This window comes from Galleria mellonella, unplaced genomic scaffold (genome assembly GCF_026898425.1).
Source record: "Galleria mellonella isolate WM207_F2 unplaced genomic scaffold, CSIRO_AGI_GalMel_v1 utg1260, whole genome shotgun sequence".
Lineage (NCBI taxonomy): Eukaryota > Metazoa > Arthropoda > Insecta > Lepidoptera > Pyralidae > Galleria > Galleria mellonella.
In genome coordinates, this window is record NW_026441985.1 from 46,055 (window position 1) to 118,143 (window position 72,089).

Here is a 72,089-nt window from a genome sequence, read left to right on the forward strand (position 1 = left end):
GTTTGCTACCATCTCCAACATGTTTACATTTCTAAAAGCCTACTTACAGCTGTCAACTACTAGCAAAGCTCCCCTTATGGGGAAGGCTTATGCCCAGAAGCGAACAATTAACGGCTAAATAATTACAGGTACATATTTTTTATACTCCTAGGGAGTATACGAGCATGCGGCTCGCCTGATGGTATGTATGTAATAGAGCCTACAGGTGTGTTGTTATACATATCTCGATTTATTAACGTAGGATTTACAAAATACATTAAAATATTCTTTTCTCCCTGCTAATACTGTTGATATAATTTATTCCACCATTGTTCACCGAACATACCTTTCATATTGGAAAATACCGATATTAGTACATTGTTAAAATATTTCATAATACGTTTTATGTATTTTTTGAATTTTAAAATTTTTTACAATCATTTCATGGAAATAGTAATTGATATTTATTTTTATGCTTCAATGTGCTGATCTAATAAACAATGCGAAATAATCTATTTGTAAAATTATTAAAAAAAAAAGTATTGGCTATTTTTTATGCAAATTTTAATTTAATTTTACGTGTACGAAATAAAAATTGTCTTTATTGCTCTTCTCATACGAATTATATATCTAATAATTCTATTTATAAATGTGTTAATTCGTAATTTCTTATTTTGGGCCTCAATTTTGGTTTAAAACTGGACTGCATAACTAAGTTTGTTTTTGGTGTTTTTTTTTTTTTTTTTATATAATTATTCATAAACAATGCTAGTTAGAAACATTGTTTTATTTTTCCTGTAATGTATTTTTATAAACTGTAGTTATTTTAGATTTTTCGCTCGACAACTACGATAATAAGAGGGAAAATGGTAGTTTTCCTTTTATTTTCAATCACAAATGAAAAAAAAAAAAACTATGCAGTATAAACATAAATAAAATTTTGTTCTAAAATATATAAATGAAGCTCTTTTACAAGATATTCCACTAGGACTTTTACGTTTATTTTGAAATTTTAAATACCCTAAAAATATTATAAAAATTCTAACAATTTTCGTTGCAGGCAGAAATTGAAATCAAACCTGCTTTATAATTATTTCTATACTTTATATAAATAAAATACAGTGCGAGACATACACTTCGCAGACTTGATTGACAGAAAGAGTGTTGCCATATATGAAAATTTAATCTACATTTTACGAATTTTTTATGCTGTCAACAATAAACATATATTCTTATCTATCTATGGCATTAGAAAATGTAATACTTTATCTATGATGTACACTCTAAGTATATTCTATAACAATAAAGTTAAACTAGTTCATCAAAATTCCACCAACAGCTTCAACGTAGTGGAACTGTAATCTAGCTGAGGAACTGTTTTCGCTACTGCATACAAATAAACAAAGTAATTACATGAAGAAATCTTAGGTTTTTAAACAAGACAAGACTACAAATAGATATTTTATACTGTGTTAGTAATAAGTATAGAACGTGAAGGGTAACTCTATTTCTTCTCATTTCTGGAATGTTGTTAGAGACGACTAACCAGATAAAACATATTATTATTACATAGATAACAAAATTTTAAGATGAAAAATATAATAAATAAAGGAATCATATATTATAATCGGTAAGCATCTTTAATTTTAAGCAATAATACGAGTACAATATTTCACATTTTTTTTAAAGAATCCGCGCCATTTTTTATTATTGCAAGTATCCGAAAATAATTTCACAATTGAAACATTGTTATGACATAATTATTTGAATTATTAATAAAACAGTCACCATCTTAATCCATCCACCATCACGTCAACTTAAGTCTCCCCTTGGGGGGTTTTGTCAGTAGTTGCCATGCTTGGCAGGCGGATTGACAACAGCAGTTAGGCTTTTGATGAGCCTTTAAGAAGGACGCTGCTGTCCACCCTTAGTCGCTTCTTACGACAATCATGGGTGTTGTCAACCCATTCTATGTAGTGTTTCACACGACACTGACTTCATTATCAAGTAATAACAAACTTTATACAACTTACGGATACAATGAAACGATTCTCCGGGTACATTTTCAATTTTATAGTTCACCGCAAACCGTTGGCAAGATCTGAAAACCTTGGATAATTTCACCCAAGAGTTTTTATATTTTATTTTGTATATAAAAAGTTTTCTATTAGACACTTAATGTTACTAACAAAATTGTAAGTAGATGGTGTCTGTACGTGAGAGATATATCAGAGGGAGACTTTGTACAAAAGTCGATTGCTTGGGTACCTCTGTCCCATTCGTGTTTCTACTGTGAAGCAGTTGTGTTTGCATGGCTGTGTTTCGGTTTGAAGGGTGGGATATGGCGTAAATTTACCGTGTACAGAGAAATAACACCTGAGTTCTCAGGAATGGCAACGCATAGGGGGTATCATGGACGAAACAGTATACTCTGTTATGTCCATCGTACTGCTCATGTCTATAGGCGACGGTTATCACTTTCCATCCGGTGAGCCGTCAACTTGTTTGCCATTCTAAGTCGTATAAAAAAAAATTAAGAAGCATTTGTATGAAAATAAAAAAAAAAATAGAAGCTAAATCAATCATTTTTACAAATTTTGTTTGCCTATATTATTGTTTTGGCAACATGCAAAAACTACTGCAGCAAATTGGATGAGGTTTATACAATTATTTTTACAATTATGTAAAATAAATGAGAAATGGTCCGTTCTATTTCGATTCTATACAGCGGAGAGAGGTAGTAAGTATTTATTTCTTTAATATACTATTATAAGTTTATGCAAATTTCGGTCAAAATTAAGGTCGTCCTATACTGCGTTTGCCCAATCAGGGTCGCCAATCAAGAACCTTTCTTTTTTCCCATCGATTGACGACTTTTCAAGCTATTTGGCCGGCCCATTACCACTTTAGCTGTATAGAATTATATTACACATTAAAATTCTATCTTCCATGTCGGTTTAAAGAAAAAATACTTGAAAAGTTACGCGAATGTAATAAAATTTGTTGTTGTTGGGACAATACTTCTAATTGTTCTCAAAGTTTCCACTACGCATTGAAACACTCGTGATTTCGTGATGCGTATTGCCCTAGTGGGTACACTAAGTCAGTGAAAGCTCCCCGGACAAACGTTGAGATGACCGCGAAATGCCCTCAACAACTTTAACGTCTAGTCTCACTTGTAAAATCTATAAGAAAAACGTTAGAAAAACGTCTTGCTTTTTCAAAATAGAGTAAATAGTGTAATTTTATTATTAAAATACTTATTTTTGCTCGCAAATTCGGCCGCGTTATAAGGATAATTTGATTCTCCACTGCTGAACATAAACCATCCCCATAAAAGGAATTTTGCCAGTAGTTGCCACGTTTAGCAGGTGAATTGTCAATCGTAGTTAGGCTTTTAGAGATGTTTAAAGAGGGACACTGCTGCCCATCCCTTTACCACTACGTCCTTTAGTCGACATTTACCACACCTATAAGAAAGGAAGAGGTGGCCTATTCTATACCGGGATTACACGGCCAAAGGCCAAAGTAAACTTTATTTATTTATTTTAACTCTTTACTGCACCAAAACAAAAATAAACAATGACATATAAACAATTCAACTGAAATACAATAGCATGGAGTACAGATCAAAATATACATATAAAGGTACAAAAGGCGGTCTTATCGCTAAGGCAATCTCTTACAGACAATCTTTGGCTAAAGGGGAACATATAGAAGTGGGTAGGTGGCGCATGAGTGAATTAATAATTTTGACGTATAATGCTCAAACCCCCTATTTTTATGTCAATTACCTGAGTTGTCAAGGCGCTAAGCTGTAGCAAATAAACAAAATTTCTCATTTATAATATTAGTAAGGAAATAAAACATAATTTTATTACTGAAATTTAATTTATCAATTTACTGATTTAACCAAGATAACATGTAATAAAAAAAAAAACGATTGAATTGAGCACTTCCTCCTTTTTCAATTCGGTTGATTTTTCATTCAATTTTATCTTTTACAGAATAACATTGCATAATTTATTACCTTCAAAAGTAAATGTAAATTGCAAATTGTGTAGTACGTTAGCTGTCATAAGTGATTTCTCTTGAAATAATCTATGAAATATTTTAAAATATTTAGTATCACTACGTCGTAACCAAAATCCAAATATCTTTACGACTTTGTACAAAATTCGTTTGCTTGGGCACCTCTGTCCCATTCGTGTTTCTACATTGAAGCTATTGTATTTGCATGGCTGTATTTCGGTTTGAAGGGTCGAACATGACAGTGCATTTACAGGTTACAGACACCTGAGGAATAGCAACGCATAGGGAGTATCATGGGCGAAACAGTATACTCTGTTATGTCCATGGTACTGCTGATGCCTATAGGCGACGGTTACCACTTTCCATCAGATGAACTGGCAACTTGTTTGCCATTCTAAGTCGCATAAAAAAGTATATAAGGAATTTAAAACTCATATAATTAAATGCAGCTTTTCTTTTATTTTCGATCATATTCTTGTATTTCACTAAAGTAACTTCGCCGTTCAAGTTTTCAAACTACAACTTTCCTTTGTTCCATTTTTCTCAAGCAGATGTTACTTGCTTACTTCTACACTATCTTACGCTTCCATTTTCTGGGTGAACGCTCACTAATTATGTAAAATGCAACAAACATTATTAAAGACTAAATCAAGATGGGGTAATTACTAAATTAGTTGACAGTTGCTTTGTTGACAGTTGTTTTTAAACAATATAGAATGGAAAACGGATGCCCACCTGATGAGAACATGTAACCATTACCTGTGGACGAGAATAGCAGTATTGTCATCACATAGTATACTTTTTTTAAGTATGGAGGAATAGTAACCCCGTCTGCGTTAACGGTATACGCTGGTGCCCTACCAGTGAGGGATGATAGGTAAGGATGAAAAATGCAGGTCAGTTAGCCCATCGTGATGAATACACTTGGAATTTAACACGATGGTTTCCAGGGGGACTATGGAGAGGTCAACCTGGTTGGGAACATTGCTAGCAATAGGACCTTTAGTCTCCATTACTAACAATCCCTTCCCACCCACATAATGTGCTGTGACACCCATGGCGTCACTTTACTGTAATTTTACTGCAATATTCTATATTTTAAATTGAAACAATTGTAAACACGACTGCTTTATGACAAAAACACGGATGGAACAAAGGAACTCAAGCAGACAATCTTTGCACCTCTGAGGGATAATTTAAACATCATGTTGTTCATATCATCATCACTATATCAGCCATTAACTGTCCACTGCTAAAGATAGGCCTCCTGTTTGAGGAGGGGGAGGTGTTGCCAGTTGTTTGGCAAGCAGGTTGGCAACCGTAGTTAGGCTTTGATGATGTAAGAGAGACGCTAGTGCCCATTCCTTAACTATTAAGTTCCCTTAACCACCTCTTATGACACCCATGGAAAAGGAAGGCGTGGCCTATTTTATGCCGGGATCTACACGGCTGTGGGTCTTAGTATTGAATCGTAAATAAAAAAGACAATTAAAAATGTCTTAAAAAGTGATTTATCAGCGTTTTGAGTTTGTTAATTTCTTTTAAAGTATACATAATTAAGTAATAAATAATCATATTTATATTAGAAAGCTCATTTTCTTCTGTTCTCGTGGGAATACCTGGAAAATTTTTTTAGTAATTTGCCCACGTTACATGAAAACCTCTAGAAAATTTTTAACTTAGTAGGCTTTACGGTTTCCGAAAGATCTTGATTAAACTGAGAGTGATATTTGGTTTAGAAGATTAGGACAGACTTTACTAGGGTTGACAAATTTAGTCAGCATTTACTTTTGAACTTCCATAATTTAAGATTTTGTTCCATACAATATATATATATATATAACTGTCAACCGCTGGACCACCACCAATATAAGCCTCCCTTAGAGGGGTTTTGCCAGTCGTTGCCACGCTTGTCAGGCAAAATGACAACCGTTGTTAGGTTATAAAAACATTTTAACAGAGACGCTGCTGCCCATCCCTCGCGCTCCCTTAGTCGCCTCTTACGACACTCACGTGGAAGGAAGGAGTAGCCTATTCTATACCGGGGCCACAGGGGACTTTCTTATACATACCTATCCATATTTTATATACATGTAAAGTAATATAAGACCATATAAGTAGGTACATTCAATTTAAACACTTCTTTACTCTCGGTGGAAAATTAAAATTGATAAAGCTAAAATATATTTTAAATAAATTTAATACTTCTTATCAAGTAATTATGTCTAATTAGTAATTAGACTAGTTAGTAGACTAAATTAGGGCTGTCAATTTGCGTAATTAATTGGACTAAATTGTTTCTCGTTACTAAAAACAAATGATGTCGATTTCAAAATAATTCAATTAAGAAAATAATAGAATTTGGTCTGTTCGAGTAAAAACTCTTAATAAGAGATCTTAATAGAGTGAAACTAGTAATTTTTACTTCAATAAAAAAATTACAGTAAATCGTTACAAAATTTATATGGAAACAACACGAGAGTGTAATTAAGAAATTACAAAAATCATTATCAAAATCGGTTCAGATTTAGAAACGTAATTGCGTATCATATTCTCAAAAACAGACCAATTGATAACCTAATCTTTTTTTTTTATAACACAGTAAGTAAATGGGCATGCGGCTCACCTGATGGGAAGTGACTATCGTCGCTCATGAGCACCCGCAACACTAGAGTCATTGCAGATATGCTGTAGGACTTTTAAAAATGGAATAATTGTTTCTTTTTTTAAGGTTATAAGGTAATATTGATTCGGAAATTTTGCTGCTGGAAGTTGATTCCAAAGAGTGATTCATTCGAAAATTGCCTAAAAATTGTTTAGACTAACCAATAACCTAATTTTTATTTATAAATACAAAAGTTATAAATACTTAGAATTAAACTTCGCCGGCAATTGAAGTAAATTAATTTTCTTCCATGTTTCAAAATCTACGAATAAAAAGAAAATGAGAAAAGTTGGCACTAATTCCGTACAATGTTTTTGTTCAACTTTTCTTCAACAAAAGAGCTGGCTGTTTTTGAGTACGATACACTGTACACTGTACCTACAGTGCACCGCGTAATGTAACGCAGCAGCAGAAAAATATAAATTATTTATTTACGCCGGTTCTTTGTAAAAATGTCTGGATATTTTTAAAACATCCACTAATACGAGTTTTTATTTTATTTTATAGTGAATAGCTTTTACGTAGGTAGAGAATTTATGTGATGTCGCCATATTATATTGATATATTATTCCTCTCCATCCAAAGGTTGCCTGGAAGAGATAGCTCTTAGCGATAAGGTCGCCCATTGTTTTCTCATTGTGGTTATTTCTTGTAATTATTTATATTTATAATAAGTTTACTATTGTAATCTTTTGGAGGAAACAATAAAGAGTATCTATCTATCTATCTATATTATATATAACAATACAATATGGCGACATCATCTTAGATTATATAGATAGAGTGTCTCCATACAAATGCTTCGAGAAAAACGAGTCAACTTTTTCATATAATTTTGCGTAATAAATAACTATGGGTGATTCCTTTATAATTTCTATATTTATTTAGTCTTATAATTTCTACATGTTTTTAACGCGTAAATACTCATTTTACTTATTAAATAATACGTCAAGGTACATTTTATCAGTAAATATATAGGATCTGGTTGTTAGCTAAAGCCGCCCAAGGAAACTTTTCAGTTGTCAGTCATCTTTCCCACCACTTCAGAAACCGAATGATAACTTGGCTTACAGCGCTAAAAAATACTGATAAAAAACTAGTCAGCTAATTTACAATTAGCTAATAGGCTCGAGGCTCTATCTACATAATCTAAGATATTAACTATAATAATATGGATGTAGATAGGTACCGGAGAAAACCTTTATTTTTAACGTCAGGAAAAATGCATCATGCAGACCTACACGGCTTAGGTACCTTATGAATACTGCTGGACTCTGTTGTTTATCCATATATATATATATAAGCCTATGTTCAGCAGTGGACAGATAATGACTGAGATGATGATAACGAAGGTGCTCAAGGTCAAATCTATTTGAAATGTACAGAGTTTGAAACTGTTGACCTTTTTCGAGTATCCCAAACTTAGTGAGTTTCAATAAATCTTTCTTAAGTATACCCTAACGATGGAAGTTTTAATTTCATTAACTATTTACGCATCTTAATTAATACTTATTAATTGGAGCATAATTTTATAAAGGGCTCTTTACTCCAATGCGCAATTATATATTTCGATACATCATTATTTTCGTGCGAGTTAATTAAATTTAAAATCTCATTATGTAATTTATTTTATTTTTACTTGTACGGAGAATGTTTTGCTTTAAACAAAGATATATTTAACAATAAGCTTTTACCCATGACCGGAATATGTTGATTGAATAGAATAAATAGTAGCCTATTTTTTTTTTTTTTGCATCTCATATAATAAATATATAGGATTATAAAAAAATTATATCGATTGGTTGCGCCATTACAATATTAAGCAAGAACTAACAAATAATCAAAGTTACTTTCACATTTATATTAGCAAGGATTGTCTGGTACATAATATAAAAATATTCTTTGAGCATATATACAAAATTAAGTACGTTTTTTTTAAAGCACAGGGCGCAATCAAGCATGCGGCTCACCTGCTGGTAAGTGACAACCGCTGCCCATGATCACCCACAATACCATCAGCATTGCAGGTGTGCTGCCGGCCTTTTAAAAACAAATATTCTCTTTTCTTGAAGGTTATGATGTCGTATCGGTTCGGAAACTTACCAACACACACAATTTACCAACACGTACTGTGGTACGTGCTGGTAAATTGTGTGCGTGGTTAACGGTTTTTTTTAAGTTTATATATTTTAAATTATTAACATGAGGTTCTTTATTCATATATTTTTTTACATATTTAACCTAATGTTCTAATTTTAAATTAAATTTTTCAATTATTTTTGTAATTGACCAGATTTACGATACAGTATTGATTCCAATTTTAATTTTGTGATGTTTGAATCTGCCGTTTTTTTATCAAATTCTATATGTATAAACACAATTCAATGTTCAAAATGCAAATATTTGAAGTATTATATATTTGTTAAAAATTTAACTATTCATCGAAATATTTCATTTTTTATATAACATAGAGGGTAAAGAAGCATGCGCACATTTGATAGTAAATGATCACTGCCGCTCTTAGGCACCCGCAATTCAGAGAAATTGCAGGTACGATGCCAGCTTTTTAGGAAGAAACATGCTCTTTTCTTGAAGGTTTCAATGTCGTATAAGTTCGGAAATACTGCTGTCGGTAGTTGGTTTCATAATTTTATTGTATTTAGAGAAACGCACGGTAAAGGATTGCTAGTTATCCAGATGGTCGAGATAGAACTTTATTTATTTATTAATTTTAAATTAAGAATAGTGAAATTATTTATCATATCATACCAGTGATTAACCATCCATTGCTAAAAATAGACGTCTTCCATAAAGATGGTTTTGCCAGTAGTAGCCAAGTATGGCAGACAAGTTCGCAACGGTACTGGTGATATTTTAAGATCGATGTTGTTGCTTATCTCTTGACCATTTAGTTCCCTTAATTTTACGGCATCCACAAGAAAGGAAGGGGTAACCCATTCTATTTCTATAGCCGGGAACACACAGTACAGGGACGTTATTAATTAATGCTAATTTACTTATTTATTTAAACTTCAGTGTACAATTATATAATATAAATTAGTATACATATGGTGGACTTAACACCTACCTGGCGTTTTCTACCAGTCAAGCATGAAGCAAGCAGAAAATTAAGAAGGCGATGCAATAATAATAATTTATCTAATCTATCTAACAACTAATCTATCTACTACAAGACGATTGAGGTCACTTTATTGCCAGAACAAAACCTACTATCCAATTAGTGTAACTCCTTAATAATATATATGAATTAATTGTTTCGTCACGACAGAAATTTAAATGTAACGAGATACGAAATACGTTGAGAATCTATTGCAAAGCACAACTCGTCTTGTGTTTAAGTTAAAAAGTACAACAGAATACAACGTTACGGAGTTCAGCGAACCACAGCAAATCTGAAAATAAAAGGCCATTAGCGCAGCGAATGAATGAAAGGGTTACGTCTAGATGGAATGAAACTTTTAATTTTTGTTGGTATGAAAGTAACAGAAGATAAGACAAAATAAATAGATAGATACTCTTAACTGTTTGCTCCAAAAGATTACAATAGCAAACTTATTATAGATACAGACAATTACAAGAAACTATCACAGTGAGAAACCAATGGGCGATCTTATCGCTAAATGCGATCTTTTCCAGGCTACCTTTGGATGCTCTCCATCCTGTAATTATAAACATATATATTATGATATTTAGTACACATACACAATAAAACCGCGTGATCCTGGCGTAGAATGGACTACCCCTTCCTTTTCCGTATGTATCGTAAGAAGTGATTAAGGAAAGTTAAATATTTGGAATGGCAGTGGCATTCCTCTTAAAATATCACTAAGACCTGATTGCGGTCGTCAACACGCTCGCCAAGCGTGATGACGCGCAATCCCCTTCCCTAGTAGGGGGAGGTCTATGTTCCATGGAACATAGTCTGTTAACATGGTATATATAACAGTGGACAATTAACGACTGATAAAATAATAATACTTTATGGCATGGAGAAAAATATAGGCTATTTTCTATCCCGAAAAGTACACATGTCCCTGTCACGCGGACGAAGTTGCAGGTAAAAGCTAGTGCATACATTATGATCATCGTCATCTCAGCAATTATCTGTCCACTGCTAAACATAGGCCTTCTCCATAGACTGCTATAAGGTCCTGAGCCACCGGCATACACTGACTTGCAATGACCAATGCATTACAAGATGATCACTTCATTTTGTGGGGGATCGTCTTACACACACACACACACACACAGAGAGAGAGAGAGAGAGAGAGAGAGAGAGAGACAGAGAGAGAGAGAGAGACATATTGAAAGTAAAATGTGAAAGATGTATGAAATGTGGGCAATTGACAGTATTCCTCGTTTACTCGTCGCATTCTCATTTCCTTTTCCGGTGCACCAGTAAGGCCGGCTAGTTTGCCAGTACGTATAATATGAATGAAAATTAAATTGTCAACGGCACTAGTCAGATGGCTTTGTATCATCAACAGAACAAAGTTACTGCCGGTAAAGTTGGCACAGATACATTCTGCTGTCTCAGAAAGCTTTTAAACTTTTCAAGTAGCGTAATATTATTTTCTTTTTTTTTTGTATCGGAAATTTAAGAGAACGTATACGACAACACTGGTAACATTTACCTTACCATGAAATGTTTTCTAAAATTTCGGATTCGTAAGAAATACATAATATATATATATATATATATATATATATATATATATATATATATATATATATATATATATATATATATATATATATATATATATATATATAATCTTCAACCCGTTTAAAAATATTAAAAATGCTAAAATATCGTTCTTTTAGACTTTTATGATAGAATTTATGACTAACGATATGTTATTATTATGAACATAGTAATATATGAAAGGCATATGAAGAAAATTAAATGAGCTTACATATATTTTTTTTTATATCACGCACAACATATACCTCCCACCAAATTGTTTATAATTACTCCTCTCCATCTAAAGGTTGCTTGGAAGAGATCGCTCTTAGCGATAAGGTCTCCCATTGTTTTCTCATTGTGATTATTTCTTGTAATTATTTATATTTATAATAAGTTTACTATTGTAATCTTTTGGAGGAAATAATAAAGAGTATCTATCTATCATACTTAATAAATAAATGCCTTTAATTCCAGGACTTGTTGTTAATTTAAATATGATGTTCACAAAAATAAAAAAAAAATATTTTAATTAAATTATTAATTATATATTCTGTAAAAAATATAATAAAACATATAAAATGTGTGTGTAAAAACTTAGATACCTACACGCATTTTTTTAAAAAAGAACGCTAAGTTTTCTCCTTATGGTTAGACTGCAGATGTAACAAAGATTGCCTTTGAACTTGTTCGTAGATAAATCCAGTGCTCGTACGTCAGGGCTGTCAACACGCTAAATCTACAATGGCCATTTGGCTACATGGATGACTTTGCAATTGCATCCAGGATACCGTGGTGTTTAACAACGGGAATAACGATTCCGGGAGAATCGTTCCGGTTAAGTTAACGGTGCCAGGTTAATGGCATTTTAAATGTAATGACTATTCAATGTTTGGGATTAACATATTCATTTTGTATCACAAAAAAGTTAAATTTGCAATAGACAGGTGTTCAATACATGTTTAGAAGTATTAATACAAACATGTGTCTAACATCTGTTTTTCTAAACAAAAAAATATCTATGATATTAAAAATAAAAGGTATTTAAAGTAATAAATTTTATTACAATAATATATAGACTATGGCACATAAAGTTACAAATAACAATTATATCACTGACTTAACAATATTTAATCATATAAACACGGATTTGTTAAACACAGTTTAGACAAATACTAACCAAAACTAACTAAATAAATAAACTACACCAAATATACATAACAACATTAAAGTCTGAGTGATAAGTAGGGTGAGAGACAGAGTAAGAAATAACGTAATTAGAGAAAAAATTGGACTGAATGATTTAGAGACGAGATGTATATTAAATTCGTTTTGTAGTAAGACTAGTTATGTTTATATTTTACTAATGGTAAAGAAACTTATGGAAGTAATATCAGAGTTGTATTACTATTTACGTCATCTATGAGGATATCATTTTTTAATATATATAGAGTTTTTAGATCACCATCTTCATATACTGCGAAAATTGTGACATCAATGAAGGTCAAAGAACAATTTACAGCGTTGACTAGCGTGCATTCGTTGACATTAGAGGGTATGTTCGTAACACTTTTCTATTTTATCAATCATTTATTAAATTTTAAGTCGTCTTCGTCATATGCTGAGGGCATTATGATGTAAATGAAGGCCAAAATACGATTTTTAGTGCTGACTGACGTACATTCGTTGACATTAGAGGGTATGTTTGTAAAAAAATATATTTTACCAATCATTTATTATGTTTTAAGTCGTCTTCGTCATATGCTGAGGGCATTATGATGTCAATGAAGGCCAGATTACGACTTTCAGCGTTAACTGGCGTACATTCATTGGTATTAGAGGGTGTGTTTGTAATAATTTTTATATTTTACCAATCATTTATTAAATTTTAAATCGTCTTCGTCATATGCTGAGGGCATTATGATATCAATGAAAGTCAGAGTACGACTTTCAGCGTTGACTGGCGTGCATTCGTTGACATTAGAGGGTATGTTTGTAACAATTTTCTATTTTATCAATCATTTATTAAATTTTAAATCGTCTTCGTCATATGCTGAGGGCATTATGATGTCAATGAAAGTCAGAGTACGACTTTCAGCGTTAACTGGCGTGCATTCGTTGACATTAGAGGGTATGTTCATAACACTTTTCTATTTTATCAATTAATTATTAAATTTTAAGTCGTCTTCGTCATATGCTGAGGGCATTATGATGTCAATGAAGGCCAGAGTACGACTTTCAGCGTTGACTGGCGTATATTCGTTGACATTAGAGGGTGTGTTCGTAACAATTTTCTATTTTATCAATCATTTATTAAATTTTAAATCGTCTTCGTCATATGCTGAGGGTATTATGATGTAAATGAAGGCCAAAATACGACTTTTAGTGCTGATTGGCGTGCATTCGTTGACATAAGAGGATATGTTCTTAACAATTTTCTATTTTATCAATCATTATATCACATATTTTAAGTCGTCTTCATCATATGCTGAGGGCAATATGATATCAATAAAGACCGAACAACGACTTTCAGTGTTGACTGGCGTACATTCGTTGATATTAGAAGATACGTTCGTAACAATTTGTTGCTTTATCTATCGTTTATTGGCCTTCAATGAACATCCATATTGCGATTGCTCGAATAATCAGATTCGATCTTACCATTGTGCAATTGCAATCAAACACTTGTGAGCTTTGTAAGTCATCCTAAACTGCCTATTCCGAATCAACGAACCACACTGAAGCCCAACTGTTGAGCTTCCACGTTGTGTAGGTACACTGCATTACACGAAGGGCTCTGGACTGAATATATTGTAGTTACAATATTATTGTATATAAAATATTGGTTATCGAATATATAATATCGAAATTAAGTTATTATTATTATTTCACCCGTTAACTGTCCACTGCTGGACATAAGCTTTCCCCATAAGGGGAGTTTTGCCAGTAGTTAGGCTTTTAAATATGCTTTAAGAGAAATGCTGCTGCCCATCCTTCGCCCTCCCTTAGTCACCTCTTACGACACCCACGGGAAAGGAAGGGGTGGCTCATTCTATGCCGGGACACAAATAGCAGCACAGTCGAAATTAAATATCCGATTGAAATTAATACAGATATCCGTCTGGTATGCTTAATACCGCAATTAGTAATGCCCTTTTTTCCGTCATCAAAGTTAGGACAAATCTAATATATATATTTAAACGGTACCGATATTACCCTTACCTATTGGGCAGTTTTACATGCCCTCTGAATCACTAAAGAGATGATAATTTTTAAATGATTCTAATAATTAAAAAAAAATTTAGAATCCATATTGTGATAGCCAGAACGTTGTTAGGCGTTGATCATCTGAGCTATCATCACTCTGTGAGTAAATAGGAACTTAATGAGATTGTCATTCGAAACCATAATTGAATGAAGGTCACATTTTTGAATTATCGCTATTATATGAATGTATAGAGAAATTATGTGCATACTAACTGTATATACTATAATATATTGACCTATTAACAATTATAAGTTATAGTAATAGAGTATAAGTTTCATTAGTATGTAAATAGATCCTTTATCCATTTATGTCTTTATTTATTTTTAACTATTAACAAGCAGCGATTAATTATATAACCTAAAAATATGTCATTTAGAGATGAAACACTTGTTGCAAAACCTACGTGGACTAAATAGCGGTCGGAGATTAAAGGCTAATATGAAAGATTATAGAACTTCTGGTAATAATGATAGTAGTCAATCTTCGAGTGTTGACAAAATATGCATGAGGCATACTAATGGTAGCGGATTTAAACAAAATAATTCTAAACAAATAACTAGTGATATGGATTTCCCTTGTGGTCCTAGCATAGAATAGGCCATCCCTTTTTTTCCCGTGGCTGTCGTAAGAAGCGACTAAGGGAGAGCGAGGGATGAGAAGCAACGTCCTTCTTAAAACATCTTCAAAGTCTAACTGCGGTTGCCAGTCCGTTTGCCAAGCGTGGCAACTAATGGCATAACCCCCCTAGGGGGAGGGTCATGTTCAGCAGAGGACAACTACAAACTAATATGATAATGGACTTTCGCAAAATAATACATTATTTCGACTTTATCTTGAATTCGTCTTTAGATGTGTGCTTACGTCATTATCATTAAATTCTCTTTGTCCAGTTATTTCTAAATTAAAATATTTTCCTCTAAAAACAAGTCTAGTAAATACAGGGCCATAAGTACGGTGCCTAATAAAACGAGCAATTCAATAAACTGACCAATTCTCAGGACGCATCTAAGCCGGTTGGCTGTTGATGCCTGCATTTTATGGGGTGTTGTTAAGCCATTTGCCGGTAACGTCACGCTAGTCCCCAAGAGGGCGACCAGTCGTATACTGGATGCGATGGCATGTCCCTTGTTTCATATGAAGTCTTGAATTTACTGAGTTATAAAGTGGGTATGCCGACAAAAGTAGTACTATGAAAATAATAATATATTAGTTAAACGTAGGCAATAAAGAAGCAGGTATGTAGGTACTATTCACCTTAAAAGCTTTTTCATCGTGTTAAGTCCCGTATTTAAAAATATTATAGCATTTGTGGTAGTATCAATGTATTTTATCGCTTAGTAGATAATTATCATATATTTTTTTATAATTGTAATAAATAATTATTACATATATATATATATATACCATACAATATCAGCCAATAACTGTCTACTGTTGAATATAGAATGAGGCCTATTCGGGAGTTTTGTTATAATATTTAAGAATTTTATCTATCTTTTTATCTATGAATTGTATCCTTCTGGCATCACGTATAAACTTCTTGAAGATCTAATTTAAAATCTAGTGTATGTTTTATCTTGGTACACCATCTAGAAATGATATATTCATTTTTTTTATTTCTAAAATCCATGCCTACGAAGTAACCAACAAAACTTTTGTTCTTATGTCAATAACTATTAGTTTTAGTATAGAAATAAATAGTAAGAAAACAAGTAGTAGAAAACAAATTTCTTATGAATAAAACCTATTTTAGTTATCTTTGAATGAAAAGTATAATATGAAAATAAGTAATTTAAAAAATGTAAATACCATAATAACCTTTTATATAAATTAAACAAAACATCTATAGAAAGGTAGAGACAATTTATAAACGCGCTTATAAAATTAGTTTTCCTGTCCCTACTTAAGTATTCTGACAAACGGAACGCTTATCGAATAAAATTTAATTTTTTTTCAGTTGCCCCTTAAGAGGGTAGCCATTCTTTTATGTAATGATAAGGCCAGACAAGGCGTACCTCATTTAGTTGAGGCCTCTCAAACGAACTACACGATCTCACAATTGAATCAGCTGATTTCAAAATTAGACGGACCTGCCTTTCCGAGGGGATCTATTTACAAATCAAATTTTTGCAAGACGGGAGATCTTTATCTTTGTAATGTAATTTGCAAGTACAGGCAGTGACGGTGCAATAGGTATTTTTCACTCTTTTTCAATTTTTCAATTGCTAAGTACAGTCGCGTGCAAATACGGATAAATTTTCCGCTTGGGAAGACTGAATTAATCAGACTAATACTGTTATCGTAAGGTATGTAGATAATAAAAAATCCGGATAATTGAATATATTCAGTTATTATCCGGATTATTGTTTATTAGGGAAGTTAGATGTATATTTTCGTATTTACAAATGTACCTAGATACATATTTTCTTAAATTATTACACAGTTATAGCTGAAGTCTAGATAAATGAGTCTCTAATAATTTAAATTTATTTTAAGTTATTAAAGAATAAGCTATAAAATAAAGTTCATATTTGAGTAAATACTTATCTTGTAAACCTATTTACTCTAACGTACTAGTAGGAGTAAAATAAATTAGAACAATTTGTACAACTTAAAATGATAAAAAACTCTGAAGATGCGCTACTTCGCTAGCATGGTTTTTTTTGTTAGTTAATTTATTAATGTAAGTAACCTTTAATAAATGTAAGCTATATAAAATGTGAATTTTGTTACAAATCATTCAGTTACAAAATGAGAAATTATATTAGAATTCAAGTCCGACAAATATCGGAAATCGCTCACTACAATATTTGGTTATTAAAAGTAATATATACATTTTGACGTACTTGTAGTTTTGACATAATAATTACCAGTTTAAATTACGTGTAATTAGATCAAGAAAGCTCGATAAGTTTTAGGACCATTTGGGACTCTTAATATTAAGCGGCTTTGCTTTTAAAGGCAACATATACATTTCAACACACTTGTAGTTTTAATGAAATAATTTAGGTCGAAAAAATGTCTAGTTTCTGGACTATTTAGGCCCCTAATTGTGAGCAGCTGTGATGTAAGTAGTTACGTGAAATTATTAAAAGAAGCAATAAGATCAAACTTAAAATATTTGTCAACTGATCTTTTTTAACATTATACAATTTTGTAAATTCATTTTTTGAGTTAAATCAACCCAAATGAATCAGATTCAAAACGCAAGTGTTGAGTCAAATGAACTCAACGAAATAACTCAGATTCAAAACGTGAGTGTCTAGTGTATCGCCACGCGTCCGGTACAAAGCAAAATTAAATCCAGTCTCGAAGCAAGTTTACGTCTCCTATTACGAATACAAATTTCATCGTTCCAGTAACACAATAAGCTGACTTATTACAATTCCAGTAATTGGATAAAACAATATTATGTAAAATTATTAGAGTTTTGTTGTAGCGGTGCGATATATTGCGAAACCAGCTTAATTAGATGAACGTAAGCGTATTATGTAAATTGGGAATTTGTTGGAAAACAATTAGATTTTCTTTTCTTTTCAAACAGAATGAAGCGTATTAGTCCATTTCCTTTTTTGTAATATCTGTTTTCATGCCAAGATCGTTATAATAGAGTAGTTAAAAAGAACTAAGTATCAAAGAAGAATGTTCATTCATAAATTTCTTCATTTATATTTTAAATAAACTTGGGAATTAACATATATATATATATATATATATATATATATATATATATATATATATATATATATATATATATATATATATATATATATATATATATATATATATATATATATATATATATATGTTATATGGGGACGAGTCATGAAAATTAATTCGATTTGTTGTCCAAAATTTTTGATTTCTCTTTGAAGAGCTGTGTATTTTTTTAATGATTCTTTTCATTAAATGTATTAATTTCAGAATTTATTAATTTATTTCACATTTGATGAAATAAATTAATAAATTCCGATATTTTGTAATATAAAAACTATTTATTACAATAATTTCATACTGAAATGTAACGCTTAGCTAAATTTAGAAACCTGATACTTGAAACCAATTAGCAATGTGTGGGATTTAATCTGGACTAATTAAATTTACAAATTCTAGAAATATGTTTCCATTCAAAGTTATAAGAAACTTGTTTAAGATAATATATTTTTTCTAAGTTTGATTCATAATTAATTACATTTATTTGGTTCATTTCAGATCACAAAGATGTATTCTATATTAGTTATAACTAGCTATAAATGTAAACTGAATACCAATAAATAACTTTTTAAATACACTATCGGGGCGAAGAAAAACCTTTAAATTGAAAAACTTTTACTTTTTAAATAGTATCTACATACCTGCTTCTTTATTGCGGACATACTGACGTGGATTGCACCACGTTGTGGTCACATTTACCAGAGCAATACTTTGTACAAAAGTCGTTTGCTTGGACACCTCTGTCTCATTCGTGTTTCTACCGTGAAGCAATTGTGTTTGCATGGCTGTGTTTCTTTTTGAAGGGTGGGATATGGGAATGCACAGTACTGCTCATGTCTATAGGCGACGGTTACCGCTTTCCATTAGTTAGGCCATCAGCTTTTGTCATTGTAAGTTCCATAAAAAAGACAGGATTAAAGAGAGTGGCGTCTTCGTCTGGCAGCAATAAGTGTAAACTACGTGAAAGTTTAAAATGAACTAAATTTCTTTCTTTAAGCGTAGCAATTATTGGCAACATCTCCCTTATTTCTCCATCCATATCCATCCATATCCATTACCATCTCCTTATGCTTATGTCCATCTTAGGCCTATGTCCAACAGTGAACAGTTAATGGCTGATATAACAATGATAATAGATAAATTATATTAAATAATAATAATGTAATTGTTAATTTTATTTGACTATATTGAATATGTAATTTGACTTGATAATTGTTTGCGCATTGTTTTCTTTTTTTTTTATTATTCTATGATCATAATAATGTACTAGTATAAATTAAATTTGTATCCTTATTTAACGAATAAATTAGATTTGCATGCCTACAATTTTAAGGCAATTAGACAGATGCCAAAAAGTTGTGTCACATGGCCCTTATAATGTCAAATGTCTGTTTAAAGCAAATAAATATTTCATTTCATTTCATTTCATTTCATTTCATAAATATCGTCGTTATGTCTGTTTTTTGGATGTGACTAAGAAGCTTCTAAAAAATCTGGAACGTTTACAAAATCTAGCTATTAGGTTCATATTTGGTCTTCGTAAGTACGATCACGTCTCTGTCTTTCGCAATTAGTTAAACTGGCTCCCTATTCGACTTCGACGTGACATGCACATCCTTTATTTCCTTTTTAACACTTGAGAAGCTTCTAAAAAATCTGGAACGTTTACAAAATCTAGCTATTAGGTTCATCTTTGGTCTTCGTAAGTACGATCACGTCTCTGCTAACGAAATGCTTTCTCATTGTATTGGGTTGATTGGAAGAGATCTCTGTCAGAGATAAGTCCACCCTTGCTCACAACATTTATAAATACATTATTTTATATGTAACTTACAAGTGCAATAACAAATATATATTTATTGGTTATAATTTAATTAGCAAAGTTAACAGATAACGTTCTTCACCTATCAACACTGGTAACCCGTTAAAGTAGATCATACATACATTTTAGATAATACAGGGGGAATTACTATTTAATTTTAATATATTAAAAGGAATACTGTTATTCCTTTCCGATCTCCTTTAATTGTGTATTTAATACCTAAAAAAAATATTCGTATACTCACTACAACAATACAAGATTTTTCCAGTTTGAAGCTGATCAAATCTTTTGGTAATCGTATATTTTGACTTATGATATAGGTATCTTATTTATAATATCCTAGTATTTTTAACTGAGTTCAAGATATTAGGTCACGTACTATCTCTAAAGTCCACTATAACAGCATATAAGTATGTAAGTTGAGTGGCATTATACTCTTCATAATTAAAATTGCGCATACTATTATTTTACTCGGAATTTCTTTGCGTTATGGAATCCGAAAGGAAGATACCCGCAGAAGAACCAAAGTAACATAACCCGAAGGATAAGCAAGCTGAAGTGCCAATGGACTAATTACATAGCTCGAAGAATCGACAACCAATAAGGAAGAAAGATTCTTGAGTGGCGACCCTGTACGGGAAAACGCAGTATAACACGACTCCCCATTAGATTGAGTGACGACTTCAAATATATTGCAGGAAGTCAATGGATGCAGGTAACTCAAGAAAATGGTGGTCTATGCGTAAGGATTTTTTTAACAATTTTTAGATGGAGACTTTTAGACCGAATTTTTTTTTTATATTTACACGCATTTTTTTAAACATTATCTTTCAAACAGACTTTATCCTGATATATACACAACAAAAAGTAATTAACTAAATACATTTGGCAATTTGTTTTAATTTATATAGATAAAAATGCTGTGATATAACTATGCCTGTTTATACACCCATGGCACGAAACACGTGATTATCTTAATTTATTTTATTATATCATTCATATTTATTTACTTATATATCTTCTCATTTGCTATACTAATTAAGGACTAGATAAGAGCCCTTACTCATGAGTATAGGAACTCCGAAATTAATACACGATTAAAGTCAATATAAATAATTACAACACAGTGTGACTCACGATAGTTGTTACCTAATAGTGTAAATGTTACAAAATATGAATTTGAAAAAGTCAGTTTTTTATCAATGTAAGCTAGGCACTTTCTTCCATGCACAACCATACTTTGGAATCAACTTCCAGCAGCAGTATTTCTGAACCAATACGACATCATAACCTTCAAGAAAAGAGCATATTCCTTTTTATAATTCTGGCAGCACACCTGCAGTGACTCTGGTGTTGCAAGTGCTCATGGGCGGCGGCAGTCACTAACCATCAGATAAGCCGTAAGCTCTTTTGCCCCCTGTTTTATAAAAAAAATACGTACACGTTCCCCTAATGATAGCTCGCTACAATTGCTTATAGACCCTTGCAATATTAGAGATATTGCATGCGCACTACTAAACCTGTAGAGACCCTTTTATCCTTTTTTATATTGTATTCCGGTATTTATGGAAAACAACGTATATTAATTTACTTAAAAAAAAATCTTAAAAAGCGACATTTTTTTGTTGTAAATTGTTTCTTATTTTTAAAAATTGAAGATATATTCTTTTCCTATTTAAATGTAGCAGTTTAAGTAAATGAAGTCGCGTGAATCGGTATATAAGATAACCTGTCTTTTTCCGTCCCAAATGTTATGTACTATGCGAGATTTAACAATAATTGATTGAGCCAAACAGGTGACAAGAGGTAACAAAAGAACACATTTCATAAAAAAAATTTTTCATTAAAAAAAATGCTATAAAGTCTAAAGATTTTATTATTAAATGTTTCGTAAATATACATTTTATTTTAATATAATAATTGCCGGTTTAACTCACGTGTAATTTGGTTGAAGAAGCTCGAGTTTCGGAATTATTTGGGACTCCTACTCTTCAGCACTTTACGCTCAAAACTAAGGTTTTTTTTATACCACTGAGGTGGCAAACAAGCATACGGCCCACCACTTTTAAGAAAAGGTTGAAATCACATTTTCCTTCCCTTGAGTTATAATTTTTTATATTTCTAATTGAACTGTCGAATCTTAAAATCATTAAATTTCTAATGTAAGTAGTATATTCATTTATTTTAACATTTATTATATAACTAGGTAGGTATTATATTTAATTATAGTGTTTGTATGTATTAAGGTTTTTTTTATACCACTGAGGTGGCAAACAAGCATACGGCCCACCCGATGGTAAGTGGTTACCGTAGCCTATGAACACCTGCAATACTAGAGGTATTAGGCGTGCATTGCGTAAGGTAGGAGGGTAGTTATTGTATTTAAAAAAATCTAAAGATGTACTATATTTATTTATTTATTATATATTTATTTATTCTCTAATGGAAGTTTCCCTCCATCGATCGCCATTTGTCTCACTCTGTATAATTCATTATTATCATCATATCATTAGTGGAATTTCACCACTGTCTATAACTACCATGAATAAATACTATATAAATGGGCGGTACGTATGAGATGTGGTATCAAATCATATAGGTCATAGGTGTCTTATCTTGAATAGTTGTATAAACCGGTTTTGTGCTCCCAGATCCGACCCTTCATCCAATATGCGATAGTCAGGCACACTGCTCGTGTACATTGCAGTATCATTGTTATATATCTAAGTATAATAATTAGAAATTATTTTGAACAGTATTCAATGTAGTAACGCTAGTTTTCTGATTAGTTAAGCTATCAAATTTTAATATATTTTTTATTGTTAATTATCTTATCCACTACTTCATACACGTCGATTACAGAAGTAGGAAATCCATTGAATAAATTACTTTTAGATGGTATATCAAAATAAAAAATACACCAGACGTAAAACTAGATTTTAAATTGATGATGTAATTTTTGTATAATATCAGAACAAACATTCATACAGACGGACAGATAGAAAAAGAATCTAAAAATTATTATTTTAACACCTATTACCAAAGAGAAACTTAGTATAAAAGTCGTTTGCTTGGGCACCTCTGTCCTATTCGTGTTTCTACCGTGAAGCAGTTGTGTTTGCATGTCTGTGTTTCAGTTTGAAGGGTAAGATATGATAGTGAATTTACTGGGTACAGAGGAATAACACCCGAGTCCTCAGGAATGGCAACGCATGGAGGTATCATGGGCGAAATAGTATACACTGTTATGTCCATGGTATTGCTCGTGTCTATTGGCAGGTAGGGTTACCACTTTCCATGAGGTGGGCCGTCAGCTTGTTTGCCATTCTAAGTTGTATAAAATAAAATATTAGTCTCATATAGACATTCCGTGTTAGATACGATTGTTCTTAGAAACTGTCCAACGCGAAAAAAATATGAGCGGGTAATTTCAGTGTGAAAGATAGAATATTTTTAAATCCGACAGAGTAATCCCATTGATTACAAGAATAATTTCGAAAGTCGGTTCAAAATTAATAACGTAAAGGTGTGCCATAATCACAAAAACAATGTCTGAAATGTTGAGCATGTGCATGAGTTGAGCACTCTCTTCTCTTAGAAGTCTGTCAGATATGAATAACTACTTCTCGACAGTAATTTTAAGATCCTTGTTTACATTATACATTACATAATACCAATCATTATGTATAAGAAAGATAAACGTAAATAAAGACGTACTCTTAGGTCAGAACATATCTAGTGCAATTTTTTTTATGATTGGAATTAAGTAATAATTAATTGTTATGTCATTGTTTAAAATAGCACTAGAATAATGATAAAAAAAGAGTAATATATCTCTTATTATACCATTTAAAGAATAATACCATATATATATATATATATATATATATATATATATATATACAAAAGGCGGTCTTATCGCTACCAGTCTCTTCCAGACAACCTTTGTGTAGAGGATAAAAGAAAAACACGATAGCTATTTAGCGCAAGGAGCATATCGATTAAAAAAATATATTAATAGATATATATATATATATATATATATATATATATATATATATATATATATATATATATATATATATATATATATATATATATATATGTGTATAGTCATATGCATACCTTACGTTTATAATAGTATATATTGACCGTTCCTTATAGCAGTTTATGGTGGAGGCAATGTTCAGCTGTGGACATATAAAGGCTGATGGAAGATGAGATGGTGATATAAATAAAGAAAATGTAAATTAAAAATTGTATATAAAAATGAAAAATTAGTACATCTGTCAGCTAATTCTTAATAATATAATGTATGCATAAATTGGGTATAATAGTGATTATCGTCTTTTTGCAGTTTTCCCATATCTATCTGGGGTTGGCGTAATGTTTTCCCCATCTATTTATGTATATTTGTAATTATTTCAGTATTCACTTCCTATAGATGTACTCTGTACATACATTTACAAAAAAAAATTAAGAGTAAACAAGTTTTGTTACAATTACTACATGAATACTCTCTACATGAAGTTAGTTAAATTAATTGCGGTAACCTCTTACTATCAGGTGGTATAAAAAAAAATATTTTTCATTTATACTACTAATGAACATCAGCACACTGTCTTACACTTTATCTTAGATACTGTGTTACATTTTTATTTGCTTCTAGTTAAGCAGACTATACTCATACATCATCAGTGGAAGATGTGACGGTTCGCCTATAGTACAATAGGTTTAATACCATAAGTACATAGAAAGAAACAGGGGTTCCTATGGGTGACCGCTGCGAAAACTGAGCTATTTAATATAAACAAACTTTAAAGTCAAGGTTCACAATAGCGTACAGAGAAGACGTTACCATATATGAAATATTGACACAGAAGGGAAACTTCTTTGATGTGTTTCCAAAGTGTAGTGGATGTCACAAGAAAATTAAATAAATTAAACAAAAATATATTATATTTTATATATAACCAAATTATAGTTTACCTTTTTATCATCAGGTGTAAAAAGGATGCATACAACACAGTTTAATAAGGTTTATGAGAGTCTTTAAAGTTTTATAAATTCGATAATCAATTTAATAGAAAATACCAAAATACGTTAACATATAATTAAATTGAATTTGAAGAAAAGTTCAGTTCGAATAATAGGCTAAATCTGGTTATTGAAATATCTACCCTTCGGTGACATAATCTATGACGTTATTAGAAAAAAGAAGGAAAGAAAAAAAAAGGAGACGGCAGATCGGCGGGCGCGCGGGGGTCGCTTTTGAGGAATTGCGCAGAAAGAAAAAAAAAAATAATGGCGCAGGAGTGGTGTTTTAAGGAACTGCGCAATAAAATAAAAAAATAACTAGGATATAGATCTAGGAGGGACTGGATCGATGAAAGGGGTTTGAGATTTTAGTGGATCATTATGGATTAAGTGTGTGAAAGGAGAGAATGGAAGACTGGAAAATCCGGTGAGCTTGTTCCATTTATTACTACGTAGTTAGATTTTGACTGTGATCGCAGGCAATGTCTATACTTAATATTTTCCCAACAACTATTAAAATACGTATTTAGTTGAGTCCATATACCCTTAGGTAATGCGTATATCTTTAAATGCAATCACATTTGAACAAAATTCTAAATTAATATAATTTACGTAATAAAATATACTTATGTTATTCTACTCATATACAAAATCCAATTATATGGTCGTTTGATAGAACTTCATCAATTTGATTCAATGTTCTAATTGTCCAGTTTTGGAAAATACTTATTAAATCAGCTATTAAACTATTATAATACTAACTAGATTCATATCTAGTTACTATAAATTATTTATTTATTGAGGATAAATAGACTGAGGTGGCTGTGGTCTGGTCTCATTGCTGGGGAAACAACCATTGATGAGACAGAGATGTTATTGAGTGGCGACTCTGTGTGTGCAAGTGCGGTGTGGGCTACCTCCATTGGTTGGAGTGACTGTTTTATGTGTATTGTGGAGGTCGGTGGATGCAGGAGTTTGGGCCGTTCCTGGTGGCAGTCTGTGGGGAATTGCCTGTGTTCAATCGTGGATTGATGGTGGTTGAGACGATGATGATGATGGAATAGTTGTATTTATTACACTATTACAGTGTTGGTTTGGAATTTCTGTGCATGCTTAACGTCCCATGGTGAAATGTTTTCATACCATTGCTCGGTCGACTGAACTAATAATTCTTTTGTATACTTCTAATTACCCATGATTACATGTGGGGATTTGTTTTACACCAGATGTGCAAAGAAACAGCTTAACTGTTTCATGTAATATTATGTGAATGTAATACTTTTAATACATTATTAATTGTGTTATTAGATAAATTCATGTGACTGTGGGGTGTTTATGGTAAACAAGCCTGTATTGTTTAAATAGATATTTTGTCTTGATTTATTATAAACTTTAATATTGATTTTATTGTAGTGAGCAAGCTGACAATAACAACTCTTTGTATATTACTGCTTTTAATAATATTTAATTATATTGATATTATAGGTGTGGATTTATTTCCTAATGGTAATAAATGTACTAAAGGATTCTCTGACTATAGTTACTCTTAACTAGGTATGAGGTACAGTATAAAATTAGTACTAAATGACAAGTGTGAGTTATTTATTATTTATTATATTATTTTACTCATATTTAGGAAGAAAGTTGTCATGGCGATAAGGTTTGTATGTGTGTTGTTTGTTCATGCTATATTGACTAGACGGGTTCAGACAGGATTAAAATTAGTGAATCTTTATTGGATTTATATTTAATATACATATTTTGAGTGTTTATGGGAGTAGAATGGAGATATACAAGTGGTGGAATATAATATTAGTATTTTATAAATTTCATTGTCGAGTTGGTTGTGTATGTTGGGCTGTATCTAAGGAGATATGAACCTATTAATATCAAGTTAGGACAATTACTTTATATATTAATAAAGCAAACACTAACACTGATATTCACTTCTTTAATAAATTTACATTAGAGGTTAGAAATCAAATAGATAGCATATTGGGAAATGTTCATCACACATGTATTTGAGGAATGTTCTTGATAATTAGTACTGTATGTATATATTATTGCAAGTACAATTGCAATAAGAATGTTAAACTTCTAATCTTCTGTTCATTCTTGAATTTGAAAGTAAGCTTGGCTACTGATATGAATATAAAACTGCAGCATTACTGGATACTATTAATTATTACTGGTGTAAACCTTGATTATTTATATCACTGATAATTTAGTTATATATTACGGTTGATATATGATGATTTTATATTTAATTATATTAAACAAATACAAATAAACAAACTTGCTAGTATTTGTTACGTTGACAGTTGTGATAGATAATCAAAATTCAATTCAATACATCAATACGTCATTCAATACGTCATTAATGTGACAGATGTCAAACAAAAGGAGATTATACACGTTATGATTCTATATCTAAGTCTATAGAAAATTTATATAATTTTCTGTTATTTTATAATAACTGTAGGGGAAATATTGGAATTATTTATATGAGAAATTTTACTTAAATGATATGATAATTATTTAAAGACCTAATTTCTTAGGGATTTAATCATGATGATTTAAACACTAAAACACTTGTTTATCTGAGAAATCCTCTTAGTAAATAGGTTTACTAAGACACTAAAAGGAAGTAGATATAGTATAACTATAGTACAACTACAATAATTGTATAAGACTTACTGTCCTTTCTATACAAATATATATTTAATATATATCTTTCACATTATAATTATGCAATATATTGCCTCTACTACTACAACATACACAAATAGGACTTATTGTCCTTTCTATATACCTATATATAATAATTGACCTGGCACTTTAATGTGTAATTTATCAGTGCTTATGACAACAACCAATTAGGACTTATAGTCCTCTCTATAAAGCTACATAATTATTTAATCTGATTATTTCACAATGTGATTAATCAAACCTCTACAAATATTACAAAAGATCTCTATTACTCTCAACACAATAATAGCTTGTTGGACTTAGTGTCCTCAAACTTATAGAAAACCCAACTGGTTATTTCACGAGACGTTGTTAACTTGTGATTAATCAGTGTCTTTTAAAGGACTTATAGTTCCTTTAGATATATCTCTCTGAATAAATAATTGGTTAATTCACAATGTGGTTAATCAACAATAATATTATATATAATTGACTGGACTTATAGTTCATTCAATAGCACTCATTACTTTTAGTAGCTCTCGACCTATGGGGTGGACTACTCGTTCTTAGGCTCCGGCCTAATCAACAGATTTAACTTGAACCTTGAGTATTCTTGGTATTAAGTAAATAATATTAAATTGACAATGCTATGTTATGATATAGCAATTATCAACATTATATGGCTTGGCCAATTCCAGGGTGTTGAAGGTATCCCCTATCACACAAATCTTCATCTCTATCGGACTGTCTTCACAGGTGATCTCTAATGTCACATTATAGGGCCGAAGGGTTATGTCCCATCAAAGTAGGTTCTGGTGTCTGGGTGATCTCGCTTCTTGGTTTGATCTCTTGTGGAGCCGAAGGGAAACCCCCATTGAGTAAGCTCGTAACAGGGTGACGCTGGGAAACAGTTTCGTACTGTTAGTGGGTGATCTCTATGTCGCCATATAGGACTGAAAGGGTCATCGCCCATGAGTAAGCTCTCGTGTCGGAGTGATCCTGGGATTTCAGTTCCGATCCTTTTGCCTCTGGCAAACTCCAATTTATACTGGAAGCATCGTGGGGCTGGTGGAGCCACTGTAATGTTGAAGTAAATGTACTTATGTTTGGTTTGGAACTGAGAATACTCATTCCCTTATTACCATCAGAGTGCATTAATAAATAGTAATACCCTTCCCTACCTTTTTGGAGGAAGAGTTATAGATAGTTGGAAAGTCTTCCACTGGTCCGGGCGTGTGAGGGGCCCGACCGCTCCCCCATTTTTTTATTATTACAGTTATTCTGTAATTTACTATTAAATTAACATAACTTCCTTGTTACATGAATTATGAGTATAATTCATTAATTATTCTTAATCATTAAAGATTTATCAATCATCTTCATTATTTAACTCCTATCATATACCAATTAAAGAACCTTTTGGTTATTACACACACAATGGGTCCTACATTACTAGACGATCACACATTTATTTATCTGGCCAGATGATCAAGTGTTCTACTATAAGATCTGTTCAATATTAAGTGTTTATTGTAAGGGTTTATATGATTCATAGGATGTTTGGGGTGTATAAGGCAATATAGGTATGGGGTTATATTGAGGGTGTTAGGCCATTCTTTAGGGTAAGTTTTCATTAGATTTTCATGGGTTTTCATTAGATTAAGCCTTCGTAGGTTTTTCATAGGCTTTGTAGGTTTTCAATGTGTAGCTTAGTTCAGAGGGTAGTTATTATAAGGGGTGCAAAGGGGGGGGGGACCATCACAATTGGTGCCGTAGTGACCAGGATATAATTGGTTCATGGCTATTTACATATCAGATCAATAAGAACACTTGGTCACAATTGGAGCTTGTGACTTCAGGGATTGGTTATTAAAATATGAAGGAGTATAAAGTTAAACAGTAATATCTGCTAATAGTATAACTCAAAACCAACTTTGATGATTATGACTAAATAATTATACCGTCATAGATCTAGGATTTGGACCTAATTTCATGATTTCTATGTGTATAGGTAAATAGCCTATTTTACTGTTATCTCATGTTCTTAGGATTTAATTTATCAAATTCATTCAGTGGTTACCTATTGGAGTCAATTATACAACAAATTTACATGATTTGGTTTATATTTTATTTTACTCTATATCAATTGAGTAAATAACATTAGGTATTACACTAATAGGTACATAACAATAGTAGTGAGGATAGCTTACTAGGTTATATTCAGTTCACATTGATCTAATTTTATGCTATAGGACACATTTATTATTCTTTTGCTTCATTAATTCTCAATACTTACTGAACTATTAATTTAACATTATATAAATTTTATAAACAATAATTATGCTATAATGACTTATACATAAAATTTATTAAATTATTTTTATTGTGAAAGAAATGATTTAAGATGAATTAATGACATTATTCATTTCTGAGGAAATATCCAATTGACTTTTATTTCATAAACTTTTATGATGCAGTGACATTGATTATATATATAAAAAAAAATATTAAATAATTATGATTTGATTTTGATCATCCTAAGATGTTTAAATAGCTTATATAATGTTTTATAGGGGGTTTCAAATTGAAAGTTAGACGTTTCATAAAATATCATTAAGGTTAGTTAGGGCCTTTAGTTACTTTATTTGATTACCTAAATTTGAAAATTTAATTAGTTGTTTTCATGTTGTTAAATTTAATTCCAATAATTTATTAGGATGCTATTATAATATTTTATTTATGGTTCTATACATAATTTCTTTATTCCACTTTACAATTATATTTCAGATTTTATTTGATTATTCGCTTATTTTGACTTAGACACTTATTATAAAAAAAAAAAAAAACTATACTTATATCAGAGGGAGATTTTGTAGGTTATTTATACATATACACTCTTTACATGCCTAAGCATTTTACATACTTAGATGTTGCGCACACTTAGTTTATTTTGCTCTTTGTAATTGCATATAACACAAGACATTTGTATCTTTTTAAATGATAATTTATTGTACAAAATAAATTAATTGATGTATCTAATATAGTTGGTTGTATTTATGTTGGGTTTGCTGTTGTGATCTTTTGGAGGAGGCGATGGGGGGTGTCTATCTACCTATCTAATGGGGTTACATAATATTTTATTATAAAACTTATTGATCATGTTATTTCTGAGAGTATTAAGAAATAGTCATTGGTAATTTAAGTATATTAAAGGAATTTCTTATAATAAGAGTTTTAAACTATGGGGGCCGTTTGTATTATTTTATGCAACATATTTATAGGAGTCTTAAAATTGGGGAGCCGTGCAAAATTTGTCAGACAGATAAGAGTTTTAAACTATGGGGCCGTTTATATTATTTTATGCAACATATTTATAGGAGTCTTAAAATTGGGGGGCCGTGCAGGAATTGTCAGATAGGGGGGTCGGTGGTGATAAATTATTATTTATATAAACTTTACGTCTATGATTAAAATTAATAAATAAAACTAAATTTATTTGAATTTTCTTAGGGACTGTTATATTTTTTATTATTATTCAATGAATACTAGGTTTATTTCTTAGATAAAGTTTTATTCGTATTGTTTAAATTTATTTTAACAAATTTATTTGAACATCTTCATTTTAATATTTAATTAATTTGGGATTTTATCTAATCATTTATTTACACTTAGACAATTATTTTAGGATTCCTTTTTGCATTTATTACATTTTAATGCTTAAATTATTTCACTTCATTTCGTTTTAGGTTTTTTTATTTAGGCTCTTTCGCTTGTTGATATGTTATACTCATACATTTAAGCTCTTAATTATGAACTTCCATTTAGATGTTTTAACTCGTATCTTTTAAATAGATACTTTATCTAAATTTACTGATACAAATAACGTATCTATTAGGTTCTTTACTTGAAGCTCTTCACATATTTAGGTTTTATACATTTAGACTCCTCACATACTTAGGCTTTTCATACATTTAGGTTTTATAGACTCCTTTACACACATTTAGGATTGTATTCATTTATGCTGTTTATGACATTGTAATTACATGCATTGAATTTATTACATATAAATAAACGAGTATAAAAATTTTAATTATAAAATTTAATGGATTCACTCTATCATTACAGCGTATGCAAATTAATTATAAATAATTATTTACAAATCTATTCATAAATAAATATTATGCTTAATTATTAATATATTGAGTAGAAATTTTAAAGCTATTCATACACATAACATTCAACAACACATAACTTCGGGTTTAAAGATCTTTTTAATACTTTTATTGTTTTGAGTCTTAAGAATGTCAGAGTGTTAGGCTAGTATCGATGAATCAATGAAAAATTTAAATGATGATCTTAAGCTCTGTAAAGTTAAATTATATACACATATATGAAGTACATTTTTAGGGTTGGAAAAAAAAATTTGTAACAATAAACTTATCTTGTTGTAATTATCAATCCGGTAAACTCCTTGATAATTAGGGGGCCGGATGTGACGGTTCGCCTATAGTACAATAGGTTTAATACCATAAGTACATAGAAAGAAACAGGGGTTCCTATGGGTGACCGCTGCGAAAACTGAGCTATTTAATATAAACAAACTTTAAAGTCAAGGTTCACAATAGCGTACAGAGAAGACGTTACCATATATGAAATATTGACACAGAAGGGAAACTTCTTTGATGTGTTTCCAAAGTGTAGTGGATGTCACAAGAAAATTAAATAAATTAAACAAAAATATATTATATTTTATATATAACCAAATTATAGTTTACCTTTTTATCATCAGGTGTAAAAAGGATGCATACAACACAGTTTAATAAGGTTTATGAGAGTCTTTAAAGTTTTATAAATTCGATAATCAATTTAATAGAAAATACCAAAATACGTTAACATATAATTAAATTGAATTTGAAGAAAAGTTCAGTTCGAATAATAGGCTAAATCTGGTTATTGAAATATCTACCCTTCGGTGACATAATCTATGACGTTATTAGAAAAAAGAAGGAAAGAAAAAAAAAGTAGACGGCAGATCGGCGGGCGCGCGGGGGTCGCTTTTGAGGAATTGCGCAGAAAGAAAAAAAAAATAATGGCGCAGGAGTGGTGTTTTAAGGAACTGCGCAATAAAATAAAAAAATAACTAGGATATAGATCTAGGAGGGACTGGATCGATGAAAGGGGTTTGAGATTTTAGTGGATCATTATGGATTAAGTGTGTGAAAGGAGAGAATGGAAGACTGGAAAATCCGGTGAGCTTGTTCCATTTATTACTACGTAGTTAGATTTTGACTGTGATCGCAGGCAATGTCTATACTTAATATTTTCCCAACAACTATTAAAATACGTATTTAGTTGAGTCCATATACCCTTAGGTAATGCGTATATCTTTAAATGCAATCACATTTGAACAAAATTCTAAATTAATATAATTTACGTAATAAAATATACTTATGTTATTCTACTCATATACAAAATCCAATTATATGGTCGTTTGATAGAACTTCATCAATTTGATTCAATGTTCTAATTGTCCAGTTTTGGAAAATACTTATTAAATCAGCTATTAAACTATTATAATACTAACTAGATTCATATCTAGTTACTATAAATTATTTATTTATTGAGGATAAATAGACTGAGGTGGCTGTGGTCTGGTCTCATTGCTGGGGAAACAACCATTGATGAGACAGAGATGTTATTGAGTGGCGACTCTGTGTGTGCAAGTGCGGTGTGGGCTACCTCCATTGGTTGGAGTGACTGTTTTATGTGTATTGTGGAGGTCGGTGGATGCAGGAGTTTGGGCCGTTCCTGGTGGCAGTCTGTGGGGAATTGCCTGTGTTCAATCGTGGATTGATGGTGGTTGAGACGATGATGATGATGGAATAGTTGTATTTATTACACTATTACAGTGTTGGTTTGGAATTTCTGTGCATGCTTAACGTCCCATGGTGAAATGTTTTCATACCATTGCTCGGTCGACTGAACTAATAATTCTTTTGTATACTTCTAATTACCCATGATTACATGTGGGGATTTGTTTTACACCAGATGTGCAAAGAAACAGCTTAACTGTTTCATGTAATATTATGTGAATGTAATACTTTTAATACATTATTAATTGTGTTATTAGATAAATTCATGTGACTGTGGGGTGTTTATGGTAAACAAGCCTGTATTGTTTAAATAGATATTTTGTCTTGATTTATTATAAACTTTAATATTGATTTTATTGTAGTGAGCAAGCTGACAATAACAACTCTTTGTATATTACTGCTTTTAATAATATTTAATTATATTGATATTATAGGTGTGGATTTATTTCCTAATGGTAATAAATGTACTAAAGGATTCTCTGACTATAGTTACTCTTAACTAGGTATGAGGTACAGTATAAAATTAGTACTAAATGACAAGTGTGAGTTATTTATTATTTATTATATTATTTTACTCATATTTAGGAAGAAAGTTGTCATGGCGATAAGGTTTGTATGTGTGTTGTTTGTTCATGCTATATTGACTAGACGGGTTCAGACAGGATTAAAATTAGTGAATCTTTATTGGATTTATATTTAATATACATATTTTGAGTGTTTATGGGAGTAGAATGGAGATATACAAGTGGTGGAATATAATATTAGTATTTTATAAATTTCATTGTCGAGTTGGTTGTGTATGTTGGGCTGTATCTAAGGAGATATGAACCTATTAATATCAAGTTAGGACAATTACTTTATATATTAATAAAGCAAACACTAACACTGATATTCACTTCTTTAATAAATTTACATTAGAGGTTAGAAATCAAATAGATAGCATATTGGGAAATGTTCATCACACATGTATTTGAGGAATGTTCTTGATAATTAGTACTGTATGTATATATTATTGCAAGTACAATTGCAATAAGAATGTTAAACTTCTAATCTTCTGTTCATTCTTGAATTTGAAAGTAAGCTTGGCTACTGATATGAATATAAAACTGCAGCATTACTGGATACTATTAATTATTACTGGTGTAAACCTTGATTATTTATATCACTGATAATTTAGTTATATATTACGGTTGATATATGATGATTTTATATTTAATTATATTAAACAAATACAAATAAACAAACTTGCTAGTATTTGTTACGTTGACAGTTGTGATAGATAATCAAAATTCAATTCAATACATCAATACGTCATTCAATACGTCATTAATGTGACAGATGTCAAACAAAAGGAGATTATACACGTTATGATTCTATATCTAAGTCTATAGAAAATTTATATAATTTTCTGTTATTTTATAATAACTGTAGGGGAAATATTGGAATTATTTATATGAGAAATTTTACTTAAATGATATGATAATTATTTAAAGACCTAATTTCTTAGGGATTTAATCATGATGATTTAAACACTAAAACACTTGTTTATCTGAGAAATCCTCTTAGTAAATAGGTTTACTAAGACACTAAAAGGAAGTAGATATAGTATAACTATAGTACAACTACAATAATTGTATAAGACTTACTGTCCTTTCTATACAAATATATATTTAATATATATCTTTCACATTATAATTATGCAATATATTGCCTCTACTACTACAACATACACAAATAGGACTTATTGTCCTTTCTATATACCTATATATAATAATTGACCTGGCACTTTAATGTGTAATTTATCAGTGCTTATGACAACAACCAATTAGGACTTATAGTCCTCTCTATAAAGCTACATAATTATTTAATCTGATTATTTCACAATGTGATTAATCAAACCTCTACAAATATTACAAAAGATCTCTATTACTCTCAACACAATAATAGCTTGTTGGACTTAGTGTCCTCAAACTTATAGAAAACCCAACTGGTTATTTCACGAGACGTTGTTAACTTGTGATTAATCAGTGTCTTTTAAAGGACTTATAGTTCCTTTAGATATATCTCTCTGAATAAATAATTGGTTAATTCACAATGTGGTTAATCAACAATAATATTATATATAATTGACTGGACTTATAGTTCATTCAATAGCACTCATTACTTTTAGTAGCTCTCGACCTATGGGGTGGACTACTCGTTCTTAGGCTCCGGCCTAATCAACAGATTTAACTTGAACCTTGAGTATTCTTGGTATTAAGTAAATAATATTAAATTGACAATGCTATGTTATGATATAGCAATTATCAACATTATATGGCTTGGCCAATTCCAGGGTGTTGAAGGTATCCCCTATCACACAAATCTTCATCTCTATCGGACTGTCTTCACAGGTGATCTCTAATGTCACATTATAGGGCCGAAGGGTTATGTCCCATCAAAGTAGGTTCTGGTGTCTGGGTGATCTCGCTTCTTGGTTTGATCTCTTGTGGAGCCGAAGGGAAACCCCCATTGAGTAAGCTCGTAACAGGGTGACGCTGGGAAACAGTTTCGTACTGTTAGTGGGTGATCTCTATGTCGCCATATAGGACTGAAAGGGTCATCGCCCATGAGTAAGCTCTCGTGTCGGAGTGATCCTGGGATTTCAGTTCCGATCCTTTTGCCTCTGGCAAACTCCAATTTATACTGGAAGCATCGTGGGGCTGGTGGAGCCACTGTAATGTTGAAGTAAATGTACTTATGTTTGGTTTGGAACTGAGAATACTCATTCCCTTATTACCATCAGAGTGCATTAATAAATAGTAATACCCTTCCCTACCTTTTTGGAGGAAGAGTTATAGATAGTTGGAAAGTCTTCCACTGGTCCGGGCGTGTGAGGGGCCCGACCGCTCCCCCATTTTTTTATTATTACAGTTATTCTGTAATTTACTATTAAATTAACATAACTTCCTTGTTACATGAATTATGAGTATAATTCATTAATTATTCTTAATCATTAAAGATTTATCAATCATCTTCATTATTTAACTCCTATCATATACCAATTAAAGAACCTTTTGGTTATTACACACACAATGGGTCCTACATTACTAGACGATCACACATTTATTTATCTGGCCAGATGATCAAGTGTTCTACTATAAGATCTGTTCAATATTAAGTGTTTATTGTAAGGGTTTATATGATTCATAGGATGTTTGGGGTGTATAAGGCAATATAGGTATGGGGTTATATTGAGGGTGTTAGGCCATTCTTTAGGGTAAGTTTTCATTAGATTTTCATGGGTTTTCATTAGATTAAGCCTTCGTAGGTTTTTCATAGGCTTTGTAGGTTTTCAATGTGTAGCTTAGTTCAGAGGGTAGTTATTATAAGGGGTGCAAAGGGGGGGGGGACCATCACAAAGACTTTGTACAAAAGTCGATTGCTTGAGTACCTCTGTCCCATTCGTGTTTCAACCGTGAAGCAGTTGTGTTTGCATGACTGTGTTTCATTTTGAAGGGTGGGATATGGCGTGAATTAACAGGGTACAGAGGAATAACACCTGAGTCCTCAGGAATGGCAACGCATGGGAAGTATTATTGGCGAAACAGTACACTCTGTTATGTCCATGGTACTGCTCATGTCTATCGGCGACAGTTACCACTTTCCATCAGGTGGGCCGTCAGTTTGTTTGCCATTCTAAGTTATATAAAAAATACTACATTTACTGTTTCTAGAATATTCTTTTTATATTACTAGTAACACTATCAGCTTGTCTATATATAGACCACCTCTTTTTTGTCCTTTATTAATCTCTTTGCTTTCAAACCTCTTTTTTCCAACAGCAAGGTTGTTGTTTTTGTGTGTTTTTTTGCGCGTTATTCTTGCAAGTCTGTGTTATTTCTACAAATAGAGCAAAAACATTTAATGTTTCTTCCTTACCTTACCTTTTTTTTTTTTGAGGGAATCGGGTAATGTTAGAAATAAAGGATTGGTGTTAATGACTTATACTAAACATTCCTAGATATTTAATGCAATTGCCCTTCCTTAACTTACTATAATCATTCATTAATATCGAATTAGGCACTTCATCATCGTCATCGTCATCATATCTTTCATTAACTGTCCACTACTGAAGATAAGCCTTCCTCAGAAGGGAAGTTTTGTCAGTAGTTGCCACGCTTGGCAGGCGGGTTGGCAACCGCAGTTAGGCTTCGTTTTAAGAGGGACGCTGCTGCTCGTCCCTGCCTTGGTCTTCCTTTGGCTGCCTCTTACGACTCCCACGGAAAAGGAAGGGGTGGTCTATTCTGTACCTATACCTACACCTACACGGTGAATTAAGCACTTATAACTTCATAATGGGTATAGTCCAGTGTTACCATGATAGTCAAGTCCATAACAGGTGGGGCTATGTTACAGCTAAACTGATCAACGTAGGTCGAAGGATAAGCTAGCTGAAGTGGATTATACGTCACATAGTTCGAAGAACCGATAGCCAATGGAAAAAAATGTTCTTGAGTGTCGACTCCGGACATGTAAACGCAGTGTAGGACAATTTCCCACTAGATGGAACGACGACCTCAAATGCATTGCAGGTAGTCAGTGAATGCAGATGCCGTTCCTTATGGTAGTCTACAGCGTTAATTTTACTTCCACACATCTTTTGCCATACCCACGATACACTTCCATACATGAATGTTGGTGTCAGTACTCCCTGACACTATCATCCCAAGTCGTAAGGTGCATAGAAAAATAATCAGAAAAATCTATACATCAAATATCTTTTTTCTGCTATGCACAAATATCCCAAATATATATATATATATATATATATATATATATATATATATATATATATATATATATATATATATATATATATATATATATATATATATATATATATATATATATATATATATATATAATTATATAACTATATTTACCTATTAAGCTACTCTAGCTATCATTTATTTGTAGAGACTATTCTAAAGTAGTAACAATAACTAATTATGTTGATCATTTAACGCTATGTTCACCAATTAAAACATCAATTAAGTCGCAAATATCAAGCGGTCAACAAAATACAAAATCATTGTAACGAATGTCGAATAAACCGCTAAATGATATTATTATTAACATAATTATTCTTACAATGAGGGATTTTGTACTGCACTACTAGTTAATTTACAGGATACAGAGGAATAACACCTGACTGTCCTCAGGAATGACAACGTCTGGAGGATATCATGGGCAAAACAGTATACTCTGTTATGTCCATGGTACTGCTCATGTCTATAGGCGACGATTACCATTTTCTATCAGGTGGGCCGTCAATTTGTTTGTTATTCTAAGTGGCATAAAAAAGTCGAAAAGAGAAAAACGTAGTGTCAATAGTATTTTGACAGTTGAATGCGTCGTATTCAAATTTCAAAATAATTGTAATTTTTTTACTAATAATTCATTTATTTATTCATTAAAAATAATTACAACTTATAACAGCAAAAGCCAAATCAATGTTATAAATCTAGTATAATATCTATAATATATTTATAATATATTTTTTGGAATAAAAGATTCAGTTATTCTGATAACTCCTTTAAAAATAATCTCATTATTATAATATAACTAGTCACTTAATTATCATTGTTTAAATTATAATTATATTAAATTTAGAATTTTTCTTCGTCCGATCAATGTTGAAACCTCAGTCAGACAAAGCAAGTACTTAATTTTTTTTTTATACAACTTTAAATGACAAACAAGCTGAAGTACCTGATGGAAATATTCTATAACGCATTACCATGGTCAGTATACTGTTTCGAATCAGGTCGAATTCGAGATCAGAGTCGACTATCACTTTGCCCTTCCGCAAACAATCGTGGTAAATTCTTAGTAAATTCGTCACGAGGGACCATTTGATTTTATTCTCACCTATCATCTCCCAATGATAATCCGATAGCACAAGCAGATTTACGCTTACATTTCCATCCACTAAAAAAAACTTCAGCACAGTGCTCATCAATGCGAAACAAAACAACAACTTTGTGTTCAATTATCAATTAAGTTAAACAGTTTATTTAAAGTATTATTTTTAGCAAGTTAAAAATAGCTGATTCATTTAATTGAATGTGGTCAATTCTGTTAACGTTTATTTGTTTATATATTTTATTTTTATTTAAAAATAGCCTATGCATTTAATATTAAATACGAATTAATTAATTGATAATTATATTGTTAAATGTTAAAATTGAAAATCGAATTAGTTATATTAAGCCTATGATAAATGTTGATTGTGATGATGGCCTTTTATGAAAATATAAAAAAAAAAGTTTATACCATTTTTATAACTAAAGTATGTCGAATATTTTATAAATAAACAAAATATCATAAGTAAGAACAATTACCCTGAGGATTTCATATAAAATTTATTATATTATCTTAATAACAATACATTTTATATTATCATGTATATTTAAACAATGTATTTTTAAACAATGAAATGCGATAGTATTCCTATGAGGTAATGAGAACAAAGCCGCAAGATATAACAAATATAAACATAAAAATATTCTTCTTGGTTTCACAGACAAAACCGTGTCGAACTTACGTCAAACTTTTTTACAATATATATCGTCGTTGAGACTATTGAATTGTAAATGTGACTTTCACGTGAATTGCTCGCATGTAATTTTGTAAAATCTCAAATTTTCCATGTCAATGAATTTAACAGAATCGCAACTGTATTATTTACGTATATGCCACTTACTATTCTTCTTATTATCTGCGTTACTACAAAACGATATAAAAGGAGCACAAGTCAGACACAAATCAGTGTTTGCTTGGAAACAAAGCAGGAAGCATCTATTGTTTGTTTTTCTTACATTTACATTAATATGATCGAGAAAGCACCCGCTTTTACTGAACTGGGGGAGTTTGCGAGCATTGGTGTAAGTCTACGTATCTTTTTATTATTTTTTTATTTATAAAGATAATAAATTTATGCAAATTAAATGTAAGTTACAATTACAAAATATGTAATTCACATGGACAAGTTAAGCTGTTGAAGGGTAAATAAGTAACAGATATCAAATGCATAAACATCCGAAGTTAAATAAAATAAAAATATGTGTCTTATATATTTACTTCAAATTCAATGCAAACTGCTAAGCCATTTGCGTTTGATTGAGTAACAAACATAATATTATAAACATGCAAACATTTTTACAATCTTTCACATTTATTAGTATAATGAAATAAATAAATAAAAATACATGTTTCCTACTAAAAAGAAAACAAAACCATGAATTTTTACAAATATTTTTAACTATATATAGGGAATTATATAAAAATAAACAATGGAAGAAAGAACCTCTCGTTCTTGAAGACGAAGGTCTTTAGAGATTTCGATTTAGAGAAGTCTCCCAATTCTTGGCTGTCTTCATCCATTGTTCACCAGTCGCTGGTATTTTTCAAATCAAATAAGTAGAATCAATTGGATGTAAATGAATACATTTTTTATTTTACTGAACTAGGTGTTATCTTGCGGAGGTCCATAATTCTGGTTATAATAGTGGTGGTAAATTTTCGAGTGAAAACACACTAATGGTAATTGAATTAAATTAAATAATTTGATACATATTTTATCTTACAGGCTGGTGGTACAGTAGTGTTTGCAACAGACGATTTTTTCGCTCCATGTGAGAATATGATAGCGGATTCGGAGCCAATATTTTTACCTGATAAGTTCACAGAGTATGGAAAATGGATGGATGGGTGGGAGACCCGCAGGAAAAGGATCGCTGGCCATGACTGGTGCATTATCAAGCTGGCTACAAAATGTGTTATCAGAGGTACCTAGTTTAGTTTAAAAGAAACTATGTCCTAAGACTTGATATACGTGAATAAATTTAAAAATTATTACAGGATATTGGGGAATGTTACAAGGTATTACTTCTGTAATCACGTTGATCAAAAAGTCATTGTTATTAAAAAAAGAGCGACGAAGGATCACGATGATCTGACCTTTATTTATTTTTGGTTAATTATTTTTTATGATATTTATTTGCCATCATATATCTCACCATAGAACTGGAGTTCACCCATATTTCTTGAGTGCGTGGCACACTGCCACTGTCTGTGCATTCCGTTTTTTCCCACTTCGCATGTTGTGTTGTGAAAATAGCTTCCTTCTTCAATTTTCCTTTTATATGGGGAATAATATATAATATGAAGCTTTACAAATAACGTGCTTACAAATATTTAAAATGCTGGCAACGTACTGTTCACAATATTATTAGCATACGATTTTTTGGGATTTTATTACGTCTCCACTTCTCATTATTTATTTTAATTTTTTTAGGTTTACTGGTCGACACTGCATTTTTTACTGGGAACTACACTCCAAAATATTCTTTACAAGCTGCATGTTTGACACCTGAAGGTATGTTTTAAGTAGTAATTTATTTATATTATTATAATTTATATACATTTTTATTTATATTAGTATTATTACGGTATTTTATATATAAAGATCACGATAATTTCTGATTAACCAATTTTAATGAAATTTCGTAAATATGTATTTTGTACTCTAGAGATAGGACAGGTTTTATTACACTAAGTAAAAAAAAAACCTGGTAGGTGGCAATGGGGAGCAAAGCTATATATCATCATCAACAGAAGATGATGATAGTATCAGCCATCACTGACCATTGCTAAACATAGGTCTCCTCCTATTGGGGGATTTTGGTAGTAGTTGACACAGTAGGCTTTGGAGAGGTTTTAAAAGGGACACTGCTGCCTATCCCTCGATCTTTAAACGTTTGCTGAGTCAGTTTCGTGTTCGTCAGCTATACATTCTACAAGTCTTTAAATCGTGTCATAAAAATTCACTTTGTCATCTTGACCACCCAAAACTATTAACAAAAAGGATTTATAGAATTCGTGTTCCTTGTATTAAAACCACATTTGCAAGTCGCTTACCACGTTTTCTTCATCCTTACATATACAATAAAATACTTAAATGTTGCCAAATAAAAAATAATATTTCATCACAGGCTAATAGACTTGTAAAAAATTATTTACTTTCATTAAATTATGAGGAAACTGAGGATTTCATGAAACCCTGATCCTGACAGTGTACATATATATACGCACGTACCTAATTATGCACGAATGCACAAGCATGCACGCACGCACTCACTCACTCATACACAACATATACCTACACACGCGCGCGTACACATACACACACACACACACACACACACACACACACACACAAACGCGCGCGCGCGCACACACACACGCACACGCACATGCACACGCACGCACGCACGCACACACGTACTCACCATTTTACATAGTTTTCCTTATTTATTTATTTATTTTAGTTTTTGGTAAATAAAGTGTACTAATAAATAGGTAATAGTCCCCAAGATTGGGGACATGCAGATATTTCCTCGTTGTATATAAATTGTAAAATTTTAATATTATTTTATCCTAAATTCATATGTGTAAATTTAACCCTACAATGCATGATTTTTTTAAGTTGTGTCAAAAAAATATATGTGGTTCTATATAGTGTCTAGACATAATAAATGATAATAAAGTTAGTATTTAGTATATAATTGAACTATACTAATATTTCTTTACATCTCACATGTCTTAAAAGCAATATTATAAAAGCTTAATAATAATTTCCTTTAATAATACATATCTGTAATATAATTTTATTTAACATTTTAATATAATTAATATATTCATGTTTTCATAAATGAAAGCGTTAGTTATCAAGAATGAATTAACATTTCAGTTTATAGAAGAGCAAGAACTATTTACTAAAACATTTTTATATTTAACCGAAGCCTTCCAACTTATATAAGTTATGAGGTAAAAATGTAAAAGAAAATAAAGTTCATTTTATTTATTTTTTCCTCCTAACAGAAGAAACAGTAATCCCGGAAAGATTTTCAGAAATGGGTTCAGCTTGTAGCGAATGGAATTTACAACAGATTAAACTACTGAAATCTGAAAAATGGGAAGAGATAGTACCTTCTACGGCTTTACAACCCGGCTACGAGGAAACCCGCCTCAACTACCAGAAGGTAATAAAATAAACTACCGGATGATTCCACGGCGAAACAGCTTCACTATTGCGCCGTAATACTCATAACAACAATCCTATAAAATAAACATCTAATTGTTTGGATTTTATACCGTGAACCCTCAAACTTACATTGTAATGAATATAATATCATGTATTACCATATATCGCAACTCCATATTTAGAATAAACAAAATTTTCCATCGTGCCTCCAATCAAATTGTTTATAATTACTCCTCTTCATCCAAAAGTTGCCTGGAAGAGATTGCTTTTAGCGATAAGGTCGCCATTGCTTTCTCATTATGATTATTTCTTTTAATTGTTTATATTTATTATAATGCTTTTGATAATAGAAAGATATTTAATTAGCTAATAATATGTACTGCACTTTCTTTTCAAAAAGAAATATAGATTTCCCATATATATGACCATATGATATAGATACCCATACGAACCCTGATCGGGTTACTAATATTAAATACAATTAATAAAAAGAAATAACAATACACTCAGGTGGTGAGCGACGAAGCGTGGACACATATTCGTTTGAACATGTACCCTGACGGTGGTATAGCCAGGCTGAGGGTGTTCGGGGAAGCGAAACCAGAGCCCCCACGGGAGGATCAGATTATAGACCTCGTCTCACTCCTCAACGGAGGCACTTGCCAAGGTAAATACAATGGATATTAATGTTTAACATATTTAAAATAGAGATAATTTTTAAACGTCGACAGTAAATTTTGTTTTAAGTACTAGTAAATGTATTGGGTTATTATTGAAGCTTTAAAAGTATTCATAACGAAGTATGGTAACTATATGTCAATATTCAAAATCGATTGAACATTCTTCAGTGTTTCTAACCAATTATTTAAATAGTGCTGTGCTTGAGAAGTAAAACGTAAATCATAAAATATATTGTGTTTAAATTTACTATTTAAAAGATTGCACCATACTTTGCTTCGGAATTTTTTTAATACATTTGACTATAACTGTACTATTTTAGTATAAAATCGTGTAGTATATACATACGTACGTATGTACTAACATAATATTATCAGAAAGATTTCTATGTATTATTATTATTTGTATATATATTTAAATAATAAATCCATCAAAAGTTTAGTATTGAATGTCAAGGCCAAGGTCATAATAAAATATTCTCAGTTTGGGACTCGATATGACATAAATATATTAAGAATAGAAAAATAATTATATTAGTTTTTACCTACGACTTCGTCCACGTGACATAAATATGTGGATTGACTAGGACATATTATCTCTTTTTCAATCCCATATAATGCATGCCATTATCATCATCATTTCAGCCATTATCCGTGCACTTTTGGACATAGGCCTTCCCCTTAGATTGCATATATAGTGCATGTACTTACACCAAATTTCATAACAATCAGCTAAATTGTTAAAATACCAATAAATTAACAAATAAAGTAAGAAACTGTCTTTATAATCGTTTCTAAGTATTATAAATTGTAAGTAGACATGTCTGTACATGAGATAAAAACATAAAGTACCAAAATAATACTTTCAAAAATTTTGACTATATATATCTTTTTATGCAATTTAGAATGGCAAACAAGTTGACGGCCCACCTGGCGGAAAGTGGTAACCGTCACCTATCGACAACAGCAGTACCATGGACATAGTGTAGGTTTCATCTTGATACAGCAGATAAAAGTAACCTATTTTATTATTTTTTCCCTCTTCTGAAATCCACATCTATAAAGTAACAGACAAAAAGCTATTTTATAATAATACAGATATTAACTTCTTACCTTTTATTTTAGAATTCTCAAACGCTCACTACGGTCATCCAAAGAACATGATAAAGCCTGGTAAAAGCCAAGTGATGTCAGATGGATGGGAGACAGCCAGGAGATTGGATAGACCGAACATCATTGAAGCGAATGATGATGGAACGTTGAAAGTACCAGGTATATTATTTTATGTTGCTACAACGAGGATAATATACAAGCATACGGTTCGCCTGATATAAGAGAACACCACAGCTAATAAACGATTATTAAAATTAGTTTTAAATCCGGGTCGTTTAATGTACAAGAAAAAAAAACTAACTATATGGTAAACCTTATACTCTTTTATGTTTCAATTAATGAAATTATACTAATTAGTTAATAAATGTCTGCGATATCAAACAGCTTAGAATTTGGTATGAATATAAATAAATCACTGGCAGTAGACATTTATTTACTTTCACCATTATCTGTCCATTGCTGAATAAGGGCCCCATAGACTGCCACAAGGAACGGTCCTGAGCTAACTGCATCCACTGACATCCTGCAATGCATTTGAGGTCGTCACTATATCTAGTGGGGGATCGTCCTACATTGTCTTTGTTCATAAGGCGTCGCCACTCTAGAACCTTTTTTTGTATATATTTAATATATTCTTTAATTTTTAGGTCAAGAATGGGCAATCTTCAAATTGGGATTCCCAGGTAGAATACAAAAGATATGTATAGACACAGCGCATTTCAAAGGAAACTTTCCTGACTCCGTGATGGTCGAGGGTGCATATCTGGGCAATATAGATCGGTGTTCGATCGATCAAACTTGGCAGAATATCTTGAAACCTAAGAAGGTATAATATAATATTTTATCAAAATTAGTAAGTTCGAATCTAGTTAACATCAAAATCTTTGTTAGTCAATTTAAATATTCGATTAACTCCAGATGAAAAATGTTGAAATAAATCAAATGAATCCGAATAACACCGGTAGGCTCGCCCACTGATACGTTGTATTCTAATATGTTCGGCGAAATATCAGCATGTCGAATATTATATTAATTTAAACTGAGAATTTTTTAAATTAAAAACAAATTTACCAGAGAGAGACTGTACAAAAGTCGATTGCTTGTGTATCTCTGTCCCATTCGGGTTTCAACCGTGAAGCAGTTGTGTTTGCATGGCTGTGTTTCGGTTTAAAGGGTGGGATATGGCGTAAATTTACTGGGTACAGAGGAATAACACCTGAGTGCTCAGGAATGACAACGCATAGGCGACGGTTACCACTTTCCATCAGGTGGGGCGTCAGCTTGTTTGCCATTCTAAGTTGTATAAAAAAAAGACTCGTCCACTGATACGTTATATATGTTCGGCGAAATATCAGCATGTCGAATATTATGTTAATTTAAACTGAGAATTTTTTAATTTAAAAATACTAATTAAAAAACAAATTCATTTTTATGTTGACTTATTGAAACAGATTTCATGAAATTTTAATTGACGGAATTGACTGTTAATAAACTTTAAACACAACATAGAAATGTCACTACTACTATACTATTAGATGGCATTAACAATTCAGATAAAAGTTTATTAGGAGTCTAACAGAAACATAAATATTTTAGAAGTAATCAATAATTTCGTATGAAAACTTTAAATAACTCACAACTTCGGATGTTCGAATTTATATTAAAAATTATCCCAACTTTTATCTAGGCAGTTATTATTTTAAAATAAGTAAAATCTTGTATTGCAAACGTTGTAGAAAATCAAAATTGGAACATTATTTACACAAACCCATATATATACATTTTCTACGATAACAAGATACGCCCCTCCAAAATTCAAAATATTAAAAATGTGTCAGTAAAAGTATTCACAAGATTTCGACCAAGGAGTATAATACTCCTCTAATTGGTCCGGTACTGAAGATGTTTCCTCACAAACACAACCAGAGTACCACGTCTGTTTATGGTCACACACATTGAAATAAAAAGTTGAGGGAGTGTGCCATGTTAAGGTAGACAATTTACACCCACCACTGCACTATCTATACGTAGTACATATGCCATACTCACACACTCAAAAAGCAATGAAAAAGTTGAAACCAAAAATATTTATACTAGGATAATGCATATGACAGTTTTGACGTTGAAAGGAAATGAACTAAAAAATAATGTTTTTTTTTTTCATGTATTTGTCATAGTTTTTATTACAATTCGACGGTATACAATATTTTACTTGGATTTAATGTTTTTTTTATGTTCAATTATACTTACAACTTCAACATATAAAGCGTATTTACATGTGAAATGTGTAATATTATGGGATTTATTTTATAATTTATGTTATGACATAAACTATAAAAGATACCGCACAAAGTAATCTTATGTTTGTTTAAATTATGTTGAAGTTTAAAATTTTTAAGTTATTCACAATATTGTTTATCTCTCTTCAATTCACTATAGGCTACAAGACCTGTTTTATTCTGACATACATGACAATATACATATGAATTTATATTATTGCATATTACAATACATTTAATTAATCACATTGTAATATTTTAGAAGAAACAATAAACGGTATCTATCTATTTATATACATAATTACTAGATTTTTTTTTTGTCTTATTATTATTCTTCGCATATTCTATTTAGAAAGTAATACAGTTTGTAAATTTATTTATGTTGTTCCTTTCAGATGACAGCCCACAAAGAACATTGGTTCGACTGTGAATCCGAAGTCATTACTCACATTAAAGTCACAATGGCTCCTGACGGTGGCATAAGCAGAATCAGGACGTATGGTGTTATTGACAATAAATGAATCCACCGAATATATATAGCTCGATTACAAAAAGAATTATCAAAATCGATTCAAAATTGGCAATGTAATCGTATAATGTAACCTCAAAAAACAAAACAGTCATTCAAAACATTATATAGTGACGGTAAAATCGATTCTATCGTGCATAAATTATATACTTAAAAACAATTTCCACTCCAGAACATACTGCTGCAAGAAATGCTTTTGACCCATCAGTATTCAGTAACGGATCCACTATGCTATGTCTAAATGATAAAAGACCAAATGAAATAAGCCCGAATACTAATGCCCGAAGATTCATTTGACCGATTAGTTAAAATACCGAAAGCTTGTAACCCCGAATGGTCATAAACCCAAAAATTAATTGACCGATCAATTGTATGACCGAAACATCAATATATTGTTAGCACCTATTCTTTACTTTCAAACTTGTTTACTTATTTCCATTGCAAAATACTAAAAATCGTAATCGTTAATATATTTTTAAGGAAATGTTTTACAGTCCAATTATCTACTTCCAATATTCACGCGTACAACGTTGCAGGAAAAAGTTAGTATTAAATAATTATAATTATCTACATAGAGGAAATATTATATATATTTTGATTTTAAGGTATAATGGATGTAAAAATTTATATTTCTTTTATCTTATCTGGTAGTGAAAAATGTTTAAGATTCATTATTTTCTTATTAAAATTACAAGGTGGGGGACTATTTTGTTATTTATATAATACGTAATTACGTGTTAATTATACATTAAATAATTAATTAAAACGTAATTAATTTCACCGTAATTATTTAGCTGTGATACATGAGAATAAATATAGATGCTAAAAGTGAGATGAATTAGTTATTTTAAATTTAATGTATCATTGATATTTATTAATTTTAATAAATTAATAACTTTGTCCAAAGAATGAACTTGATATAATAGACGTTATTTTATGTACAAACATTAAAATGAAGAGATTTTTAGTATATATTTTAATTAGAATAAATTGTAAAAAATAATAATATGTTATTAATTATAAGCATTAATTTATAAATTCAAAATAGTATTATTATCGATAATAATTGCTGTTATTATAATAAATTAAGTTTTGAAATTAAATACTTTCATTTTTTTAAAACCTTTCTAAATTATATTCAAAAAGTTCTTTAACAATATACAAACACAATTTCATACATCGTATCTGCTATTTCCCTTCATATTAACTGTTACAAATAATGCTAATTCAATAATAGTCCCTGCATTCGATTTTTATCATTCATAGGCGATGCACTATTAACAATTACAAGAAATCTTGACAACGCCATCTCAAATAGCTATTTCTCAAACATGCTTGGAAATGTGAGCAATATTTTGACAATCTTCTTCGAGATAAATCAAAATTATCGTACTGGCCAGTTACATGCCGGCAGCGGCCGGCAAAAGTTGTATGAAAATCCACATCTGTCGTGTTTTGCGGCCAGATAAATTACTATGTAAACTCATATCTGTCCTGTAATTTAAAAATGGAATGACCTTTTACTTCGAAACATGGCTACCAAGGAGGTAACTAATAAAAGGTTTTATTTAAATTTTGAACTGGCTAGCAAATAGAAAGCTGTTTATTGAAAAAAAAATACAAAGGAACATTATAGCGCGTGAAAAATTATTGTTCGTTATTCATTAAACTTAAAAAGTAAAATTGTGTTTCTGATTTCCGCGTATTATTTGAGAAAAGTACTATACAAGCCTTGGCCACAACTAGGCATTGATGGACTCACGTATGTGTGCCTCAGCTACGCCTCGGCCCACATTTGCACGTTCGTCCATCAACGCCTCAGTTGCTGGCCGCTGCAGTAATGTACTATAACTAGAGACTATAGATCATTATTGATATAATATATATTTACTTTTATTAGCAAATAGTAGAAATGTGAAATGAGACCATAACTGGTGAAAATTACTTATGTGAAATTTCACAGATTAAAAACAATGTTAAATAATTTAATTATAGTTCTCAGGAATTACAACGCATAACTGAATACCATGAGTACCAAAGTATTTTTTGTGATGACCACAGTGATGTTACATCGACGGTTTCTACATTTCATCAGGTGGACCGTTATCTGGTTTGTCATTGTAAGTATAATTAAAAATTATAAATGAAGGCTTAAGTTGCTCCGTTCGCGGCTATATAATACTGAGCTATTTATTCATTTACAGTAGTATTTAATAAATATTTGGATAGATTCTATCTTGTAATCGAATATATCTGTGATATTACTTCGAAATAAGTGCTGTGATTTTTACATTATAGTTTTTTTTTAGATTGAATGTTAAACGCTTCATTTTTTCTTCTATTCCACGATTATTATGTAAAATAATTACGCAGATATTAGATACGTACTTAAAATATGAAAATGTACAGACACAAGATTTTTATCATTTTATTAATTTAATATAAATTATTATTGTTCACAGATAATTAACATCAACATTCTTCTTGTAAATTATTGTCATTCATGTAGATTATGGCCATGTGGTCCTGTCATAGAATAAGCCACCTCTTACATTTACGTGGGTGTCATAAGAGGCGACTAAGAGAGGGCGAGCGATGGGCAGCACCAACCTTTTAAAACATATCTAAACCCTAACGGCGGTTGCCAATCTGCCTGCCAAACACGGCAACTACTAGTAAATTCTCCCAAGGGAGAGACTTATGTTCAGCAGTAGCTATGATGTTGATAATGATGTAAATTATTATTTTATCATTTGCATTATTTTTGTAAATTATTATCATTCATGTAAATTATGGCCATGTGGTCCCGGCATAGAATAGGCCACCCCCTTACATTTCCGTGGGTGTCATAAGGAGCGACTAACGGAGGACGAGCGATGGGCAGTACCAACCCTTTTAAAACATATCTAAAACCGAACTGCGGTTGCCAATCTGCCTGCCAAACATGGCAACTACTAGTAAATCTCCCCAAGGGAGAAACTTATGTTCAACAGTAGCTATGATGTTGATAATGATGTAAATTATTATTTAATCATTTGCATTATTTTTGTAAATTATTATCATTCATGTAAATTATGACTGTGTGGTCTCGGCATAGAATAGACTAACCCCTCCATTCCTGTGGATGTCATAGGAACCGACTAAGGGAGGGTGAGCGATGGGCAGCAGCATTCCTTTTCAAACATATCTGAAGCCTAACTGCGGTTGCCAATCCGTCTGCCAAACATGGCAATCACTAGCAAAATCTCCCAAGGAGGAGGCTTATGTTCAACAGTGAATAGTTATAGGCTATAATGATGATGATGATGATGATGTAAAAATATTATTATTTAATTATTTGCATTCTTTTTGTAAATTAAAATTAATGTAATTGTAATATAATAATAATGTAACAAATATATAAAACAATAATAGCTACCATTAGCTGTAAATTCGTATGCTAATGTGATAGTGATATCTTAAATAACACATCTTACGAGTTGTACAAATAGCGGCAAGGGTATGTTAGGCGTTTATTTAATAAGGCTTTTGCAATTACCAAATGGGAAAATGGAAATTAAGCAAGATATTAACATAGCCCAGGGCAACGACGTGTAACTTCAGAATATACCACAGAATTTCCTTACATAATGTATGTACGTGCTCTGTTTAGACACTTACTTGTATAAGGATGGATAGATTCGGTTTATACATAATTATATATATAATTATATGTAATATTATAATGATAAATAATGTTACGATATAGACCGAGAGTGGCCAACCGGTCAATCGGGGGGAAAAGGATTGCCAGTAATGAGGTCTTATAGCTCCAATGCTAGCAATATACCTTCGCAGATCGACCTCCACGCGGTTCTACCTGGAAACCACAATGGTGAATTCTTGTCAAATTCATCATGATGGGCCAACTGACCTGAATTCATCCTCACCTGTCACTTTCTACTGATGCCCCACCAGTGTATAGTATATCGATAGCGCGAGCGGAGTAACTATTATTCCATTTTCACCCATTAAAAAAATCAGTTAACGCGATCGACCAGTCGATTGCGACTAGTCTATCGTGGCAAGGAAAAAACAATATAACATTTTGCTAATTTAGTGGAAAATGCTCAGACGCAATGCTCACACTAATATATACAAGAAAATAAGTAGTTACTAAGAATAATTTACAGTTTTATGTTTTCCTGGTTAATAAAATTAAAAATACTACAATACTACATAATTATATACTGAATTAACATAATTCATTTAAGATTTCAAGTAGTATGTAATTGGTAGAGCGTACAGAGTTTCGTCAGTAAACAGTAGATCTTAGGTCTAGTCGAGTCAGCCACCTCTGGTATAGACCTATCACTTTTTCAATCGACTTCAAAAGGAGGAGATTCTAAATATGTATTCCATTTTAGAGTTCCGTATCAAAAAGAAGTAGTTATGACACGTCGCCGTCTGACCCTCCAATTATAGTACCTTATGAAAAAGACTTTATTTACATATTTAAAAACCGGTTTTTATTTCTTTTTACCATACGTCCAGTAATTTTCGACTAATGATAAATACACTAAATACATATGTATATACATCAAATAAATTTTTACCTGATAAAAAAAAAAAAAACAGAACCACCAGTATATACTGATTTTATTTAAAAACATGTCTACGAAGACATAACATCTTCACGAATGGCAACACATAAAGCATGTCATGGACATTGTAATATATTTCTAATTTTCTATAGTAATATTTATATCTATAGGGGTCGGTTACCACAATTTATCAGGTAAGTTATTAGTTTTTTGCTTTTTTTTATACAACATATAATGGCAAACAAGCTGACGGCCCACCTGATGGAAAGTGGTAACCGTCGCCTATAGACATGAGCAGTACCATGGACATAACAGAGTATACTGTTTCGCCCATGATACCCCCCATGCGTTGCTATTCCTGAGGACTCAGGTGTTATTCCTCTGTACTCAGTAAATTCACGCCATATCCCACCCTTCAAATCGAAACACAGCCATGCTAACACAACTGCTTCACGGTTGAAACATGAATGGGACAGAGGTACCCAAGCAATCGACTTTTATACAAAATCTCCCTGTTATAAATATCACAAATAAACTATTTCCCAGCAATGGGATATTATAGATTATTAATTTTTATTCAATACATTCGTTAATTACGAATTAAAGTTTAAAGATTATTTTTATAAGCAATAAGGTAAACTCCTATTGCTTGTAAACCGTAACAGTAGACCGACATCGGTCTCATGTTAATTAATCAAAAATTGCAAACGGTTCAGAATTGTCGAATAAGTAAACTAAAAAAAAAACAGGTGAATTAAAATAAATACTTCTCATGCTTGAAGTCGTTTAAAAATATTAAAACTACGTAGCGATCAATGAGCACGCCATAATTATTGCGCGCAAAGAATACCTTTATTAAAATTCGACGCTTATTACAATTTCGATTCTTATAAATAATTCGTGGAGTTTCGCAATGGAATTTCTTCGAAGAATAAGTCAGCAACTTATAAAAAAATTCCTGTTCCTGAAGCACGTCATTATTAGGTACCTACCTGAAAAATGTCTGCCTTTCCCGTGTCATTGAGACGAGGCACGAAATTACATTTTCCTGTTGACCTTGGCGGTGTAACGGTTTAACGCATTTTCTCAGTATCTAATGATTGCGGATCTAATTCCCGAGTGAGACAAATATTTTATATGTTATTTGATTAGAATTATTTTGTTTAAATCCGCTACCATTAGTATGTGTTCGTACATACGTGTCAATATTCGAAGATTTACCGATATTATTATTACTAGAAGTTCCACAAACTTCCAATTTAGCCATCAATTTCCGACTGTCATTTCGTCCAAGCAAAATAACACCTAATTCGGTTTATCTATTATTCAGTTATAATGTTTCGGATATTTTCTATATATTATACAAACTATATATGTATGTATATATATGTATACACACACACACACACACACACACACACACACACATATATATATATATATATATATATATATATATATATATATATATATATATATATATATCACACATATATATCTGTGGTATGTTTATAGCTTTTGCCAGTAATTTATAACTAGGTATGTCCAGGATTATTCATACTATAAATATATGTTTTAGCTTATATATGTTTAAGCTTTTGCATTAGATATTTAAGAAGTAAATATTAGATAGGTCTTGAGTTGTAACATTAATAAAAATCTGAATATTTAATATGAATGAGATTTTTATCATTTCATGGAACCCAGGCCCAGTCAATGTACATTTTATTAATATTATGAAGCTTGTAAAGTTGGATGGATAGATGGGTATTTGTTAATGTTTCATGCAAAAAATAGTGATTGGACTTGAATGAAATTTGGTAAATGGGTAGATAATATTCTAATTTAATACATAGTCTACTTTGTGAATTAACTCACGAGTGCAAAGCCGCAGGATATAGTTAGTTGTATATAAAAAAGCTAATTCAAAATATATCGAACTTTTAATAAACTTTTATACAAGTTTACTTTGTTTTCAGAGATAAATGTTTTCTGAATTATATATTTGTAATGTGCTGTATGTGCCCCGCCATGGAATGAGCCACATCATCCTTTCCCGTGGGTGTGGTAAGAGACGACTAATGGAAGGCGAGAAATGGGCAGCAGCGCCCTTCTTAAAACATTTATAAAAGCTTAACTGCGGTTGTCAACCCGCCTGCCAAGTGTGGCAACTACTGGCCAAACTCCCTTTATGGGGCCCCTTTAACTGGCTTATCCAGCAGTTAACGACTGAAATAAAATATATATATATATATATATATATATATATATATATATAATTGCAACACCAATATGTATTAAAGGTATAGCAATTTATCTGAGCATATCTCCGTTGACAATGACACTATGAGGATATCTGTAACTGTCTGTCCCCTTTTATCCCTGATTGTGTTACTGTCAATTATAAATTTATACTAGCATCGTGTTAAAATTAAACGTTAATTTCTTATTGTAGAGTTTCTTTATAGTTTTAACAATGATATAGATTATTATCTGTCCACTGCTGTATATAGGCTTCCCTCATAGATTGTCATAAGGAACAGGAACGTTCCATGGCAGTTTACCATTTGGGAGATTTTGCCAGTCATTATCATGCTTGGCAGTTGGATTGAAAACCACAGATTGGCTTTTGGTAATGTTTTAAGAGGGACGCTGCTGCCCATCCCTTGCGCTCCCTTAGTCGCAATTACGACATCCACAGGAAAGGAAGGAGTGGCTCATTTCATGTATTATATATCATATAAAAATTAAAATGGAATTGAAGAATTCAATTTGAGATATAAAAAATAACCGAACTAATTTTTATGTCTATAAATCACTTACAAAATTAATATTTTTATATTATATTTACTGACATTGCTTGTAGCTTTCATTATTCTTTAGGATAATGTTCAATGTGCCCGAAATGAGTTATTATTAAATTTATTTATAAATAAAACAGAAAGGGAATAAAGTAGTATGTGTTTTGTATATAGCAAGTATATATATATGTATTGTTCGAGTCAACCTAAACACGGCCCTCCTGGAAAATATCGTGTTTAATTAATGATAAATTCATCATGATGGGTCATCTGACCCGACATTAGACTTCATACTTACCTATTATCCCTCATTGATATCATTACCACTATTATGGTTTACTCAAATTATATAGATAGAGCATCAAGCCTCAAAAACGGGTCAACTTTTTGTCAACTAATCGTCAAATTAGCTGACTCGTTTTTTTTTATCAGTGTTCTATATGCTTATGCACACAATGTATCTTGACGTATTATTTAATAAATAAAATGAGTTTTTGCGCATTAAAAAGGTGAAGAATTTATAAGACAAAACAAATATAGAAGTTATAAAGGAATCATTCATAATTATTTATCACGCAAAAATGTATGAAAAAGTTGACACGTTTTTCTCAAAGCATTTGTATGGAGACACTCTATTTATATAATCTAAAGGTTTATTATTCTATTTGGGTTTTATAAAAAAAAAAGACTATAATTTTGTTAACACAGTCATCTTCGTTCTAAGCCACTTCGGTTTTAATTTACGTAGATTTACAGTAGCGACCGCAAAGAGAATGGCTGTTAAGATCAGATCCCAAAGGAAATTCAGTGTTTAAGTTAATTGTTAATTTGATTGTAAAATATACGCAAGATGCAGTACGAATTAATGTTTCTCATCTTATACGTAGTATGAATTAATGTTATTTTAACCGAAGCATGCATGCATTATTATTAAATTTATTTGAATAAAAAATATTTATTTACTTTCAAATTCCTCAGCTTTTAGAGCTTGATCAAGTCAGTGCAGTATGGAAGCAGTTTTGTATGGAAGGTAATGTGTATGGTGGGCGGCTACTTCATCCTCGTCTATATCTAAGAATTTTTTGACAATTCTGCATTTATTTAATATGACAGCCTTTTGTAAGGAGATGTAGAGATTTTTTTATACAACTTAGAATGGCAAACAAGCTGACGGCCCACCTGATGGAAAGTGGTAACCGTCGCCTATAGACATGAGCAGTACCATGGATATAACAGAGTATACTGTTTCGCCCATGATACCCTCTATGCGCTACCATTCCTGAGGATTTTTTCATAGACCTATTTGTTTTAGACTATGGTGTAAGTTTGGCTCATGTAATAATAATAATATATTATTATTACATGTGTTTTATTCATACTGAAGTAGAAATTATACAAAATAATACCATAAAGAATATGGATTGCACATAAATCAGTTTCCCGTTACTTTTTATTTTAATAAGAATTACCACTGTTGGTAATGTCAAAGTGTCAAAAGTACATGTTTGTTAAAATAAAAACAAAATTAATAGAAATACACTTCTAAATTAACACGTCCGGCTGATATAGTTCTACATAATAAACTTACACTTTACTTAATAAATTATATATTAATTCAAGTATAATGCATAAATTCATTCACATTTATGACGATTACTACATTTATACTTTAAATAAAATAATTAATAAGATCGGTAAATTCCCTCAAGAGTATTAGTCTCTCTTTATCGATATTCTTGTCCAGTCTTCGACCGTAATAACCGGTTTTAACTTGTAATTTACCGGATTTTTCAAGATAACTAATACAATTGAGTTCATGTTTATCGAATTATAATTGCCACGTGCCTAATCATGTTTTTCTTGTATATCTCTTTGAACAAGTTAACTATTAGAAGTAATGATATAATTATTTAAATAATATGAAATATAAGTTTGAATAATAATGATATACTTTACTATAGTAAATAACAGATATCTAATGTAAAACCTGACATAACCGAATTTACAGAAAAGGACTGGCAATCCATCGGTAAGGACAGAGACGAATGGAAAGGACTGGAGGAGGCCTTCACCCGAATAGGGGTCCATATCCATTAACAAATCCTAACTTTTACTAACATATAGACAATAAGCAAAACATTGATTAATAACTAATTAAACACTAACAAATACCAATATTTTGCAAAAGCAACTTTAAGAATAAGGGAATAAAGGGCTTTTTATTTTATTTGATTTAATGTAGAACCACTGAGTAGCGGAGTGTGCGATAGCAGGGCGCCGTATTAGTTTATCAACCACGCACTCTTTGCATAAGATTCAAATTAGCATATATTTTTTTATACTTGTTATCTCATAACTTTGTCAGTTCTAAACCGATTTGGAAAATTCTTTTTTTATCCTAAAAGATATACTTACAGATTGGCCATTCAACTTTATAAAGACGGTGGTTTTCAATTCGGTTGTATGTTTTTTGTTTGTCACCTCATAACTCTGCTAGTTATAAACCAATATGAATTATTCTTTTTTTTTATCTCAAAAAATATACTTATGTACTACATCAATAGATCTTTTTTCAAAATCAGTTCAATTGTTTAGTTTTCAGATCAAAATAACTGTTTTGCCACAAATGAATCAATCATTCTTAACATATGACCATACCAAGACATTCAATTACTTCACTACTTCTCTATTATTACTTTTAGACTTCTCTGACAATACTTATTTCTTATTTTGTCATTCCTTGTTAGCCCACACATCTATTTCAACATTAAATAAAACATAAATGAATGAATAAAGATTAATGACAATAAGTAATCATATTGTAAAGACTGTATTCCTCACTGCATACCTGACGACAAAAGATTTTATAATGAAATAATTTAAATTTGTATTTTGTAACTAATGTTTAAAAATAATAATAATAGTTTGTATAATTAATAATGTAACTGTAAACTATGGGTCTATATGTGAAATTAAAGAAGTTTATTATTATTATTATAAATTAGAAAAAACATACTGTAGTCTCTTGGGAAAACCTCGGCAGGGAGTTCATTCCATAACCTGAGTGTTCATGGGAGAAAACATCTTGGAAACCGCGATGTACGTGACCACTTAGGCTGTTTTATTTATTCATTTATAATATCTTGCACACAAAGATTACTTTATTATAAATTATTATGAACAAAAATGTACAACAGGCGAGCTTAACTCTATAAGAGTTTCCTTCCAGCAAACCCAGTGTGGAAAGGAGAATTAATTACCAGCGGACACAATAAAATAAAGAAGCCATGTGGTTGTGGTATTTCATTAGTCATCATGAAATTATACTAACCTAAGTAAATATATGTTATATTATTTAAATATATATTTATGTTCAAAGTACACAAATATTAAGTATTAAAAAAAATTAATGACACTGATTCATACAACGTTATGCTACCAAATAAATATTTTGATGAAGGCGCGAGTATTGAGTACATTGACAATAAAATATTTATCTCAGTCTATTCCGTAAGGAAATTAGTTTAAATATATAAATAAAATAAAATCAAAAATAAAAGTATAAGTATAATATTTTGTATATTTAACACAATTATTGTTTTCTCAATATAATCTTATTTTGTAATTGTTTGTATTTATAATAAGTTTACTAATGTAATCTTTTGGTGGAAACAATGAAGAGTATCTATCTATGTATAGAATGTTGAATAAATAATTAGATAACTAATTATTTGGGGCCGCCGCTTCCCCCGGTCTTTAGATGTCATTATCTGTTTTTGCTGCAGCCTTATGAGGGTCGTTTATAACATAAATCCATTCATCTTTTCTTGTCTTCTCCTTTCCTTTGCCATTCTTTCTAAAAAAACGTCTTTTTTGTTTTTATTATTTTTGCCAACAGACCACACAGTTTACCTTTTTACCTGTTTACCTTTTGATTTTATATTTTTTTTTTAATTTTGAATATATCTTTTTGTAACTCTTTTGTTTTGTACATTATTGATATCTTATATACGTCTCTGAAAATAAACTCGTATGTCTCTAATAATATTCATTTATTGCCGCTGTCTATTATGTTTAAATATATTTAAGATATCACGGAATGTACATTTGCAGTGATTGCCGTGTTACAATTTTTAAAAACTTAATTATTATTTTGGGATCTCACAGTCATAACTTCTCTTTTCAGAACAAAACACAGCATATAAGCATAGCTATTCGGTAGCAGTCGTACAAATAAGTCAGAAGTATTTTCTGATAAAGATTTGAAAATAAAACAACATGTTTTATTGGATTAATTTACTGTATATTTTACATATTTGAATTATTAATGTAATATGAATCTTCTAAATCATGTCAACAGCTTCTTAAGTATTCAACCGATTAAGCGTCATAATTTATTAACTTCTGGCAATTGACTGTTGACCTGAATCATCCAAATAGTTAAGGATGAAAAATATTGACATTATTCAGCTTTTCGACTATTGATAAAGCGTCAGGGTATTAGGAAAGCCAATTTCTATCCCATATTTCAGAGCAAATAGCAGTGGTTTGACAAGGGTGTGACACGGGACGACCCTGCTCGCAATTATACAAGATGGCAGTTTGCACCTGTACAGCACCTTGTTATGGATGTTTAATTTTGATAAGTTTTTAAAATGGAAAGATTTTTTTTATACAACTTAGAATGGCAAACAGGCTGACGGCCCACCAGATGGAAAGTGGTACTGTCGCCTATAGACATGAGCAGTACCATGGACATAACAGAGTGTACTGTTTTGTCCATGATACCCCCCATGCGTTGCCATTCCTGAGGACATAGGTGTTATTCCTCTGTACCCAGTAAATTCACACCATATCCCACCCTTCGAACCGAAACACAGCCATGCAAATAAATTTATGTATGTATCGCAACGTCTTTTGATCATGCACGCTTCCGCGTCTACTTTCCTCATGAGTGCGGCAAAGAAGTTAAATTCTTTGCTAGCCTCTGGCTTTCCTGATTACTTTAATTTAAAACCCTGCAAATCAAAAGTGAATTGTGATTATAGGCTAGCGAGTTTTGACTATATCGTTATTTCTCATTAAGTGACGGTATGCAGTGGTCCTTGCATAGAAATTGTCTACCCTTTGTTTTCTGTGGATGTCATACGAAGTAACTTAGCGAAATTAATAATCTGAGGAATGGGCAGCAGTGTCTCTCTTAAAACATATCCAAAAACGGTTGCTAAACCGCCAGTCAAACATGGCAACTACTGTCAAAACCCTTTTTCCTTCAAACGCTTCGTCCAAAACAGTTTAACATTTTCATTCGTGTTTGAGAGAAATTGTGTCATAGAACACATTTAGATTTGCTTGATTTATCGATGTAATAGAGTGTCTTAATATTACAATTGTTGCGGGCAACACCGAAATGAAATTTTTATATGAAACAAGAAAATATAAGTCAGGCAACAGTTGGCTCATTTAAAATTTTAAGGCGTTCTTGACATTTGATACTTTATAGTGCAATAAAGGCTATCTATAAATTTATTGACAACTTTAAGAGAAGCTAGCTCTTAGAATCCTATCATATCTATCATTATGGCCTTATCTAATATTTATTTGTCCACTGTTAAGCGTAAATTTTGCACAAAAAATCACATATTTTTTTACGACAAATTTGCATTTTTAAGAATTTCAAAAAATGGCCCACTTACGTAAAATTATCACATTTGTTCTTGATATAAAGGACTAAAATACGTGAGATTACACTATAGGTTATAAATGTAGCGTTTTATAGTGAATATTGTAAGTTCTTATTTTATATTTTTTTATGCAACTTAGAATGACGTAAACAAACTAACGAACTCTATATGTATATATAAGACTAAATGCGGTTGCCAAAATGCCTACTAAGCGTGGCAACTACTGGTAAAACCCTCTAATAGGGGAAAGCTTATGTTTATTTTATATTTATTATTTATTTAATAATTTACTGTACACACTAATTATACATAAAAATATGACAGAGGTAATCAAATGTACAAAGGCGAGCTTAACTCTAAAAGAGTTCTCTTCCCGCAAACCCAAAGTGGAAAGGAGCATCAATGTCAGCGGGTAGAGCGGTGTACAACATTGTGAAAATTTTCACACAAAGCAACTTAAAACAATATTGATTACTTAGTGAACTGAATGCGATAAATACAAGGTATTTAAATTATGTTCATTAGTTATGGAGCCAAGCCTAGGACGGAATTCGAAAGCCGACTCTTACGTTACAATAACTAGGGTTGTCACTTTTACTTAATTTATTTTTTTATAATTATTCTCAATATATAGAAGGGAGCATTTTATAAAATGTTTTCTGGGGACACTGACTTTATATCAAACTCTTAACCAAAAAAGTGCATCGAAATTAGACAGAAATTACACTTGTTGAAAATCATTCAAGTACACTTTCAGTTCTTGTTCATTACTATATATGTGACAGTAATAAAATTATAAATAATATACTGCTTATGAATGCTATTTGGTATTAAGTTTCCATTTAATTAAGTGGGCAACCAAGTATAACATTATTATGTGATATGATGTGTAAGTATAATATGAGTATATAATAATAGATAAGATGTTGATAAAAAATTATTAAAATCACGCAATAAACACACAAAATCACATAATTGTATGGAGTGACGTTCAGGGAAAGTCCATATTTTAAAAGAAAAAAATATGTAAGACTAGCTGTATGCCGCGGCTCTGACCACGTGTACCTGTAATATAAAGTACCCTATGCACTAAGTGCTAATTGGATAGTTAGTTATATTAGTGTTATATTTTTACACTAAATAACTATTACAATTATAGTCGATTTTAGTAAATTTAATTTTACAAAACTTCATAACATTAGAACAATTTTGTTTAATTAAACAAAACGATATAATTCTAATCAATTATACAGTATTGTTTATTTATTTTCTTAGAAATAAAAAAAATACGCATAATTTTTAATTGACTGACAAGAAATGTGTAATAAAATAACCACAACAAATTTTAAGAGTAATTGTTTTGAATAAAATTTAATGAAGTATAAAAAGTGATAGCGTGTGACAACCCTGTTAATAATTCGCATATCGTACCAAACATTGTATAATAAATTACGCTATACATGATCTAACTTCCCATCTACATTTATACGTACGAAATACGATGTCTATCCGTCCTTTAAGTTATAATGGGGTTTGTAGGAAGTCCAGAAATTATTTACATGTAAAGAAACATGACTGTGATACAATATACAATGGTTGATTCAGTTAACTTTATACATTATAACATGCAAACAGTAAATTATGTTCCGAAAGCAACTAAGAGATATTCATACTATAAATAGATTTAAAAAAGAACTACTTACTATGATCGAGTATAGATGGCTTTATTTAAGAGAGGGTGATTTCTTATTTTTTTTTTATAGCACAGGGGGAAACGAGCATGCGACTCACCCGATGGTCAGTGACTACAGAAGACTATCAGAAGAATTGCAGGTGTACTATGTGCTTTTTAAGAAATATATTCTTTTCTTGAAGTTTAATAGAAAGTTGTCTTAATGTAGTTTAAAAAAATCTTTACTGCTCTGTATATATATTTAAATTCGATAAATATTAAAAAAAAACGCATGACTTCTGAATTGGTAGTACAAGATATTTATGGAGTACAGGTTTCAGGTCACCCCTTACACTTTCCGTCAAATAGGCTGTCTGTTTGCCATTCCGAGCATAAAAAAAGCAATAAAACATATAAATAAACGATGTATGTCTCGGTTATGGGAGTTTGAATCCGAGAGAACGTTCGAGAAAAGTCTCGAATATAAATCCGTAAAATAAGTGTCGTGTAAGGCGATCCCCTATCAAACAGAATGTCATTCTGAAACATATTAAACTAAGGTACTTGTTTTGTGTTATTATAGTAAGATTATGTTGTCTTCCTAAAGTGTAGAATTTATGCATTTTATTTAGGATTAATTAAAAATCATTAACACTTTTATATGGGAGTAAAACTTAAAGTCTCTTATATTCTTATCTTTTCTCTAAAGAATCATGAACATGAATAGGGAACGCAAAACGAGAAAAAACCTTCCATAATGTATAGTATATGGCAATATTTACAGTTTTTTTTATACCACTGAGGTGGCAAACAAGCATACGGCCCACCTGATGGTGCTTACCATCAGGTGGGCCGTATGCTTCATAGGCTACGGTAACCACTTGGTTACCGTAGCCTATGAACACCTGCAATACCAGAAGTATTACGCGTGCGTTGCCGACCCTGAAGAAAACCGCTGAAGAACCCCATGCTGTAGTCTCTTGGGAAAACCTCGTTTCGAAAAAAGTTTCTCAAATGATTTCTACGTGAAGGTAGATACGTCAGAAATGTCAAAAGTAGTCAGTATCGAGGGAGCAACGAGCGAGCACAGACGTATCGCGCACTGTGTGTCTATAACAGAGCTAGTGATAAATAAATGAACAGTCCTTAGTTTACCTATATACGAGTACATAACACGGTGCATCTAGTTGTAAAGTTAGTAAAGGAGGCAACAAAAATTTTAAGTTTTTTTTTGATTTTTGATCATGAAATTACTGTATGAATATGCTGCATTGCATGGGTAGATTCTTAGTTTTATATATGGATAATGACTTTGATTTAATTTTGTTATTATACATAGTATATTTAATAGAATTTAAATACAAATGTTGTTTACATTTTCATTAACAATACACATTCATTCATACAAACGAATAAATGGCCCGACCATAAGACAGTCTGCTCATGTCTAATAATAGTATAAAACAAAAGTCGTTCAATTAATTGAATGTTTGTTGATTGTTGATTTATTACTAATTTTATTTAAAGTGTATTGAGAAATTAATTTCATTTAGACTGTGATAATTTCAACAAAATTTTATTAGGTAAACTTTTTACTATTTATTTATGTTCTATCGAAATAGACAAGATACATAATACGAAATAGGTAAGATACATTTTATGCATTTTACACATACGATTTTTATCAATTCGAAAACGAATCGACGACTTTCACGCACCATATTTCGGTTTATTAAATTCTATTTTTGTCTCTCGTCGAAATATTTCGCGAAAGCGGAATAATTTCTCATTGTGCGAGAGCATGATTAACGCGCGGCGTTTCGAATATCCGACCTTCCACGCGACAGGTGGTGAGCGCATTCCATTACGTACATAAATCTATACGAATTTACTTGAAATAAAGAAATTATATTTTCTGATTTTTATTATATGCCCTCTTATTCGTATAAATTATGCTTTACATGTACTATTTTACTTTGTGATCCATAGTATTCTATATAACCTATTTTTTTAATGGGTGATAATGGAATGGTATCCCCACCCGCACTATCGGTATACACCGACAGGACACCAGTGAAGGGTGATAGGTGAGAATGAAGCAGATCAGTTAGCCCATCGTGACGAATCCAACAAGATTTGTTCAAGATGGTTTACAGTGGGGACCACGTGGAGGTCGACCTAATAGGGCATACTGCTAGCAATGGAGTTATCAAACTCCATTGCTAACAATCCCTTTCCCCCCAACTATATGACCTATTGACCACCCTTTCCTTTTCCGAGGGTATCTTTTTTTTGTTAATGCATGATATTGGAATGGTAAACCCTGCCTGCCCTATCGGTATACTCTGGCGGGGCACCAGTGAGGGATGATATGTGAGGATGGAGCAGGCCCACCGTGACGAATCTAACAATAACTTAATCACGATGGTTTCCAGGGGTACCACGAGAAGGTCGACCTGACAGTTCCCGTGGGTGTCGTAAAAGGCGACTAAGGGAGGGCGAGGGATGGGCAGCAGCGTCCCTCTTACAACATTTCCAAATCCTAACAGCGATTGCCAATCCGCCTGCCAAGGGTGGCAACTACCAATAAAACCCCCCCAACGGGTAGGCTTATGTTCAACAGTGGGCAGTTAAAGGCTGATAAGATTATGATGATGTAGTATTTAATATACACTTGTACGCAGCGAGATATTTATGTGTGATTTTGACGTACATGAAAATGGTTTCGGTATACGCTGGCAGAGTACCAGTGAGTGATGAGTTATTTACTTATTTATTTATTAATTAAAATAATTATAACATTATGTAAGTAATAACGAAATCAATACTATATAAGTAAATAAATGCTTACATACAAAATTATAATAAAAGTATTTAACCCGACTCCAGATATTTCTGAGCTGCTTCTAATATTTTTGGCAGGCTACTACTAAAAACATCAATGATGCTTACAATATTATTTAATATCTGAACTGTGGGTTAAGAGAGCGTATTGAAGTAGGTTAGTTCTGACTGACGGAATATTAAATGTAACCGGATGACGGAACGCGCTTACATAACCATTCGGTACTCGCAGTTGAATTGCTAGTGACTAGCACTTGTGGGTGATGCACCCATCCGCGTAACACACTCGAAACATATTTCACGAGAGCGAGATCTCTCCTCACCGCCAGTCTGCTGTATCCTACCATGCCTATAACAAACAGAAACGGATACATCAGTGAATAATAAGGATAAATGCCATATTCCTTTAGATATGAAAATCGAGTGAATTTATTTTGTATTTTATCTATCATCATGCCTTATGTGGATTCCATATCATTGCATTTGTTTCGTGGTGACTGTATAAGAGTGTGTTATATAAAACATTAATTACCGCTGTATTATTAAAATCCTTACATTGTCTCAATGTAAATTCGAGGTTTCAGAACGATTTACTACAAATATCAGTAATATGTTTCCGAAACGTCAAATCAGGTAGCATTAAAATACCTAGATCCCTAATCTAGCTAACGCGTACCATTGTAGATGGCGCTGTATTAAACTTCCAATGATAATAATTTATTTTCTCTCTTGTAAGTGATCATAAGAGATTTTAGCGATTCACACCGAACTGAACTGAAAGTGGGTCACAGTTATTATCATGATTTTCGTATCAAAGCTGAGGCCAACCATATCTGATTATCTAATGACATTGACCTTGTCTGTAGAAAAGGGAGGAAACGTGCCAGTGAGAGGTTGTTTATCTAAATGTGCTGCTTAACTCAAGCCTAAGTGTTGGCATCAAATCTCACAAATTGCCTAGCCCGTTTCCTAAGACACCTACTTTGATATGCTTTGGTATGCTAAATAGACAGAATTTATTCATAATTATTCTTAAGTATCACATTAGTACATAAACAAAATAGAAATAACAAAAAAATAAAAAAAAAAACTGATTTTTCTTTTTTAATAAATAATAATAAATATTATTGTTATAAAGAAAACAATGTTAATTTAATAAATTTTAATAAACACAACATACAATAACTAACTTTTACCTACGACTTTGTTCGTCTCATTTTACCCCCTGGGGGATTTAATATAAAAATGTAAGCTTCTGTCCTTTCTCATTTTCCCAGAGTTCGAGGTACCCCATAATAAGTTTAATCAAACCAGTTCAAATAACACAGGATGTATAGAAAATAATATTCTTAGATGCGCTAAAACTGGCACGCATATTAGGTTTAAAATTGGTGTTTTAAATGCATGGGTGGTACATTTTAATAAAACTGTCTATACATGGAATTTAAATAGTTTTACGGTATACCTGGATTCGATATTGGTGTAAGAGTTACACATCCATTGAACTCTAGATTTTACGGGCTTATATTACACCGTTGTGAGTAATTTATATTATAAAAATAATTTATACGTGATAAGAAATATACGCATTATATATTTAAAAGCGTTGATATGTAAAAATCTTAGGTAGACAATCAAAAACTTAATGGTGCTGTAAAAGACAGCATTTTTAATAAAAGTTGATACTTGTTTCTATCTAATGATTTTAGTAGTCAAACGTACGAAGTTACTTTTTTTTTGTAATAAAGCAACATCTAAACACGAAGTTTAATATTTACAATCGGTACATTTTACATCACTTATCACTTATCTTGTTCTATATGGCTACTTTTTATCCTGATCCAGGACCGTAGCTTGACCTAAGTTTAAGGTAGGGTAAAAGATTTTTTTGGTAGGGCAGAAACTATAATTAAGTGACTTCGAAAAAACGAATCTGTCTAATTTTCTTGGATTCTTTCATTTTAAGGTAGGGCGTGGGCCTCAATGCCTCCCTCCCCGGCTACGGCCACGTCCTGTTCAGAATATCTTGTTTGCGCGGTCAAGGCCATGGTTAAAATTTAGCAGTAAACGTTCGTTTGTTACAACTTGACGCTAGTATGGTTTAAAATTATCATGAAATTTGATATACGTGTAGTATTTACAATGGAAAAGGACATAGGCTACTTTTTATTCTGGTAAATCAAATTATCCCTAGCGATCTATTAATTTGCTTATCATTTCTCGTTTAGAGGTAAAACGCGTGTCGCAACGTGTGCACGGACTGAATAACCGTCGGTGATTGATGACTAATATGGAAGGCTGTAGAACTTCTACTAATAATAATAGTAATCAATCTACAAATGTTAGTATATATCGGAAGGTCCGGTGAATTCTGTATGTATAATATTTTTTAATAAAACTTGATTTAAATGAAAGATGAACTAAAATATAATACAGTAAACCCCCGGTTGCCTGCTGTCAGTTAATCACAGCCTAGGGTTGTCAGGTGATACGTTGCTAAAAAATACTACATTATTAATAAACGATCTGTAATACCTTATTCGAAAAATATCAATAGTAATTAAAATTAAATGCAGATTTGCAGTATATTTTGTCGTTCATAAGAATTCCGGTGTAAATATCATCCAAGCACGATTGGAGCTGGCATCGTCCCAACGTAGTGGCTAGCTGAATATCGGGCAACGCAAGATGGCATTGCTGGCTTACCATTTTATGACTTCCTAGTACTGTTGTTTGGTTTAGTATGCTCCATCGTGCAATCAGTGACCACCGCCGGATCGACGTTGTTTGTACCTTTAGATATTTTGACAGTGAAATTCTATTTAACCAATCAGTGTACCTACAAATAACTGTATAAAATCATATTAAATTATATATTTATGTGTTTATTTATTTATTTATACTTTATTGTACATACTAATGATACATAAAAAAATATTATATGACAGAGGTGAACAAATGTATAAAGGCTAGTTTAACTCTGAAAAAATCTCTTCCAGCTTTATGTTGTAAGTGTTATTAGTATATGACAAATAATAATAATAATAATAAAATTATTTATTCAGCTACAAAACACCGATATATATATATATATATATATATATATATATATATATATATATATATATATAACTGATTTTATGGGGCCACCACTCGATAGGATAGGTATTAATAACTATTCTTTTTTTCTTTCTAAATTACTGGGATGGAGGCATAATATAATTGTTCTAAAGAATGGCAACGCACGATGGGCTACTATGGGCATTACAGTGTATTCTATATATGAGTACCATAGATAGGGGGATAGGATTGTTAGTATGGAGACTTTTTTCTATTCTAAATATACCCAACCAGGGATGGAGGCATAATATAATGGTTAATTCTGATGAATTCAGATGATGGGCTAACTGGCCTGTTTTCATTCTCATCTATTACCCTTCACTGGTGCTCCGCCAGCGTATCCCATTAGCGCAGGCGGGGTTACCATACCATTTTCACCCATCAAAACAGTACCATAGATAAGCAGAGAGCTGTTCATATCTATAGGCGATGATTGCCAGTTTCTGTCAAGTAGACTGTCATATAAAGGGTTATATCATAGTGTCTTTTGTTACTACGCTGATATGTACAGTGACCACTCATACGTGTTATAAAATGTGATGTGAATACTACAATGGATAGCATAGTGTACACACAGTGACACCCATAGTAGTCATGCGTCATCTCTAAAGTTTAAAAAGTATTTACACAATGCCTAGTATTATATATTTTACACATCATATATCTAAATATAATAATTTATTATTTTACAGAAAAAGTATTTATATATTGTACACAAATAAATAATTGGATAATTATAATAGGATTTATTAAAAAAAATACATAAACCAAAGAGCCATTAATATTACAAAAAAAAAAATGAAAATAAATGTAAACCTCTAAAATAAGTAAGCATAACGGAATTCCTGAAAACAATTTCAACGCAAAATACCTACTTAAACGAAGGTTGGGATTACTCATGCCTCTACTAATTTCCTCGTTGCTTCTCTCTTCCCTCCTACTCGAGTTAATACCTTTTCTGTTTTCTCATACGTTTTTCCTGCATCGCAGACTAAGCGTCTTAATCCTGCTTTCGCCATGCTACTGGATAAATGGGACTAAACCGGGTTTCTATTATAGGTGTGTAGGTTTAATATCTCTCAAAATTGTTTTCATTCACTCTCGTTCCCGTAATTAAATTAAAAATTAAGAGGACCGAATGTATCTAATTTAATTAACGCCATGTAAAGGTTTGGATTAATTATTTTTTTTTAATTGTAACTAACTGAATCCCACATAAATTGGGATTAAATTAACCTATGTGTTAATTTAGGATTAAGCTTATTCGTATAACAGATTTCATTCAATTCCGTTCGGATTCAATCATTTTAACGTGATTGATATTGATTTAGACGTAATCTTTCTCAAACCGACTGTTAGAAAATGAAGTAACGTAATTATGTGAATTGTTAAACTGCCTTAATTATAATAATAATAAATGTCCTACAGCCTCAATGGTCGCGTACTGCGCGGTTTCAGAGATGTTTCCTCAGAATGACGAACACACAGGTTGTGGAATGAGCTCCCTGCCGAGGCTTTCCCAAGAGACTACAGCATGGGGTTCTTCAAAAGGGGGGTAAAGAAGTTTCTTCAGGGTCTGCAACGCACGCGTAATACCTCTGGTATTGCAGGTGTTCATAGGCTACGGTAACCACTTACGATCAGGTGGCCCGTATGCTTGTTTGCCACCTCAGTAGTATAAAAAAAAAATTATGCGAGTAAAATTAATAATAAGCAATTATAAATCGTAATTTTTTTATGAATCTACCGCCCGGTTCGCTATGCAATTTCAGCTGAGAAAATCTGGCAAGAAACACAGCTGTTGCTCTTTCAAATAAAAGTTTACAACAAAAAAAAAAGAACAAAATATGAATGGACAAAATGATTATCACAAACTTTGCATTGCCAAAAAGATAGAAAATAAAAAAGTTACAAAGCTATTATCAATCACAGTATTCTTGAGTCGACCAGTCCCTACTAGACACGCCCGTTCCCGAGTATGATGAATATGAACGACTGTAGAGAGTTCAAAGACCAGACATAAAAATTAAAACCTCCTATAAACCAACTTAATTTTTTTTTTATAATGCTTAGAATGGCAAACAAGCTGAGAGCCCATCTGATGAAAAGTGGTAACCGTCGCCTATAGACATGAGCAGTACCATGCAGTAATTTGCTTGGGTACCTCTGTCCCATTCGTGTTTCAACCGTAAAGTAGTTGTGTTTGCATGGCTGTGTTTCGGTTTGAAGGATGGGATATGGCAGTGAATTTATAGGGTACAGAATTCCTCAGGAATAGCATCGCATGGGGGGGGGATATCATGGACGAAACAGTATACTCTGTTATGTGCATGTCTATAGGCGACGGTTACCACTTTCCATCAGGTAGGCCGTCAGCTTTTTTGCCATTCTAAGGTGTATAAAAAAAAGATGACTAAGCGACCTTATGATTCAGGGATGGGCAGCAGCGTCCCTCTTAAAACAGCAACAAAGACTTGGTTACGATTGCTAACCTGCGTGCCAGGGGGGAAAGGGATTGTTAGTAATGGAGACTGAGAATCCCATTGCTAGCAATATACCCAACCAGGTCGACCTCTTCGCGGTTCTCTCTTGAAAGTATCATGGTTAATTCCTGATGAATTCATCATGATAGGCTAACTGGCCTGTTTTCATTCAAAATTCAAAATTCAAAATTCAAAATTCAATAATCATTTATTCATGTAGGACATTTTAGCCGCTTATGAACGTCAAATTTTTACATTATAATTTTATATTTACCCTACCATCTCACATAAATTTTATATTTACTCTACATTCTCATCTATCACCCTTCACTGGTGCTCCACCAGCGTATCCCGTTAGCGTAGGTGGGGTTACCATACCATTTTCACCCATCAAAAAAAAAAGAAACCCGCGTGCAAAGTATAGTAACTAC

At 31.6% G+C, this 72,089-nt stretch overlaps 1 protein-coding gene across 2 annotated transcripts; it reads left to right on the top strand.

Annotated features, from left to right (window-relative positions):
• Positions 1–20,879: 20,879 nt before the first annotated feature.
• On the top strand, positions 20,880–49,101 carry LOC113513821 (allantoicase-like). 2 transcript variants are annotated; one of them, XM_031911275.2, is made up of 8 exons: positions 20,880–20,900; positions 41,417–41,615; positions 42,125–42,205; positions 43,711–43,871; positions 44,384–44,540; positions 45,676–45,822; positions 46,311–46,489; positions 48,338–49,101. In XM_031911275.2, exons 1-8 carry the CDS (start codon positions 20,895–20,897, stop codon positions 48,461–48,463), a joined length of 1,056 nt encoding a protein of 351 aa, XP_031767135.2. In that variant the 5' UTR covers positions 20,880–20,894; the 3' UTR covers positions 48,464–49,101. The 2 variants fall into 2 exon arrangements, with proteins under 2 accessions (XP_031767135.2, XP_031767131.2); XM_031911271.2 differs by lacking the exon at positions 20,880–20,900 and adding an exon at positions 40,578–40,712.
• Positions 49,102–72,089: the final 22,988 nt, after the last annotated feature.

Bases quoted from the DNA above. Each gene is read 5' to 3' on its own strand.
- LOC113513821 (XM_031911271.2), top strand. From the start codon at position 40,659: ATGATCGAGAAAGCACCCGCTTTTACTGAACTGGGGGAGTTTGCGAGC. The intron at 40,713-41,416 runs GTAAGTCTACGT...TTTATCTTACAG, and splicing joins GGGAGTTTGCGAGCATTGGT to GCTGGTGGTACAGTAGTGTT. The intron at 46,490-48,337 runs GTATAATATAAT...TGTTCCTTTCAG, and splicing joins ATATCTTGAAACCTAAGAAG to ATGACAGCCCACAAAGAACA.